This window comes from Poeciliopsis prolifica, unplaced genomic scaffold (genome assembly GCF_027474105.1).
Source record: "Poeciliopsis prolifica strain line A6 unplaced genomic scaffold, Auburn_PproV2 SCAFFOLD007, whole genome shotgun sequence".
NCBI classification, from domain to species: Eukaryota; Metazoa; Chordata; class Actinopteri; order Cyprinodontiformes; family Poeciliidae; genus Poeciliopsis; species Poeciliopsis prolifica.
Genome location: NW_026562382.1, coordinates 547243 through 608190, shown reverse-complemented (window position 1 = coordinate 608190; position 60948 = coordinate 547243). Strand labels below are relative to the sequence as shown.

The following is a 60948-nucleotide window of genomic DNA, read 5'->3' as shown; positions in this document are numbered from 1 at the left end:
TTACATTTCGATTCTAAAACAATTTTAAAAAAAGATAGAAAGAAAACAGTAAACAGAAACAAAGAATGGTTGGATTAAACTTTAGATGGATTACGTACAGCTGGGCGGATCTAGGGGAGTTTGTGTCATCTACTGGTGAATAGATGAATAAAGACATTATTGTAACCATCGGAACAGAAAGGTTAAAAAAAAACTGCCAGTGATTATTTATTTGGTTTTTTTTTTGGGTCAAAAAAGCCAAATAGGTATTTATGATTGGTGTGTTACGTTTCTGTATTGTCCACTGCTGCTAGTTTACCTGTTTGTCTTGAAACACTTTGTGAAAACAGGCTATGAAAAAATAAATCATACAGTATGAAAATGCAGAGCCAATAAACCGGTGAAGTTTTACATGGTAAATGTAAATATTGGCATCATGTGTACGTCTGGTTCCTTCAGATTTTCTCCCAGATTCTCCCTGATGTCGGCCCATAATCTCTTATTATGTTGAATTCTCTGAATAAAATGTAAACAAAACTAGAAAATAGTAAATGAATATCAGAGGCCTCTTCAGATGGGCTGCAAAACTGACTGTTACTGGAGATCCTTCTTGGCCACAGCATCACTATCCACAACCAGCCTTAAGACTTTTGACGATATGAATAAATACATTTAATGTCTCTTTGGAATATAACTGACTGTTTTTAATGACATCATAAGCTCAGATCACTCTGATAGGCTACTTCCTGGATGATCCACCAGCTCACGTTACGAAATACACCGGGGATGGAGGTTCTCTTTCTCGTCCCATAATTTCTAGATTGTGTCGCCTTCAATTAAATGTGATTTATTTTTTCTTTCAATCTTTTGCTTCTGAATCAATCAAATGTGGTGACGTGCATAAAAACTGAGACACACACAGCTTGCTTCCTCCGGAGGGCAGAAGTAGTCAATCACATGTTGATGACATGCAGGTAAACAAAACGCTGAGCCAATCAGAGAGCGGAGGCCCGGTCAGCTGACAGGCTGTGACGTCACGGCAGAAGCTTGTCAAAATGGCAGGACACCATCACCACTTCTCTCTGTGCTTCTGCGACTTGATGAGGTACAAAGGCTCTATTTTTTATTTATTTTTTTAACCAAAAATATAGCATTATATAGAAAGAAAGTGTCGGAGAGGAACATTAGTTTATTGCTTGAAATGTAATTTTGGTGACGGCGTTAAGTTTAGCCTAGCAGCTAGCAGGCTAACGTCAGATTGAAGCGGGTTTTAAGCCGCTTCATGAACTCCTTCCGCCAGGTTGCTGTGGTCCCTGGTGATGCCCTGCGTCTTCCTCAGCCTGGCCCTCACCCTGCTGCTGCTCCTGGTTCTGCTGGGGCTCCGCGTCTGGCTGCAGGGTCGCCGCAAGACTCGCCGCGCTCGGGACGGCGGCCCGGCTGTGGCTTTCTTCCCCCCGTACTGCCACGCTGGAGGAGGCGGGGCGGGTGCTCTGGTGCTCCCTGAGGGCCCTCATGAACCGGTAATGGAGCCCAGACACATCCTTTGGTCGAAACACTATGTGGTCACGTCACGTCACTGACAGGGAGGATGTCAGACGGTGGCTCAGCTGGCAGCTCGCGCGCACCCTGTTCGGCTGTCCCGAGTTCGATTCCCGGGCTTCCCTCTCGCTGCTCTAGTTCCTGTTTCCCTGCTGCTCCTTTCTGGATCTTTGGGTTCCATATTAGCGAACCAAGAAACCTTCAAAAAGCAAAGGTTTAATTGTTTACACAACTGGTGATAAGAGCAAACAAGTGTCAGGTCTGAGTGACCTGCCTGCCTGTCGACGTGGCTCTGCAGCGCTATGTGACTATGTGAGATCTTTTTAAAACCTCACACAGTGGTGGGCCACATAGTCTTAAAGTTTATCCCGATATTTTACTGTACCTTGGTGATGACGATATAAGTGATGAGATTACTTCTGTTTTAGGTATCTATAAATGATAGGGAAATGCTGCTCTAGAAGAGATTAATGTGCTTCTTTAGGACTCTAGTGAGAAATTATGTATCACTAAACTCCACACAGTCACTGCATTTAATCATATTTCCAAAATCATTGTTATGTGTTGATGCTCTCATTGAACAAACAGTGGAAAATATAGTAAAGTTAATAATCTCGACAATATGGGCAGGTTTGTTTCGCTTTTAAACATCATTAATTGGAATTTATCATAACAATAAATTCTTATAAGAACTGTTATTGATAAATTTATGTAACACAATTGATAAACAATGCAATAAATGCCCATCTCCATAGAGGCAAGGTTTTCTTCCATAAAGCAGTGATTCTGCTACGTGATGCTTGATAGATTTGTGGTTGTGCCATATAATGCACAAACAGATCTGTTTGATAAGCCAACTCTGCTTTAAACCTCTCCAGAACCTTCTGACCTGTCTGCTGTCTTCCTTCATCTTCCCTTTTTTTTTTTTTTTTTTATATTTGAAAACCTAATAAAAATGGAGAGCTTATGGCAACCGTTGCCTCCCCATTATTCCAGATACTCCAACGTCTCCTTTGTGGTGTACACGGGGGACCAGGGAGTGACTGGTGAACAGATCCTGGAGGGGGCGCGCCAGCGTTTCAACATCACTCTACCCCGACCCGTCACCTTCGTCTTCCTGCGTCACCGCGGCCTGGTGGAGGCCACTTCGTACCCTCACTTCACCCTGCTGGGCCAGAGCCTGGGCTCCATGTTCCTCGGTAAGACGTGAACGTAACACGCGTTGAGTGTTAAGAGTTTAGAAAAAGTAAAACACACTGTTCAGTTTTAGGGTCACTTCTGGTGCTTCTACAAGCGTAGGTCTTTCTGGATCTTTGGGTGTTTTCTTCTTCTTTGTATTAAAGCAGCTAATGCAGGAGTGTGTGTGTGTTTTAGGGTGGGAAGCTCTCACAGCTTTTGTTCCTGACCTGTACATCGACTCCATGGGCTACGCCTTTACGCTTCCAATCTTCCGGTACTTGGGAGGCTGCAAGGTGGCGAGTTACGTCCACTATCCCACCGTGAGCACGGACATGTTGTCTGTGGTCAGAGAGAGGAACCCCAGGTAGAGATCACCGTCTGGCTTTACACCAAGCTTTAATGTTATTTCCTCTTCAAAAACATACCTGGAGTCTTGCCTTGATTCTTTCACGAATGTTTGGGAAATCCTTTGATCTCCCGTGCAGCTGAATGGTTGCCACGGGTGGATTTAGCTCCGACTTTGTGACAAAACTCCTCCTGAAAAAACTTTGCTGCTTATTTTTAAGAAAAAAACTCTTGATGCGTGAATGAACGGCAGAGGTCATAAAACCACAAACACACATTGTTCTTGAAAAACATTCCCAGCTGAAACAAGGTGCCACTTAGAAAATAATACAAAAAAATATCACCAAGCTGCACACAGTAACTATTGAGTCATATTTTCAAATTTATTGATATTTATCGATGCTCTCATGGAAGAAGTAGAGCAGAAAATGTCAAGAATAACACTTATGATCATGCTGTCAGTTTTTACAACTTTACCATCAAGTTTCTTGAAAGGCAAAAACAGAAATCTTGTTTTTAGCTCATTTTATTAGCTTTACTCTCTTACTTCCTGTTCAGAAAGAGCAGGAGCTCCTTAAAGAGATAGAGGCGTTAAATTACAGATTTCTTTTAAGTCATATTTTATATGTTGGATTTTTTTTTTTTGTAACCACTGAAGGTGGCAGAGTTACTTCATTGTGCTATAAAATGATCCTATGTGGCTGGAAAATTCAGAATACTGTCCCTTTAATGAAATGTCCTCTTATTCTGAGCAGAAACTTGAACATATTTCCCCCAAACCTTTAACTGCAGGTTCAACAATGCGGACTTCATCTCCAGAAACCCGGTTCTGAGCGCCCTGAAGGTGCTGTACTACTGCCTCTTCGCTCTGCTCTACGGTCTGGCCGGCTCCTGCAGCGACGTCGTCATGGTGAACTCCACCTGGACGCTGGGACACATCCTGGCCCTGTGGCGCTGCCCCAGCCGCACCAGCGTAGTGTACCCGCCGTGCGACGTCAGGGCCTTCCTGGACGTCCCGCTGGAGGGGGAGGAGGACGAAGACGAGCTGGAGGAGGGCTGGGAGGAGCTGGGGGCGAAGAGGACGGGAGAGGTGGAGGAGCTGGAGGAGACAGGAAGTGCCACTCCATCGTGTCCGTGGGTCAGTTCAGGCCGGAGAAGGATCACCCGCTGCAAATCAGAGCGTTTGCCTTGCTGCTGGACAGGAAGGGGGACGGGCCCGGGGGCCGGAGGCGCTGCGGCTGGTGCTGATTGGCGGCTGCAGGAACCAGGAAGACGAGGACCGGGTGCTGATGCTGCGGGGCCTCTGTCAGGAGCTCGGCGTCTCCGACCGCGTCGACTTCAAGCTCAACGTTCCCTTCGCCGAGCTGAAGAGGGAGCTGGTGAGCGCCACCATCGGGCTGCACACCATGTGGAACGAACACTTCGGCATCGGTGAACACAAGATTATTATTGATTATTGTCTCCATTAACTAGGTGGTAACTGGATAGCAAAAATGTCTAAATAAGAAATTTTCAGTAATTAATTACTGCTCTTTGTATTCTCCAGTTAATGATTAATCCATTACTAAGATATTTGACAATTATTTCAATCATCAATTCAGCACAATTAATTTGATTAATCATTTCAGCCATAGATTAAGGTTATTTAAGCTGATTGGACTTGCATTAGGTAAAAAAATAAAACAGGAAGCTGTTTTTTTTTTTTGTAGATTTTTTCATATCAGCATTTTATTCTGAAGTAATAATAAAGTAAAACACCACTTACTCTTCAGGTAAGTGGTGTAAGTGGTGGTAAAACACCACTTACCCTTCAGGTAAGTGGTGTTTTATGTTTGAGACGTCCATCCCGTCTCTGTCGTTCCAGGAGTGGTGGAGTGCATGGCCGCAGGAACCATCGTCCTCGCCCACAAGTCAGGCGGCCCGAAGCTGGACATCGTGGTGCCGCACGAGGGCAGGCAGACGGGCTTCCTGGCGGACAGCGAGGACAGCTACGCCACGGCCATGGAAACCATCCTGGCGCTGACTCCTTCGGCTAAGCTGGAGATAAGACGCGCAGCGCGGGAGTCTGTGGCGCGGTTCTCAGACCAGGAGTTTGAAGCTTGTTTCCTCGCCGCGACGGAGGCGCTGATGAATCAGATGGTGCGGTGAGGGCGAACGAAGGAGACCTGGTGTCCAACTGGGACTAGAGACGGCTAGAGACGGCTGTCTGTACAGGAAGCTAGCAGGCTGGTATTCGAAAACAGGAGAGGAAGAATGCGCCAAGTGATCTGAGTCACTTCCTTTCTCTTGTCTTTTGAAAATCTTTTCCTACTTCAGACTTTGTAACTTCCACTAATATCACTGGGCAGTGATCTTATGTCTGTTTCAAACAAGCTAACTGTTAAAGCGCAACACAGTGCCTCATTATTAGCGTACTTACCAGGAAATAAGAAATTATAACTTAAATCTCTCTGCTTGCCCTCCAGATTTAAAACCAGATAAAATTCTCCACTCTGTACAGACCGAGGAGAAAAAAACCTGAACATTCCCAGCAACCGATGCTAATATGTAAAAATACCTTGTGGGTCGTATGAATGACGGCGTGTTCCAGGTCCATATGTGGACGTGTGTTTCCTGAACTGATAGTCCAGGTTTCAGGAAAGTCTTTGTAAGTGTAAACTGATAAATGTTTATGGTCAAATTTAAAGGGGATCATCTTGATACTTGACTCTGATAGATGAATGAAAGTTTTTGAGGTTGTTTAATTGGTCAGTCATCTGGTTCTCACACATCTTGACTTCAGGATGAAGGTCAGACTGATTGGTTTAAGCAACGAGGTGTGTTTAGTTTCCCCCTTTGCTTCCAGTGTTTCTTCTTTTACTAAGCTGGACTTAGATTAGACTCACTGTCAACTAATCTGGGGAAATTCTAGGAACTGCAAAACGTAGATTTTTTTGAGTTTCGTTCTGGGTTATACTGTTGCTGCTGACATGATTTTGAAGAGAATTATTTTTTTCTGACTTCTAAAAAAAAGAAATGGGTATTTAAATATGATTTTTCTGTCATTAGAGGTTAAGTTAAGATTGATGCTTCATGTAATCTCTATAGTTATATTTAATATGAAGGTTTAGCTGAGGTGACGGCCAAATCTACCTTGTCTGAATGTTGTTGCTCTCCTCCTGCATTCCTGTGTTTGATGGGCATGATGATGTAATAAAAGGTGTATTACAAACCCTCTTCTTTAAAGAGGCATTGATACTGTTTAAGCCTGTGTATAGAGAATGTTTAGATTCCTAGAGAAATGGAAATTACACTTGAATAATACACAATAAAAGCAAAAAGATGCAGCTGATAATATCTTGTGTGCTGCCCCCTTGTGGTGAGTGTCTCACAGTGCACTACATTTAGAGTTTGTGATGACTTATGTCCTTGGAAAAATAACTAAATTACTTTACTGCAACTAAAACATCACAAGTAAAATATGAACTGATTATGTGAATAAAAGTGAGACTTTTGGCTGCTTCCATTCACTGCTGATCGGTTTTGCATAACCTTTGAACAACTTGCTAGCATAAAGTATTCCAGAGATGTTACTGCTGGAAGAAACAGGAATGCTACTGCCTGTGTGCATTAAAGGAACAGTACCGGTCAAATGCTAATTGTATTTTCCTTTTGTCACTGTTGTGTTCTGCTGGTTGCCTTAGAATAACAAAAAAAAGATGCATGTTTACATGTTCCTCAACCTTGAACATACACATGAATACAACAAGTATGAGGTACAAGTCCAAACACAAGTGAAAAGTTGTAAAATTGATTATATATTCCCCTGAAAGGTGACCATTGATTTTCTCTCAAACAATATTTGTCAAATTAACTTGAAAAGTGCCGCACATTAAATGTAGATGTATATTTCACAATGTGACTGATGATCATGGTTACATTCAGTGTTTCCCTTTGTGTTTTGGTATCAGAGGTGATGTTGAAAACTTAGTGACAGGTAGGCCACACGTTTTTTTTTTTTCATGCTTTTTTTTAGTAAATAAAGATTTTTTTACATTCTTAAAATTACATTTATATTATTGTGCACTTAAAATCAGGCTTGCCAACTATTTAGTCCAGGTGTATAACATGAATATATAGATGAGGCTTTGTGAGTCACACCACTGCAGACACTCCTTTGTAAACTTCAGAGTGAACACTTTCACACGTTTTAAGGCAGTTCATTCATCTGCTAACAAACCACTGAATCAGCCTGATGCTTATCTAAAGCTGCACTCTTGTCCGTCTGCGACTCTTCAGATTTACTAGAAACATCCGCTTGGTGAACCTTCAGACCCTGAACTGCTGACCTCTACTTGGGCTTGCTGATGACCTGAAGAGCCATCTGCTCCTCCGTCCTTCCTCTCTGCTTCTTCTCCCTCCTCCGAAGTGTTTTCTCCAGAGCTCGAGTCCTCCATGACGTAAAGGTTCCTCATGGAGTCCGCCACGGCGTCTCTCAGCTCGTCCTCCGACTCCTCAAAATTCCTGAAGATAAACACATCAGTCCTATATTTATCTACATTTAAAGATTCAGAATGAATTTTTCAGGCACATTGACTAATTTATAGCATAATCAAGTAACTACGTCAACCTTAGTTGTTATGAAAATGCTGAGTGCATCTTTGTTGATTGTGCAAGACGCTCTACTAATATTTTTCAAAGACACAGGGCTGTATAACTGAGCATCTGTTGGGGGGCGTGGCAAGCAGGATTTAAAGTGGCAGAGCCCAAAAACTGCTCATTCTGACAGGAGCTCAAAATAGCCAGAACTGAAATCTCATTATATATTTTTTAATATAATGAGATAAACATGTATGTAATAAACATGTTTATTGTTCAGCCTTAAGGTGACCTTTAATTTGAATTTGCTTTCTCTTTTTTATTTTAAATGTGTAGTTTGTACCATACTGCGTTCAGAGTGCAGTTAAAGCGTGAACTCACGTGTCATCATCATCAGACCTCGACTCCAGACGCTCTTCATCCATCTCTATGTCCGAATCCTCTTCCTCCTCTTCCTCTTCTCCTTGTCTTCCTTTCTCCTCTCCATGCGCAGCATCTAACGCTTCACAGAGGACAAACAGTTCAGCGTTCCATGTTCAGCGAATCTCTTCAGCCTTCAGTTTCTTGCTGTTGGTGTTTTGACCTGACCTGTGTCCAGACTTGGTGTGAGTTCAGCCTGAGCCAGAGCGTTCAGCAGGGAGCTGGGGGGACGGCTGGTCCACCGCCTGCGACCTGTTGGAGGGCCAGCAGGGGGAGACGTGTCAGCTATGTGGAGCTTTAAAAAATACATGGGATACTTCATTTGTTGTGCGTGCTGCACCTTCTGAAGGCTCAGTCGCTGTGCTGCAGGGAGAGTTGACGTCCATGTTGGCCAGGGCGTCCAGGAGAGTCTGAGGGGTCCTTTGGCTCCACCCCTTTCTCTCCTTTGACCAGTCTTTGAGCTTTAGCGCCTCCCCTTCCTGGAAGCTTAGCGTACGATTGAGAGGGTCCACTTCCTGTTTGGTGAGAGGAGAAGAAGAAAACTGAAGCCATGCAGCGAAAATGACTTTGTTTCAATTCTTCTACCTGCTCTTCTTCATTTTTCCTCTCCTCCTTTGCCTTTTCTTCTTTTTCTTCTTCATCCAGCCGGATTTCAAACATGATTCCCTTCTGCAGGTCCCAAACGATTTAAATGCTGTTCATTATTTTCAAAAGTCTCACCTCATTGTCTTTACTCATATATCACTGCCATGTTTGAAATATTCCTTTTAAACACCAGCTGAGATTTTCAGAAGGTGTTACATATTGTGTTTCAGTATTTGAATCAAAATGAAGCTTTTTTTTTAGGTTCAGCAGACAGAACCTCACCTTATCTTTGTTTTCTGAGAATTTCCCTCGTTTTCTTCTCCAGTCTGCCTCACAACTGCATCCATGTCCTGCAGCGGGAAGGAAACTCTGTAACCTGGTTGACTTAACAACAAATATGTAGGATTTGACAACATTTCTTTATGAATAGATACAGCTTCAAACCAAAAGAACAGATACAACACGTCTGATCACAGTGTAGCTATAAAGGCCTAAAAGCTCAGGTGAAACATTCCATACACTGAAAGACAGGTGAGCCAACTTGGAAAAAAAAAAGTTAATCAAATTAAGTTTATTAAACATAAATAAACTTGATTTGATTATTCAATAATTTCAAATCTGTCAACTTTGGTTGTCTTACATCTGACAAACAAACCTCGGTTTGTTTCGGGGGGAATTTTATGTGCAAGCTGTGAAGTTAAGTCACTCATTCCTGGTCAGTATCTCTGATACAAATGTATGGAAACTTGAATTTGAAAAAAAAAAAAAGAATGTTCTCACTAAGTTTTCTAGCATTTAGGAAACAGACATAATTTTGGTAACTCGAAGCTAAAGCAAGAAAAGTTTGGTCTGATTTGACTTGAGAGAAGGTCTTTTGATTCAGTGTATGAAATATCTGGCTTTAACTGTCCACTTCCTAAAATACTATTCAGCACAAGTTTGACACTAATTTCCAAGCTCAAGTCATGTAAATATCAAACTCACTTCAACACTACATTCTTGATATTTATTTTCTTTATTTCCAGAGGTTTCTTTTCTGTTTTTCTGTGGTTCTTCGTACCTGAGCAGGTGTTTCTTTCTGCTGTTCTTCAGCATCCGAGGCGGGCTCCGGGTCTCGTGCTTTTTCCACCACAAAGGTTCTCCGTTTGTCTTGTGGCTGATGAGTCCAGACACATGCATAAAGCCGCTGCTGTTAATTCTGTTACAGATAAAACTTGAGGTGCCTTGTGAGCTTTAGAGATGCAGCTTCATCGCACACAGCTGCTGCATCAAACATGCAGCCAAACCCAAACCCAAACCTTCTCCCCTGTGGTTTAGATGCTGAGCAGAGACTGTGTGAAAGAACCGGGTGTTAGACGTCTCAAAAAGTTCACATCGTTTACCTTTTGAACCACAAACAAGCAACAAAAAAACATTTATGTATGTTTCAGCAGAGCTCGTTTTGAACAAGGCATTTGCAAAACTATCTGGATTTATTCTGGCATCTGAAAAATCCTCCGAATGTTCTGCTGTTGTAATTTTAAATATGCCTAACATCTAGTGTTTACAACTCTTATGGGTCATTTATATGTTAGAAATTCTATGAATAGAAATATTGTTGAAAAAGTCCATGTATTTGAGTGACTCCATAATTATGTGAATCATCATGATACAGATTAATTCCACTCAGAATGACGTTTTAAAATGATTATGATTATGTTCTACTTACAGCTAAAATACCACAAGATCAACAAAAATATATATTAATAAAAAAAATAAAAAACAAACTGGGCTTAATGAATGTTTAATGAATGAATGTTTAATTCCTACAAAAATGTTTTTCAACAGGTGTCTTTATCTGACAAATTGGAACACATATTAATTTATTGACTATGTCTGTGCATATTACACAAACTCTTTGTATAAATACACTATAAATGATATAATCTAATTTGCATACCTCTGATTCAGCTTTCTGTCTCATCTGTCTCACCTCCTGATGATACTGCTGCCTGATGAGATCCAGCTGACGCAGATACTCCTACACACACACACACATACATTTCATTTTAGATATTTGGAAAACTTATTTTGATCATTTTACACATTGATGCAGTTGTTTGTTTGGTGTCTCACCTGCTGACCCTCATGTTTCTGTCTGAGGAAAGTGCTGGTTGTCAGGTAGTCCAGCTTCCTGCTCCTGGTCGCCTGGCTTCCTTTCGCTCTCAGCTGTACACGGCCGCAGACCCTGGAAATAGTAGAAAAGTCACCAAGACAAGAAGTCAACTGAGAAAAGTTCTTTAGATAGAGTAAATAGTATTTAAATAAGCGTGAAGTTGACAATATTTGTCCCTTTTCTACATATGATTCTTGATTTAATGATGCCAGTTTTAAGTTGCACTTATTTAATGATGTAAGTTTTATTTTCACATGAATGTAACACATTTATGACAACTTATTATACATCTAGATTCTTCAGTACCAACTCTTTATCAGTTAAAATCATGTTCTTAACCAACGGTTCAGTTCTTGTTCAGCTCTGAAGGATTTCCACGTACTTCTACAATAACAAATATTCTATTCCACTCTATTTTTTTCTCTTTCTGAGGCCAAATAATATTTTCATACCCAGAACTATTTCTAATGTTCACAAACTACAGTATTTTAAACTGCACAAACTGAACTGAAGATTCACTCACATCGGCATACCAAGTGCTTGAAATGGAGACCCATTTCCAGATTACAATACTTCATCTAATAATTATTTTACCACTTGGGGCAGTCTTAAGCTGTGTATGGAGACTTGAATGTTCAGCTCTAGATATTTAGGCACTCATTAATATACGGAAATAAAATTAGAGGATGTTGTCATGGCAAAAGTAATTAATCTATCCTAATGAAGTAACATACAGTTTTAGACATTTCACAAAATGGCTTTTATTCCTTGATGTTTGGTTCCATGTAAAATGTATTTTGAACAATGTAATAAAACGCTGCAGATGTCCTTTATCTGAAAGATTCACTTCCTGATAACATTTATTTATTAATCATCATTATCAACTGTCATATTTATGCATATATCTAAATCCATCCATTATAGTAATTGATGGCCTAATATTAGTGTTCACTATGCTTCCTGAAAGTTCTGAATTTTATCCAAAATGTCAAAATTGGAAAACATATATGATCAAACAAACTCAGTACAGAGGTCAGGGTTTAAGTCACCCTGATGGTACGGGGTTTGGTCTTACCAGCTGTTTTTCTGCTCTCAGTTTGTACTGGTTGGCCTCGTGTTTCCTCTGCAGGTACTCGTTACGAGCTGCAGCCACACTGAGGGACACAACAGGTGAAGGTGAGCATGTGTTACCGTGGTAATGGGAACAAGGTAAAACTCACCATCGCTTTCCACAAGTAGTGAAAAAGTTTAGAAACAATTTATTTCTGCTAGACATAAAATTGTGGCTAATTTGAGCAAATCCGGATTTGATGCAAATATTACCTCAAATGAATCAGTTTTTTAACAGAAAGTTGTAAAAACATTTTGGATATTTTTGTTGATCTTTTATAGAAATGTGCTGCTTGTTTGTGCCACCCACAGCTGGTATGGTTCCACAAGCGGACCATCTTGTTCCCAGAACTGGAGGTTCACATCTGTGACTTGCTCCAGAGCCGCAGGATCAGAAGCTGAAGGTGGAGCAACAGCAGCAGGAATGTCCTGATTCCTCCTCTGAATGACATCCAGCTGGGCATAATAGTGCAGGTAATGGCTGCCAGTCTGCCTCCCATCCAACCTGTAGCTAGAAGAACAACATATTCATCTCAGACGTTTAAGAGAATGACTGGATTGTGACAAGAACCGCTCTCTTCTCAGAGTAGTTTTTTAATCTTTTCCAATTGTCAAAGAAAACTTCTTAAAAATATAACATCCTTCATTGCTATATCTCTGATGGTAGATAAAAGGAGCACATTTCTAACAACTTTTTATTTTTGGATTGATATCAGAAATTTGCAAGAAAAAGCTCAGAAATGTTCTAAAATTTTTTCACTTTCAGAAATTTTCAAAAAGTAAAAAAAAGCCAACTTTTTAAGTATTTTGTAGATTAAACTCAAAATTTCTGAGTTTTTGCCAGCTATGTACTTTTTTTCTATCTGCTATGGTCCAAATATTGCCATCATATATGAAAATATTCTTTTGGTTTCTCAAACTTCTTCAAGGTTAACCATAATCAAACTATTAGGAAATAATCATTCACTAACACTTTACATAGCTAACACATGAGACAAGGTTTGCGTTTCTATTGCAAATGTTTTTGATATTCCACTTGAACCAAAGACAATTTTGCAATTGCAGTGTTCTTGTTAAATCAAAAATGTGATTAAAACCACACATGATAAGTCATTAAAAATCATAGTGGACACAGATGTAAACACATCCAAGTGGTAATGAGAAAAGATTTTCTAATAGATGTATTGAAATAGATTTGTTTCAATATGACTGAAAAACCACATCATCCTATTACAAAAACTTTACTAACAATTTGAGTTTTTTTTTACAGTTACTGGAAACACGCAAACTAGTTTTGAGGAGGTTTTTACTACCCACTTCTGGAACCCTGCAGATGCTCCGTCTGCAGCTGGTTTAGCTGCTTTTTGATGAAGAGGCTGCAATAGTACATAAATACAAAGTTAAACCAGCAGAAAAACGGAAAACCAAATACTGGATCGAAAACAGGGTGTATGATGCTGCTTCAGGCGTACTTTGTAGGGAGTGGTGATCAGTCTGAACGGCGCTCTGTGGTCCGGTTTAGCAGCGGGTTTCCTGCCTGCTGCCCCAGGCCGCTTTGCTGCTCTCGCCTTCTGCATCTTCTCTGGACAACAGCGGAGAAGAAAAAGGCTTTGTTTTGGTCTCAGTTTTTACATATATTGTTTGTTAAAAATAAGACATATTGAGTGTTCCATCGCAATGAATTAGGATCACTATAGATAGAAAAAAAGGAGTGAATTCCCACCATAAACATTTCTGAGCTCAAAAAGTAAAACATTTGCTAGAAAAAAAAAATCAGAAATTCTGAGATTAATTGCAAATGTCTCCAAGTTTTTTTATTTTTATTTTTTATGATTTTGGAAAGTTTCTTGGTAAGAATTTGTGTTTTTGCAATGCACAGTTAGGTTTTTCATGATACTAACTACTGTATCATTAATAGTGGATTTCATGTTAAATGTAGCCTGAATGTTTTCAAAATGGTCTATTTCTGCCAAAATCACAAAGAGCCATCTAGGAGAGTAACAATGACATTATCAGAGGTCAACACACTCTTGTTTGAAAAAATAAAAAACACACACAGTCGATGAGTTTTCACTTGGTGCTTTGTGCTGCGTTACCTGACGGCCTTGTTCTTATTTTAGCAGCATCTGATGCAGCTGCTGCTCCGTTTCGATGGGAAGCCGCGTGGTTTAAATCCCCCTGCATCGTCTGCAAACACAGAAAACCACACGCATACATAACTACACCGACAGCTCATATTTTACATCACTGCTTATGAAAGCCAATAATAATTTGACAGGTTTCATGAGAAGCAAAACAAGTGTCTTAACTCTTTGCTATGTTCTGTAGAGGCATTGGAGCTTTTTTCTTTTATAGAAAATCAGAAAACAAACGGCATAATAAAGACCAAGGAATGCAGCAGACACGTCAGTTGACGTTTTGCAGACTTTTAAAGCAGAATTAGGTTAAAACATCCTAAGCTTTAGACATCTCATGGATATCCATTTAATCCATCATATGACAATAAAATCCAATTGACAATCTGTGGCAATAGATGATGTACACAGACGTTCTGCATCCCATCTGACTGAGCTGGAGCTTGGTTCAGGACAGAGTGGGGGAAAACACAAAAATATCAGCCTGGAAAGTTGGTAGAGTCTTGCAGCTGTAACTGCAATCTAACGTGACTCTACAAAGTGTCAGTGGACATGAATATAATTTACATATTTCAAAACAAAAATAAAATTTTTGTTTTGTTTGTTTTTTTCTTCTACTGCACTATTATGGACAACTAATGGAGCTGAAATTGGTCTATCACAGAGAATAAAGTAACGTTTTGCTTTGTACTGGCGCTCTGTCTATCTAATCTATTTATGGTTTCATTAAAATTATGTTTTTAAAGAGTCTTATTTTTACCCCTGATTTTATATCTTTTTCAGGAAGGCTACCATTTATCATGTACATCCTTTCACCAACATGACGGTTTAAACAGGTGACCCATTACCTGAACGCTGATGTGTTTACTGACGTGTTTTTCTAAAAATGGACGTCGGAGGATTGAGCTCACTGAGGGTCGCTCTCGAGGGTTGACCTGAAAAAAATAAACAAACAAAAAAAAAAAAACTGTGTTTTACAAATGTGATACATTTTCGAGTATGTCCCACAAATCTATTTCACTGAACTATTAAATTAACACCTGGGACAGATTTTATGTATTTAATTTATGTTCAAAAGTTCTGAGTCGGTTTATTGTGCGAGAGAAGAGACAACTACCTCATCAGGACCTCTAACAGAATTAATTATAAGATGACAAAAATGATTGTGTTTAATAATAATAAAGTTAGTGGGTTGATAATAAAGATTTATCACCTTAGCTACTATACAGCAGGTCATTCTCTAAAGCTACCATTAGCTGTTTGCTTGTTATTGATTAGGATAGCATAGCAGCTTGTTCTAGCAATATTCAAGCATCACACTTTAACCAAAGAACTGGTCAAAAAGTTGATATTTTATACATTTTATACAAATTTTCCCAATATTAATCTTTAGAGGGTTTTTGTCTGGATCAATAAAAATTATTTATTCATTGGCAAATATTCGTAATTTAATAATCCAGGTTAAGGTTTATTCTCATTGGCAGCCTTAATATTTGACATTAAGTCCTTTTGATCCATAGTTTAGGATAAAAACCTAATTCTGCATACCAGGTTAAACCCACAACTCAACTGTGATATGTTGAGTCAATCCAGAGCTGGATTGGTAACACGTAACGCAAAAAAGTTATCAAAAATAATCTAAATTTGGTTGTTTTTAATGCAGCGGTTTTAGAGTACACCGACAAAGAAAAACGTGATTTTTTTTTTAGAGATACTAAGAAATGTGTATTTCTAAGAGCGATGTCTCCAGAGGACAATAGAGACTCTATAGAATCACAAGAAGCTCAGGATAATAAACAGCTGCTTAAACCGTTTGTGACATTCTGTCATTTACACCAAGTGATTATAAATTAATCCAACCTGCTGCCGCCAACGGCCTTTCAAGAGAGAACAACTATAATCCCATATTACAGGCTCTTTGATCCCTGAATTGCACAGCAAATTGTGCTGGCTTTTATTCAAGTCATGAAATCGGCTTCATAGTCTCTGTGAAATTCTCACTTCCTATGAATTCTCTAGGAATGTCGGGTCCAAATGGAACGCCTCCGTTCAGTTGGGAAAAGAAACAGGAAAAACTGCGAAAACTCAAAAATCTCAAACAGAAAACAAAAACGTCATTGTTAAAGCTTTTTCGCAACTAAAGTTCTGGTGTCTTGTATGCTTAATGTTAAAATAAGCTGAAGTTCTAAATTATTCTTATCTTCTAAAAATGTTGTGAAAGAGTTAACTAAGACCTGCTAAAGGGAATTATATAAAATAGGCTACTGAAGCAAAAAGAAAAGAAATAGACCTAGTAGCAAACACTTTTTACTACTGACTGAAGTATCACTTCTGTATGATGAGTCATTTTCAACCTGATAACCAAGTCTGATCCACTGACACCCTGTCAAGACCTGATTCTTGTTTGTACCTGCTGTGTGACTTCACTTGTTCTTGTCGTGTTACGTAAACGCTGCAACAAAAGAGACAAGAGTCAAGAGTGTGTCCGACCTTGAAGAGCTGGGTAAGCAGCAGGCGAAGGTCGTGGGAGTAGCGGCTGGGGACAGGTGCGTAGTGGCCTCTGCAGATCTTGCTGACCAGCTGCCTCAGGCTGTTGCCCTCGAACTGTTAGAGGAGACCACAATTAGTAAATAAGACTGGGACAAAAAGATGCTAACATTCAATTAATTTAACAACAACAAATACATTTTTAAAGAGGCAATAGTCAACATAATGTAATTAACTATGTTACATTAAGTTGTAAGAAAAATGCTATAGTATCAAATATGACTTAAAAGAAATTTGACTTTGTGTTTTTATAGATGGATGGACAATGGCAGTGTTAGCTTAGCGTTTATGAAGTGGTGAGGGTAACAAAGCGTTTGCCGGTGTGGCAGAGCTCACTGGATGCCTCAGGGTGCAGAGTTCATAGAGGACACAAGCGAGAGACCAGATATCTCTGCAGAAGCAAAAACATAAGCAAAAGGAAATATTTATCAACCTCAGTCAATTTTACTGAAACTCTCCCTGGTTTTAATTACACCATTTCACAAACATCCTCCCTGCTAAGTACATCTTACACGCCACCTGTTGAAAAAGCATGCGGTTTGTCATCATCTCACACCCTTCAGCCAAAGTCATAAACCTGGAGGGAGAAAACAAAGTTAAATGCAATGACATTAGACAGCCAACAGAGGGAAGATAACTGTCTTCAGGTATTTGTTTTTTCTGGCTCAGTCAAGTATCTGACAGATCTTCACTGTACGTTGACGTTTTGAGAAGAGGGAAGGTAAACGGTTCGAAAGGGTCAGGATTATATCCACCTCAAAATGTCGCTGCTAAGAGTCTCGAGTAGAAAGAAGAGGAAGTCAGTTTGACCTCAGGTTCACAAAACGGGAACAGAAGAGAGCGGATGAAATAACAGAGACAGACAGTTTATTTGATTTGAAACACACAAACAAGAAATAATAACTGTTGCAGTCAATCAACTCTCCAACTTCAACCAACGAGCTTCAAACCAAGGTCAAATAGAAGTAATTTATAAGTGTTATGTAGACTGAACAGATGAAGGCTGAAGATATTCAGTTTATCCCAGTGTGAGATGTTCAGATCAGACAATCTAGATATGAGCAGACAGAAAGTGTGTTCCTCTGTATGTGTCTGCACTCGCTGTCAGGATGAAACCCCTCTGGGTGGACTGCTGCTCTACTGGGTCATAATGACATGATTACACAACCAGGCCTCATTACTGCGCTCACACATGATCGTCCAACAGAGACAGACATGACAACCAACACACTCAGTCAGGGCCAGAGCTCCACCCATGTGGCGCCCCTGTCCAGGCCCGCTGTAGTCATCACAAGGCAGCAGAAATTTTGGACGGACTTCAAACAACTCCGCCCTCATTGTGAGGAATTTTATTTCACGGCTAATTCAATGGAAACGTAGCGCTTGGTGAAACATTAATTATTTTCTCCGAACTACTGAAGAACAGCCCACAGATTCCGACAAGATAGTAAACTTTCTGTGAAGTTGATGTCATTAACAAGTTTAATAATAGTAAAAAAACAAAAAACCCTGAATACAAATGTAAAACCCCACAGAAGTGTTTCTGGTGTGTTGGCTTTCATATTTCATATTAATCATTGACCTGGTTGTAATTCTCTACAGGAACATTTGTTGGCCCTTAGTATGCAAATTCTCTTGAACCAGCAGCAACGTGACAGGCAGGCCGCAGCATGTAGATCCACTCCAAGGTAAAAAAAAAAACAGAAAGTAAAAAATGGCAGACGGTACAGTGAGGGCAGAGTTAACGGGTAAGATAAAACTCAGAGAATCTCAGTGACACTAAGGTGAGGCGATCATTTTCAGTGTCTCCTGCCGTATCTTAGATCGCTGTCAGGTCGGAACGACTAAACACGAAAGAATTTCTGGGCTGCTGACTCCACATTCTCCACCAGGATCTCCAGATAAAAGGCTGCACTCATCCTGTAGTCAGTTTTGTACGTACGTTTTGTTGTTGTAGGGCCGACTCTCGCAGATCTCTGGTGAGAGGTAGTATGGCGTCCCGACACAAGTCCTGGCCATCTCCAGAGTGCTAAACAGAAAAAATAAAATAAATAACAATCAGCCCACCCTCAGTTACACCTCTATACAGAGACAAACTGGATAAAAGAAAGACTGGCTAGTTTTAAAATATGAGCTTTAAGAATTTTTGGACCTTTTATCTCTTGTCTTTAGCTAAAAAGAACTTAGATTTTTAATTGTAGATATAACAACAAATTCAGGTTAATACCAGTTTGTTTGTTTTCATTTTTTCCCTGCTGTATGTGCATTGCATTTCTAGTGTGACACTAAAAGTGTCATGAATACGTTTTCACATCACTTTGTGGGAAATTATGTGCTTTTTCATCAATTCTGATCCTCTTTTGGTTACATTTTATGTTTGTCTTTATAAATCATAGAATAGAAATAAAACAGAGGTTCTTTAAAGATGATGACAAATTTCAGAGAGATTACCATTATAAATAATTTGTTTTTAATCTAAAAACAAGTTTTATTTGGCTGCCTTGAGAGCAGAAATTACTCTTTAGGCTGTAAAGTGACAAACTCCTGGTGTAAAGTATATTTTCAGAGCCAAATCTAGTTTGAGGAGCTACACTGCAAAAACATAAAATCTGACCAAATATTTTTGGTCTCATTTCAAGTGAACATCTCTTAGTACATTTGAAATAAGGCAAAACTAACTTACAAGTAACTTTTCAGCAAGATACCGAAGCTCGTTTTCAGTCAATAATTTGGTGATAGTGATGAAAAAGTTAAAAGTAGAATCATTTCATTTCAAGTGTATTAATATCTTTGTGCCAGAAATCAGATCAGAAATACTTGGTAAGAGTTTTGTTTTTCCAGTGCTTGACAAGAAGGTTTGCTGTCCTGTCCCTCTTTAATAATTCATATCTACAAAATTCCTCCTTTTCTTGCGGCATGTAGAAGTACGACAGTCACTCCAAAACAGAACGCCTTCCTTTTCTGCCTTCTACATCTCTCTATGTAATCAAAGTCACAAAAAATGAAGAAGCTTTTTCTTCTGTACACTATAGACAATAATCACACTTTATCGTACCATTGAACCGACTGTTGCAATCAAATGCCACCAGCCGGCTACCATTTCCACACCCTTGTGTTTACTTGTCCGAGTTGACAGTTTGAGGAATGCTAATCAGTTGTTTGGAGCTCCTCCATGACTTACGGTGGACTTGCCGACAAGCAGCCGCTTCGTGTGTGTGAGGATCACACTCACTTAACTTACTCAAATTCTTGCGATACCAAAGTCCCCCAGCTTTACTTTCATCCCTCCACTGGTTAGGAAGATATTCTAGGCAAGAGAGAGAGTGCAGGAATGAAAACAGATTTGTGTGTGTGTTTGCGTGTGTAAACTGATACGACTGATGAAACAGAGAGATGGCTGTGAACAGAAATGCAGTGTGTTGTCATCTTGCTGAGTTATTCTAGGAGCTGGCACACACAGAGGTCTTTGTTCAGAGCAGGACTGACCTCAGGACGGTTCTGTTGTGCAATTAAAGAGCTCTGTAATGATAATGCTTGTTAATTAATGAGCTTCACCCCAGAGACAAGATGTTGACAACGTTTATAGACACACAGCAATAAATACTGCGCAAATGATCTTTTCCAAAACACCACAAAAAATGTAACTGTTTTTTTCTCCCCCTCGAGTTTTTCCTACATCAGACATTTTTTCTTGAGCTCGATAAATTTGAATTAGAAGGAATTAAGCAACTGTAAAATGGGACAATAAGTTCAGAGTGTGCAAATCAACATATGGAATGATGTCATCAGGTTATGTCAAATCCCCTTCTTTCATTTTTTCATCAGCTCAGATTGTTCAACATGATGCTGCCATTACCATGTTTTAACATGAGTATGGTGTGATGCGGGATAATATGAAGACAGAATGCAAGTGAGTTTTCAGAGTATCATTTATAAAGGCAAATTGAAAACAATGTGTTAATTTTCCTAAATTAATCACTTTTCACTTCTTTCTTTTGATTCACCATATAAAATCCCGATAAACAGACTGTAGTTTGTGGATGTAATAAAAGTGTAAAGGTTTAAAATATCTGAGAATTAAACAGACTAAATAAGAAATACAAAATGACAGCTGTGAAATTTTCAGAAAAGATCCTAAAACAGTTTTAGTCACTGGAAAAACAAATTGAGTCCAAACTGTTTCAAATCTACAGTGGAACTTCAATGAAACTTTGTAAATAATAAAAAGATTGTTGTGTCATGCTGAAATAAACTTTCTTTAAATTATGCAAATAAACTTTAATTTGACCTTTTTATTGACCTTCCTGTGAGTGATGCAGTTCAAATAGACGATAAAAACATGGTTTTATCTTTGTAAGTTCAGCAGATTCACTCAGAAAAATATCCCTACAACGCTAAAACCTGTTTGTTTGTCTGATAGAAAAAGAGTGATGCAAAGTTAAAAAAAAAAGTGTTTCAGTAATCTTTAGTTTTATTTTTAGTCTTTCTTTTAGGCGTGTTTCACCTGAGATTTGATGTCTCTGTGAAGAATCTTCCGGTCGTGGATGTGCTTGAGGCCCAGGCAGATCTGGATGAACCAGTCCACAATCTGAGAAACAAAAAGTTCACTTTTTTTCCTCCTCCGTCTGACAGGGAGCCCGGCCTCTTGTAACATCCAGGCTCAGATTTCAGCTACCTGGGCCTCAGAGAAAGGAATTCCTCTCTGCATGTTGATCTTCTTCAGCAGATCTCCTCCATTGCAGTACTCCATCACTATGTACAGACTGCCCTTCTCTGCACACAGAAAAGTTTTCCAAGTGGTTCGTTTCTGACAGGAAATGACAGTCATCTCAAAGATAGTAAAACAATGTGACGGGAGCATAAATGTTGCTTCACACCTAAATCTACTAGAGATACGAAACATATATGGCTGAATTGTGGATCAGTGGGCCTGAAAAATGCTCTGGAAGGAAGATCTGCTCCGACCTTGAAATGTATTGATGAAAGAAACGATGTTTGGGTGTTTCATCTGTGACAGGAGAGTCACTTCTTTCTTAGAGGCTTCTTTCTCCTTCGCTGACATCTGGACAATAAACACACATAATGGTCAATGAGACAGCCCTAAAAGTGAATGAAGAGGGATTTTTCAAACTGGTTGGATTTTATTATATTGTAGAGACATTTTTGTTTCTAGATTCCAACATATTTCATAGGTGAGGCATTTTAATATGGGTTTTGCAGGCATATAGTGATGTTTTATGGCATAGTCAAGTAACTTTTAACATCAGTTGTTATAAAACTGCCATATATATATATATATATATATATATATATATATATATATATATATATATATATATATATATATATATATATATATATATAATATATATATATATCTCGCTGACTGGATAGCTCAATACATAAGGCATCAGTATATCACCCGAGAGGGCAGGGTTCAAATCCAGTCTGGGTCCTTAGGCAAGACCCTTCAAGCTACTGCCTACCTCATACCATGAGAGATACTAAGTTGCATAACATGCCGGCTCAGACGTCGCCCGGCCAAACAGGTCTGCGTCAGGTGTTGGGGAACCAGAGCACCTTGATGACAAATGGGCTACTGGAACAAGACGGAAATGGGCGAGAGATGAAAATGTGGATCTGTTGGAATGCTACTACTCAAGTAACCCTAGTGAGAGGTTACATGCAAAGACTGGGGAAGGAATGGTTACTTCGACATCCCCAGTCAACACTAAGCGCTAAACAACTAGTAGCTCAGTGTTCCAACATCCGCAAACGGCAACTGCTATCACAACTTGAGATTGACGAGATACAACACAAATGCTACGGCAAAAGGGAGGAACCCGGATGTCAGGACTGTGGGGACTTAACTACAAGTCCCCACCCAGTGAGGGGATACACGGCCCCAATGAGCGAAACAGAGCTGAACGAGACAGCTGCTGACCTGAGAGAGAGAATCATGACCCGAATGACAACCAGGCCTCCCCGGCGCCAATTACAACGGCTGAGTGAAGTACCATCAGAAAGTCTCATTGAGAATGTGAATGCAGCATTGAGAACGATCCCTACCAACACCATAACAGAAACCAATGAGCTGATCTACAACTCAGCATCAGTGATCCTTGAGATACTTGGCTATAAGAGCAACCATGAGACCCAATACCCACCATGGAAAAGACGGTTAGAGGCTAAAATCAAGGTAACAAGAAGGGAAGTGAGCCAACTGTCAGAGCTCCACAAGGGTGCAATGAAAAGACCAGTACCCAGAAAGTACAGCCAGATGCCCATACCTGAAGCACTCGAGACTGCCAAACAGAGGCTCCAAGCCTTGTCCAGCCGCCTAAAGAGATACACAAGGGAGAATGAATCCAGAAGGATTAACCGGCTCTTCTCCACTCAACCAGCTAAGGTGTACTCTCAATGGCAGGGTAACAATAACAACAGAGCAGACCCACCAAGGCTGGAGACGGAACAATACTGGAAAGGCATATGGGAAAGGGAGGCGTCCCACAACAGCAATGCACAGTGGCTGATCTCTCTACGAGAGGACCACAGCAACCTCCCTGAGCAAGCCCCGGTAACCATCACTGTGACAGATGTCCAAGAAAGAGTCTCAGGTATGAAAAACTGGACAGCACCAGGGCCTGACATGATCCATGCCTACTGGCTAAAGAAACTCACTGCTCTCCATGAGCGAATGGCAGCCCAAATGAACCAGCTGCTACAAAGTGGGACTCACCCTGAATGGTTAACTGAAGGGCGGACAATCCTAATCCAGAAGGATCCATCAAAGGGTCCAGTCCCACCCAACTACCGACCAATAACCTGCCTCTCCACAACCTGGAAGCTCATGTCAGGCATCATAGCGGCCAAGATAAGCAAACACATGGATAAACACATGAGCACGGCACAGAAGGGTATCGGTGTAAATACCAGAGGAGCCAAACACCAACTCCTCGTAGACCGCACAGTTGCCCGAGACTGCAAAACACACCACCAACCTGTGCATGGCTTGGATTGATTACAAGAAAGCCTATGACTCAATGCCGCATACTTGGATCATTGAATGCTTAGAGATGTATAACATCAACAGGACTCTGAGAGCCTTCATTGCAAACTCGATGAGGCTGTGGAAAACCACCCTTGAAGCCAACTGCAAACCACTTGCACAAGTGTCCATCAAATGTGGCATATACCAAGGAGATGCTCTGTCCCCGCTACTGTTCTGCATAGGCCTGAACCCCCTCAGCCAAGTTATCAACTGGCTACGGATACAGACTCAAAAATGGGGCCAATATCAGTCACCTACTCTACATGGATGACATCAAGCTGTACGCCAAGTGTGAGCGAGACATCGACTCACTGATCCACACCACCAGGATCTACAGCACTGACATTGGGATGTCATTCGGACTAGAGAAATGTGGTCGGCTGGTCACAAGAGGGGGAAGGTCATCCACACAGAAGGGGTCTCACTCCCAGAAGGAACAATAGCAGACATAGAGGACAGTTACAAGTACCTAGGTATACCACAAGCAAATGGCAACCTCGATGAGGTCACAAGGAAAGGAGCCACAGCTAAATACCTCCAACGAATAAGGCAAGTCCTGAGAAGCCAGCTCAATGGCAAGAACAAAATCTGTGCGATAAACAGCTATGCCTTGCCAGTAATCAGATACCCTGCTGGAATAATTAGCTGGCCAAAGGAGGAGATAAAAGCCACAGATATTAAGACCAGAAAGCTACTAACAATGCATGGAGGGTTCCATCCCAAATCCAGCACCCTGAGACTGTACACGAGCCGCAAGGACGGAGGCAGAGGACTAGTGAGTGTGAGAACCACTGTCCAGGACGAAACAACTAAGATCCATAAATACATCAGGGACAAAGCCTCAACAGACAATGTGCTCAGTGAATGTCTCAGACAACAGGGAACGGAGGTTGAGGTGCCAGAGATACCATCATGGGAGGACAAACCCCTACATGGGATGTACCACCAGCAAATAACCCAAGTGGCTGATATCAGTAAATCCTACCAATGGCTGGAAAAAGCTGGACTCAAGGACAGCACAGAGGCCCTCATCCTGGCAGCCCAGGAACAGGCCCTAAACACCAGAGCAATAGAGGCCCAGATCTACCACACCAGACAAGACCCAAGGTGTAGGTTGTGCAAGGAGGCCCCTGAGACAGTCCAGCACATCACAGCAGGGTGCAAGATACTGGCAGGGAAAGCGTACATGGAGCGACATAACCAAGTGGCAGGCATAGTGTACAGAAACATCTGTGCAGAATATGGACTGGAAACCCCAAGATCAAAGTGGGAAACACCCCCAAAGGTGGTGGAGAACGCCAGAGCTAAGATCCTGTGGGACTTCCAGATCCAGACAGACAAAATGGTAATGGCGAACCAACCAGACATTGTCGTAGTGGATAAACATCAGAGGAAAGCCGTTGTGGTAGATGTAGCAATACCAAGTGATTGCAACATCAGGAAAAAGGAGCACGAGAAACTAGAGAAATACCAGGGCCTCAGGGAGGAACTGGAGAGGGCCTGGAAGGTGAAGACCACAGTGGTGCCTGTGGTCATCGGTGCCCTCGGGGCAGTAACCCCCAAACTGGAGCAGTGGCTACAACAGATCCCAGGAACAACATCAGACATCTCAGTCCAGAAATGTGCAGTCCTTGGCACAGCCAAGATACTGCGCAGAACCCTCAAGCTCCCAGGCCTCTGGTAGAGGACCCGAGCTCAGAGGATAAGAACCACCCGCGGTGGGTGAGAAGGGAACTTTTTTATTTTTATATATATATATATATATATATATATATATATATATATATATATATATATATATATATATATATATATATATATATATATATATATATATATATCAAATATGACTTAAAAAGAAATTTGACTTTGTAATTTAATGCCTTGAAATTGGGCCTCTGTCTCTTTAAAAACTTCTGCTCTTTTTGTAACTCCGCCTTCAGGCCTACTCAATTATCCCTTCAACAACGTTTTGAGCAGTGCTCCAACCACTGAGAAGTAGCTCCTATAATGAGCTCAGCAGATTCACAGTTCCACTGGGTGTTTGCTAATTGCTGCTGGCTAGTCTGAAGGAGCTGGGTGAGGAGGACGGCTTTGTGAGGTGGAAGATCGGTAGCCTGGAAACTGCACCCACATATTCTTCCAAGCTGAACGGTTGCCATGGGAGATTAAAGGACTTCTCAAACATTCGCAAAAGAATTAAAGTTATTTTTTGATGACGGAAAGCTCAAACTTGTCAATTTCACCTAGTACTGCCCCTTTAATACATCTGAAATAAATACTTGTTTTATTTCAAACTGCAAAGACAATCAGGAAAACAAAATATTCCTAATTATATTGATATAATTTGGGATATTTGATAAGAAATGTTATTGTAAAATCTGAGAAATGTCCATTCATTTTTAAAGTAGATATTACAATTCATTCAGTAATTTTGATCTTTCTTATGTTTTTGGGTGTTATCAAACTGTTGTTCACTGTAGACATATGCCACTTGTGGTTTCCCGAGCAGACTGGTCTGCGGGCAGTGTGCTGTTGTTCCTGTACCTTCCTCAGGCTGATCTGCTTCACCACGCAGTTCCCGTCTCCATCTCCCCGTTTGTCTCTGACGAGTAAGGCTCTCCCAAACGCACCTTCTCCGATCTGCCGGATAACCTCATAGTCATTCATAACGCCTGGAAATGCTGCCACGCACACAACACAGGATTATCAGCCAGGCGTCAGCTGTGCCAGAAACAAGCTGTTAGCTACAGCATATTTACATTTTGTCTCACTGTCTGCAGTCAAATCAGACCACACTTCTCTTGGTTTTGGGTCAGTTAAAATATCAACTAAGCCAGCCCACTTAAGACCCAACCAAAATAATTTCTATTTGCTAAATCCCACAATAGAAATAATACCTCAAATATTTATTTATGATTGTCTTCTTCTCCTTCTTCTTGGATTTACTGGCGGTTGGCAACAAACCTTTAGTAGCATTAATGTGTGGTTTGTGATGGTCTATCTCGATATCTTGACCACATTTTGGACATCTCTGCATCCCTTTACAAACTGCTGATATGTGACCTTTGACATTTTAAACAACAAAGTGGTGGCCTGTCTGAAAACTGAGATAACCTATTTTGATGTTTTGTGGCAACTCTTTTTCTTCAAATTCACTGAGGATTGACAAACTTCCTACTTTTTCTCCATTTATTGTTTTTGACAATAATAATTGTCAGAGCAAAAAGCTCCTACAATACTTCTCTTAATTTGATCAAGATCTTCGTCTAGCAGTGGTGTCAAATTCCAGTCCTCAAGGGCCGGGGTCTTCCAGCTTTTAGATGTGCCTCTGCTGCACCACACCTGAATAGAGTAATTAGGTCATTAAGGCTCTGGAGAACTGATGTACACAATGAGGAGGTAATTAAGCCATTTCATTCCAGTGTTTTGTACCTGTGGCGCATATAAAAACTGCAGGACAGCGGCTCTTGAGGACTGGACTTTGACACCTGTGATCTAGCGGGATCCCATAAATCACTCATCTAATTATTTTACTCTCTCCCATGATTTTTTTTCTCCAATAGTTTTTTGTTTGTTTGTTTGTTTTTTTACAGATAGTATCAACATTTAAAGCCTCATTCTTTTGCTCTTCATTTTTACAAACTACCAATAGGTGTCCATCTCTCAAAATCTTTACCATTTCAACATCTCCACTTTTCTTTTTAATTTCTCTTGACACCACGATGGGGCTGATGTTACCCTGTTCTTCCTCGTTCTTAAGTTTTAACATTATTTTAAATTCCTCCCTCACAACTTTCCTTTCTTCTTCTGAACTACTTCCTTCTAGTTCTCTAATTCCCTTTTTTATTTATTCTTCCACGTCCTATCCCTTTCAATTGTATATGTATTATATATATATATATATGTGTGTGTGTGTGTATCATACTAATAGCTTGAACTGAGTTCCCTATTAAGTTCATGTCCGTTGCCATGGATACGGCAACACAGTTAGCAAGCTAGCTAAACTTTCCTTGTCCGGACGAAGAGGCTTCCTTTTTAATGTTTTTAAAGAAATAAGTTTACTTACGGGTTTGGGACTTCACAGTCGCAGTACAGTTAACATGACTGAGAGGGTGGGGGAGGAAAGGAGCGATAACAAGTTGAAGAGCCGCGAGACGTCACAGTAATGTCCGTCTTTCGACCCAAAAAACTAAAAAAATATAAGCTGCAGTACGGCGAGCAAGAGAAGGTACCGCGGAGAACACTGGGAGATGTAGTTGTTTTCCCACATCATAGGTAGAAAGCTCACGGTTCCCTTCAGAAGGGTGGATTTCAAACGTTGTTAAGCATCTTAGAATGCTGTTCCTTTTAATAATTGTAGTGTTAAACAATGTCTCTTTAAACGCGACTGAGAGTTATTTGGTGTGGCATTTGCAATATCAAAGAAAGATTACCTTGAGTAAATATAAACATTAAAGTCTCAAACATAAAAAATAAAACTAATTTCTAATATAAGTGTGATGTGAAAACCGTCCTCTGGACTTTCAAGGTGACCCCTCCATCTTAACGCCTGGTTCTTTTCCCATGATCCTCCTGTGTGTGGGGTTGCAGGGGTACTTTAATCACAAATCAATTTCCACTGCGATCAAATGACAGGAGCGGTGACAGCTGATCCAGTGTCAGCACCCATACAACATTTAGCATGTTAAACGCGTGTGACGCTGAGAGGAACTATAGTTAAACCGCCATTAAATCAATAACAGTAAATGAAAGACAACACAGACTGCTGGTTTTTTTTTTAATCCATTTTTTGGTTTATTGAGTTCATTGAAGAGCTTATATACACAAATTAGTACAAGAAAAATAAAACAAAACAAAAAAGTTATCAAAACTGAAACTTAAAAAAAAAAAACACATTTGAAAAAGACTTTAACATAAGTGTGCTTCCTGCTTGCCCTTCCTCCTCTGGATTTCCCTTTCCAGTTTTTGCCTGTTGTTTTTAGAGCTAAAAAAACCCCAAAACAACAAAAAAGTATGGTTCTGTAATCCCCCATTGAGAATGCATTCCAGACAATCGGTGCAGCATGTTGTTAGCTACAGCAAACATTTAAAAAAAAGTCTCTCTAGTCTGTCGAGGTTCGAAAACCACAATCAGTGGGATGCCCTGTTTCCGAAGGTTTTTATTTTTATACTTAAAGAACTGCAAACAACACCCATATCTATAGAAGCGAACGGTTGCTATTTACTGCAGACGTTTTGATTAAAATCATTTATACGTGGATTTTCGGCTAAGCATCATAGCTTCCTAGATGATTCCCAAGCAGAAAAAGAAACAGAAAAAATAATAAGCTTTTACTTTAATTAACATTCAGTAGATATTTACCACACAGCTTCACATTTCACTCCTCTCTCTTGCTCAAAACTCTTTATTGCAGAACAGAAAAACAGATAGGTGACGATGAAGAACACGATCTCGCCCGGCGCCTGCGACTTTAAGAGCTTCGGTCGAGGCGTCTCAAGGCTCGCAGATCAAAGTTTCCACCACAAACTTGTTCTCGAAGTGACGAATCTTGTGGCAGTTGAGAGCTTCGCGCTTCTGCATACCTGTGAGACGGAATAAAGGTTCTTCGTTACGTCGCGTGAACGGCACTTTGGGTCCTCTGCTAAGGAAAGGCAGTCGCCTTGGAAACGTATTTCAAAGGCCTTCAATTTTCTCTACATCTAATAATATTATAAACGCAAATTTGAATGTGTTTTCTTTGGATTTCTGACTGGCAAAAATAATGTTAAGTGTAAGGAAAAACTTCGTGGACACAAACAACTGTGACCTCCCTCAGAATTCAACCCCTTTTTCATAACACCTTTAAATAAAAATACCACAATTGCCTTCAGAAGCCATGTTCTTAGTAAAAAGTGTGAAAAAAGAGAAAAAATTGGAAGAACATACGCTAGAAATAGTTCTGCTCAAAGTACATTCGCTTGTTATAATGGCCTAGTCTCGGGGTGGGCAATCCTGGTCCTCGAGGGCCGGTGTCCTGCAACTCTTGGACGTCTCCCTGGTCCAACACAGCTGAATCAAATAACTGAATCACCTCTGAAGTGCAGTCAAGTTCTCCAGAGTTCTGCTAATGACCTCATTATTTGAGTCAGGTGTGTTGAATTGGAGACACATCTAAAAGTTGCAGGAGAACAGCCCTCGAGTTGCCTACCCCTGGCCTAGTCAAAGGCCAAGCATAAATCCAAATGAAAAATGGGGGCAAGATGGATGCCTTTTATCCAATCTCTGAGAGATGTAACTATTTTGAAAAGAAGCAGGAACACCAAACAAATTTGAAATTAAAAATTGTTTTGTGCTTTTATGTTGTAAAATGTGGTGGGAAAAGTTATTAGGAGATAATACATTGAGATTTTATGAATGTTCTGAGTGATTTTTATCTAACAGCGCTTGGTAATTAATTTGTTTGTTCACAACAATCTGGTGCTGGGACCCAGATCTCTCTAATGAACACTCGAGGGCGGCGATGTTCACAAAACCGTGTTGAAAACTATAATTTCCTTCTACTTAACAGTTAAACCCTCCCCCCAAAAAATACAGTCAAATGTATGGTTGTCAAGTTTGAACATTTTTAAGATGCGGAAGTTATATGTTCATATGTTCTGTGTGTGTTGTGGTGTTACATGGAAAAGCTACACACCCAGAATTGTGTCTCTGCGCTGCAGCTTGAAGGTTTCTTTGTTGTGGCAGAGGTTGTAGATGAAGTACCCAAGCTGGTCGACGTTCTCAAGACGCTCCGTCACCATCATCTCCTCGTGGATCAGGTACGACTGGGGCAGGTAGGAGCCAGCCTGGCAGAGGGGAAAAAAACATCTCTGTCACAGAGAAATCTGGTTATCTTTTTTAATAATTCTTCCTTCTTATGTTTCAATCTTAAACAAAAAAATATTCTCAATATTTTGAGATTAATCTCAAAATATTGAAGTTTTTTCAAGCAAATGTTTTGACTTTTCAAACTCAAAATCTTTTTTGATTTCTTTTTAAAAATTCCTAAGATTAATCTAAAAATTTACAACTTTTCAAACTCGGAATTTTTGGGGGGTTTTTCTCAAAAATTTCTGAGATTGGTCTCAAAATTTGTGTTTTTATTTCTAGCAAATGTTTTGACTTTTCAAACAAAGTTTTTTTTCAAGAAAATTTTTTTCAGAAAATGATCCCCCTTTATTCTTCTCCTATCTACAATGGCCATAACAAGCTGCCGTAGATTAGTCATTACATTCTGGGACCCACTCTTTTTTGGAGGCCACATTTCCTTTAAATTTGTTGTGCGTGGAGAACAGCAATACATATTTCCATTACTTTATTTGAGTGTTGTAAGAATAATGTGGCATATTCATTCCTTTGGACTTGCACATGTTGCATCAGGCCTTATGTTACATTAAGGGGAGAAAAAAATGCTGTCTGAATATCTGCTCCAACACGTCAGGGTGTTTCGAAAACGCTACGATGTCACAAAAAATTAGATCGTTTTTCATTCAGAGCAACTAACAACAAACACATGTCGAGTTCCCTGAGAGAAAATCAGCCTGGATTTACGTCACAGGAAAACCTTGTGCTACCTTGACTTTGATGAGCAGATCCAAAAGATCTCTGGGAGGCATGACGATGGAGGTGTTGAGTGGGATGACGTAGCATTTGTTCAGGTTCAGATCCAGGTAAGCGGTCAGCCTCTGGGAGAGGTAAAAAAAAAAAACAATGAAAAAAAAAACGGCACGTTAAGCACTCCTCTGTCAAATGTTCTGTTCTCTCAGAGTTGTGAGGTTCCTCACCCTCTGAAAGTCGTGGACGATATCAGCGGGGTCTCCGTCTTCGAAGTCTGGCACGGGCACATTGATGAACTCCACCTGCTCCCGCTCCAGCACCCTGATCTTCTCTTCCAGCAGTCGCTGGAAGTTCCTGTTTGGCATCTCCGCCTGCGGAACCACACCGGTACAGGACTCAACATGGTCGCTTTGAAATAAGCCTTGCCTGGCAGCTAATTTTTAAAGTTATTTCTAAAGGAAAAAAAAACTAAATACCTTCAGGACATGTGAATATTGAGAAAATAAATTTTTCACAAACCTCCTCATCAGGGACCATGTAGTCCTCCTCGTGGTAATTCACACCACAGAAGAAGACCTCGTCTTCCGGCTTTGGTAAGGGGAAAAAAAAAGAAGAACATTTATAGAAACATATTGAGATTTTTGACACATAAACAGAGGATGATTGTGTAAACACTAAGTGTGCTTGTGCAGTCCATGTCCATCAGTCTAGGGTTCACATCAGGATAAAAATGTTTCTAGTTCAAGATGCGCTTTTGAAACAGAACATCACATATTTTACAGTTTGCTGACGTGCTGTTAACACATACTTTTTGCATTGTTTACACATTCATGGTGTATAGTATTTGGACGCCTATTAAACGTGCAAACATGTTGTTCGTGTGTTGTGTGAAATTTCCACAAGTACATGATCTTGCTGGCATTCCAGGCCTATACTATAAACATAGCACGTTGTTGCTAGCCAACAAAAGAGTGAGTGAGTTAGTTGATGTCACCCACCTTTCCTAGCCAGCAGTGGAAGGTTGAGTGGCTAAACCTTTCCTTCGCCTACATTCCCCCAGATTGTTGTTCGGCTCTGAATGTGAAACTATAGAACATCTTATTTGAAGTGTTTTCTGTCAATGTTGATCGTGTGTCTATCCCAACAGATATCGTTGTCGTTTCGTCACTCAGTCCTTCTGTCTGCCTGCATATTCACACATTGGTGTTTTGTTGATGTTGGGTTGGAATCCCGACCTGGCTTCTTTCTTCATGGAGTTGGCATTTCGACCCTGAGCCTACGTGGCGTTTTCTTTGGGCACTCGGGCTTCATCCCTCAGACCAAAAACATGGCTGCTAATTGGTCTCTCTAAATTGCCATTAGGGTGTGTTTGTGTGTCTTTGTGTCGCCCCACCTCTCGCCCAATGACCGCTGGAAATAAAGACGCCAGAGCCAGCAAGGATATATAGCAATGACTAGATCTAACATCTAAACTCTATGGAAACCTTGTGTGGTGAAGAAAAGACACATGACTCTGTCTAAAATACCTAATATCCCACATCTTTTTGTTTCCTCACTTGAGATACTTCCGCAGCGCTATAATGACTTGTGTTCACCTCCAGGATGTAGTAGCGGTAGAGGTAGGCTCCTGCCACCACCACCCCGGACAGCATGAGGGCCAGCCCCAGACACATGCACCAGCACCAGGTTTGAGATTGGCGACGGACCACCAGAGCTGCCTCGGCATCCTGCAGGAGAGAGAGAAGAGAGGCTGTCAGGGATTGGTTGACGGCAGCACACTGGGCCTGTTGCTAGCTTCCCCATTAACACAATGACTTCTTTATATTATATTGTTATGTCAGTATAACAGAGTCATATCAGTCTTATGCTCAACCCATCAAATAAAGAGTTACCGGTCAGTCTATTGTTTATTTTACAACTGGCTATTATATGGTTGATTGTACTGACTGAACAAATCAAAGTTGTTTTTGCATGTTTGACCAAGCTGGTGTATTTATGTGTGCTGTATTGATGGAGAGTTGTCACAAAAAATGTAATTAAGTACATTTATGTCTGCGGGAAAAAAACAAACAAACAAAAAAAAAACGTTTTAAGTGTTTTTTGTATCAGATCAGTAACCGCCAATACTAAACCTCAGATATCGGTATCAGAAGTGAAAAAAGTGGATCTGGCCCTCCATAGGTATTACACTATTTGAAAGTTTTACTTGAAAAACACTCTAAAAAGGTACACTGCAAAAAACTTAGTAAGATTAAATATCTTAAATTAAGGAGATTTATGCTTGTTTTTTTTTTCTAACAAGATCCTTTTTCTCACCAAGAGATTTGAGAATATTTTTCATAAAATAATATATCTTTTTTGTTCAAGTAAAATTGGCTTGTTTTAAGTAAAAACACACTAATTTTAAGATATTTGTAGATTCATCTTGGTTAGGTATTTTTTTTTCTTGTTTTGGAAAATCTTGGTAAGATAAATTTTCTTGTTCTGTTGGCAGATAAGTTTTCTTATTTTAAGAACATTATACTCTATTTTTGTACTGTTTTCCCCCTTGTTTTTGAAAAGGGATATTTTGCAGTGTCCATTCCTGGTTAAATTTTGATGTCTTCAAATGTTGATGATATTTCAAGTCTTTGCCAGCTTTCAGGTAGCTGATGATCTGGGAATAGAAAAGATCAGAGCTTGACCACAAACAGGAAGTCTGGAAAGCCTCCAGACAAAGTCGACCAGAGGCCTGGGTGTGACGGAAGGCCAAAGTGGGTCTTTGTGCAAAAAAACAAACACCTTTATTTTTTATTATTAGATCAGATGAAGGTTTCACTTCTCTTTACAAGAACACAGAGGGTAGCGTGACTCATCACAAAGCAGACCACAAGCAGACATGGAGATTGAGGGAGAATCCCCCCCCCCACACACACACACACACACAAACAAAAGACACAGTGAAACGAGAAACAGATGAGTACCATTTCTCAACCTCACTTTGCAAAATCAAAGCATCAAGCCTGAAAGCAGGCATACGTATCTGTATAAAAGTGCAAGTAGTTAATTCAAAACCACCTAATGTGCCCAGCCTTGCTTCCTGTTTGCGTGAGCTAAACTATGTCAGATCTTGCAGTCTTGTGTAAACCCCCATCAAAAGAAAACAAGCTTGAGAAAACAACAGGCTCTTCCAAGAAAAGCCAAAGTCCAAGTCTACAAGTTGAGAAATAGTAAAAATCTGTTATTCCGCTTTTGATTTGACACAACTTGAAAGTAAAACTAAACGCTTTAGTTTTACTTTGCAGCCATGTCGTCTGTTTACAGCAGTACCACCCAGTGCAGCTCAGGGACACCAACATTTCCTGCTGTTGTTCCCACAGACTGCGACAGGCGGCACGAAGCAGGAACAGGAAGGAAAGCATCAAACTGTCTTAACTTTCAAAGTCAATTTTTTGCTTAGCTATCTTTTTATTCATGTATTTATGTTTTTGTTAAAGAAAACATTTCCCAAAAGACTGAAATTTTTTTTCTTTAAAAAAAATAAAAATTCAGCTTCCATGCACCACAAATCTGGAAGTACCAAAAAATTCAAGTTCCATTGAACTAAGGTTAAAAACCCGCCTGCTTTTGATTCCTAATAACTGGAACATTAATTAATACATTTGACGTGCTTAACAATTTGATCATGGTATTTGACTAAATTCTTTGTTTCATAAATGGTTATGTAAGTCACTCTGAATTGCCCTTGTTAGTAAAATGTTCTACACAGACTTGACTTCAAGGACACAATGCCATGTTTCTCCTATCAACACAAAGTAAGAGTGAAAATATAACAAATGGGTACTTTTTTTGTTTTGTTTTATGTAGCCATTGTGTTGCTGTTATCCCAAAAGAATTCATTCAATCTTAAGCACTTCCTATGTTTTTGTATTAGAAAATCCACAATGGACAAAAGCAGTGCATAATTGCAAAGTGGAACTAACAGAGCATGTTAGTTCCACTTGTACAATTTCATACAATTATTAGAAGACTTTCCAATTTATAACCCGACCAGTATGACGTGCGCCTTCGTATTCAGAAAGTTTGCTGTCCCGCTGAACCGACGTTGGCACAAAATGCCTCATTCATGAGAAAAAACACAGATGGACGGTCAGCACTTTCAGGCCTTCCCTTCAGCATACAGGAAATTCAAAAAGAAAAACAATGACTCTTCCTGGACACCGATAAGAGGAGCAGAGCAACTGCTGGGAAAAAGAGGAACCGAAGAAAAGTTGTTTTGGGGCAAAGAGGACCTTTGCATAATAGGTGGTCAGTTTTGACAGGCTGGAAAGCCGCTGAGGAGGGCCTTGACGTTGAGGCTGGAAAAAAGGAACTAACACTAAAAAAGAATAAAAAGAGGAACCCGAATGAGAAAATGACTCAGTTCTGAAGCAGCGTTTCTGAACAGGTGGTTTTTGTCAAATGGCTTCCCAAATGTTTTCACCAGCGAGGCACGAAAGAGCCTATTCCAAACGGCGTTCATTACAGACATCCAGCCACTCCCATTCATGCTACAGAAACAAGTCCGACGAGCAAAAAACTACAACGGAGAGATTTTGTCGAAAAATAAAACATCCATTTGAGTACTTTTCAGCTTGGTGTTAACTGGTATCTCTCTAAACCAGCTGCTGTGAGTCTTCTTTTAATCAGGAGGTTCAGTTTTATGTGTAGGTTTATACAGGCTTGGCAGATTAAAGATTAAAGGCTGATTTTATTAGAGAGGGCCCACACATGTAGGGAGTGGAGTGGAAGCAAGTTATGCTTACTAAATACTTGAAAACTGTTTTCCATGTAAAAGGTAAAAAAAAAAAAAAAAAACATACTTAAATGTGTGGTTATGATACGTCAAGCTGATTTTTACCTCTATTTCAATCTTTATTTAGCCCTAAGTGGGAGTTAAAAAATAAGCAGGCCTTCCACATGTCAGGAAGTTTCTGAGAGTTGCCTCTGGATGCAGACGCTCTGATTTTCCTGTTTCACCACCTCTTCGTAAAACTTCTCCAACAAGACCCGACAGGCCTTCGGACGAGAATTTCACAAGCGCAACTCACACGCCCTCATTACCACACACTTCTGTCTGCACATTCAAGTATACGATGCCTCACGCAGGAGGAACAGTATGTGCAGTCATCTGAAAGTCTTCTTGAAATGAAGCCGTGACTACACACCGTCGTCTGATCGCCCCGTTTGGGTTATTCAACATGATCGGAAAGACGCAACAGCAAATGAAATAAGAGAGATGTTCAAAAGAAAGACATCATGAGAAAACTATTTTTTTCATGAAGTTGGTCTAACTTGGTGGCTTAGGGAGTCTCTAACTACGTTTCAATTGACTGTACAATTGTGCAAATTGGAATTACAAAAACAAATTAGCTTAATGGGAAGGCGCCAAAAATTCACGTTTTTCTGATTAAAAAAAGTTTGAGGTGGTTTTTCGGCCGTATCAAAATTAGTGTACTTCGCAAAACTGTGACAGAAATGACTTTTTTGCATCACACAAATCACGTGATCAATAACTCGGCTGTTACTGCTGCCAAAAACCACAGAGACAATAAATGGTAGGAGGATAATGTTCTTACTTAACAGAGAAATGGCAAATTGTGTTTTTTTTTTGTTTTTTTTTTTTGCATTAGCAGGAATATCAACAAAGTGCTGTGCACATGTGTAATGGAAACGCAACGTCTTTCGTGATCAACATTAAGGGAGATTCTGGTTGAGACATCTTGTCCCTTATGATACTAATTTCAGCTGTTAAGGAGTTTTTCTACCACAAATTTGGGCTTTACATGCTATAAAGAGATTAAAGTAAGATTATGTGGATAATTCAACTTTGGAGACTAATTACATAGGCAAAAAAAAGGCTACAAATCTAAATAAGCATGAATATAAACACAGATAACTTAAAATATGTTAGGTATGGTATCAGTAATCAAAACTAAGTAAAAACTACTAAACATAGTTAGTTTAACAATTTGATCATGGTATTTGATCAAATACCATGTAAGCAGTAGATACTTGATGTTATACGCAAACAGTTTCTAAACAAGGCAGGAAATCTATGTTTATGCCTCATTGATTCTACAGAACAGAAAGGAAGGAGATGGCTCATCTTTTTAAACTAGTTATTAGATTAGTTAAATGGCAGACCTTTCTAAGCTGTCCTATTTGTATCACAAACATCTTTGTTAAGGTATCTGTACACGCAGCTCAGTCTGAGGAAGCTGAAATGACCTATGAACACGTCACACCGTGATGTAATCAGAAAGACAGGTGTAAAGATATAACGTTGACTCACAGCGCACACTGAGGTGCTTATGTTTGGTACTTCTACACTTCCAGTAATGTCTGGTTGAGCTTGTATTCGTCAGAATGATTGCTATTATTATTAAATTCCTAATTTGGTGGTTTGGCATAGAGCTCTAACATGAGGTATGTGGAAAAATGAACCACTCTCATTATCCCATTTTAAAATAATTCTGCTTGATTTTGATGATTTAAACAGAAGTTTTACAAAGAACACTTCATTTGTACAATTTTTTACAATTATTGAATGATTTTATTCAGTTTTTTATTTTCTTTATTATTGCATTTACCAACAGTGCTGGTAAATGAGAAAAAATGAAAGAAAATAGTGTAAAACACTGCATTTAGGGTTCACAAAATCGCAAATTATTATTAGCATTGGCTAATTACTTATAGGTTACATGCATTCAAACTAAGTTTGTCATAGGTTCGCTGCCACTTGTTTGAAGCAACATAAAACATTTTAGAAGGTAAAGAATCTAAAATGTGGTCTGAACATTGTAACAATACTAGTTATTGCAATAGTTAATATTTTAAAATGCTATGACTAAGTGTTATTATTAGTTTGTATTTTCAATGTGAATAAAATTTCAATGTTCACATTTTGCTGCAGTTAAAAAAATCGTTGAAGTTGACAGAAAATTTGAAAATATCACTAGGTGATTCTGTTTTATTGATTGACATAATGAACAATCCATAAACACCGACTAAAAAGTCTTAGAAAAGCCAATACAAACAAAATAAAGTCTGGTGGATGCAAGTAAAACCTGGTGGCCCGCCAGGATTCTCATACACTGGGGTGATATAAAAAGCTTTCACATCTCAAAGTCAACATCGTTATGTGTGTCAGACAATTTTAGAGAAATGAAGTGTCTGTTTTAGTGAAGCAGATAGAGGAACACTTGCACCGATGCGTCAGCACCAGCATGAGTTCCTAGTTCCCTATGTTTTTTGAAATAAAGAAGTTGTACAACAGTCAGAAAAGCCACTAGATGTTAAGAAACGACAAGTGTTACCTGTTTTTTTTTGTTTGCACTGAAGGAGACATCTTAGTGTGGCTTGTAAGACAATAAACAACTAAATTCTGGATTGTTAGCAGGTCTGTAAACATTACTGTATAGGTATAACAGTATCGATTTAGAAAACAGTCTGAATGTATTTTAAATCAATAATTAATTAGCATCATAAAAAGGCCAAGAAATACATATGAAATAAACATAAAACTATATATATTTATATTTTTATAGTAATTCTACAAAATCTGTACTAAAATATAAATTCCTTATGTTTAAATTTTTTTATATAACTAAAAGCTAAGGATTTATTTTAAAGGCACCTCTCTATCTGTCTACGACTATGACCATATATAGAAATAGAGCTAAGTGGCTCAAAATATTTCTTCCACCAAGCAAAAGGTTGCATTTTCTGTGTCGATGGCCGAATATCGGTGTCCAGAACAGCTTAATTTCAGCGCACCGACACAAACAGAAGAAACTCTAAACCCTCAACTCTGCAAGCCAGCAGGCTACGCTGCTTCCAAGAAGGACTGGTTAGAGGATTAGATCAGTACTTTGTTGATACCAAAATTTCAGAGGAAAATGCTAAAAAAGGTTTGCACACTCCCAAATAACCAAAGTAGGTCATCTTGGAAAATGACTAAAATGCAACAAATACTATTATCTCTCTCAGCGCGACGGTCAGGAGAGGCTGAGGGGTATCCCGTCGGACCATCAGTTGCCGAAAACCAACGCAGAGAGAAAAAAACAAAAAACAAAAAAAACAAACAAACCTTTGTGAGCCAGTGCGCCCCCAACCAGACTGCATACAGAGTAAGAAGCTTGCGGGGACCCAAATAACCCCGACTCTTAAGAAACCACGTGAGGATTAATTAGCTTCACAAAACGTTTAAGTGATTTACAAACAGTTAAATCCTCCTCTTCCACTAGAAATCGGTCGGCTTCATTTCACGTAGCAGGTATTAAGAAGCAGCCTTGTTATTAGGACGCCATTATGACCGGCTTATGAAGTTGCACTAAGCGTCAGCTGTAAAAGAGGGAAGCGGCCGTGTGAACCTGCGCTGTCTGGACCCCAGCGCTGCCAAACTTGGTTCCTGCCTGTCTCCTTAATCCACCTCTCTCTCACCCGCTTCTTGAGTTTTAGTGGGGCGGCGGCGCTCGGTGGGAGGCAGCCAAAGAGCTCTGTGGCTGAGTCCCTCTCTCCTTGATTAGGCTGTAATCCTTTTCAAGCGGTCCACATGCCTGAGATGCTAACCAGAGAGTGCAGGATTGGAAAACCATGTGTGAAGCTAGCAAGGTGTTTGGTCCAAACTTGTGTCGTTATGTGAAGGTGTCGCAATGGTCAGTGGACCAGAAAAACTCCTCTTGACCGGGAATGAAACAGCTCAGAAGGTGATTTGAGTTTACAGAAAGTGGCACAGGGAAGGAAACTCCACTGCCTACACAAGCAGTTTCATGATGTGGTAAGAAGGCTGACTGAAACAGCCGCATAAAAAGCAATATCTAACTATTTTCACTAATGATTAGCCTTCTGGCAAATAGCACACCAAGTTAACGCATTCTTTCTTCAAATCTTTTATAGGCTCTCCACCAAATGGAAATTCGAATTTCAAAGGTTTTCATCTTCAAAGTTGATATAAAAATATCAGGTCATGATCTGAACAGAAAAAATGACTTTTCTTGTTATTGGTTCAAAATTGTAATTTGTTGTTTGATGTGTTGATGTGTTGATCAAGAGATCAACACATCAAACAACAAATTACTTTTTCTTTTACATTTGGTTTTGCTCTACTTAGAATAAATGAGAACATTTCAGTAAAAATAATCTTAAAAATAGGGACACGCTGATCCACTTTTTTCACTTCTGACACCAATACCGATATTGGTAGAATCGGCCGATACGATACAGAAAGACAGTGCTGAATTGACTTAAACCGTTTGATTTTTTTTTAAAAAACAGACATTTACTGAATTACAAATTTAGCTAGCTTCACAAGCTTGGACAAACAACAAGTTTAAATTGTTCAGTCTGTGCAATTGGGAGTGAAACAGCCAATGTAAAATAAATGATAAAAAAATTCAAACTCACACAAACAACAGATTCTCTACCATGGTCAGATATGTAAAACATAAATTGCAACAAATCTTCCTTTTCATTGTTCACACGGTGAAATTAGAAATTCTTATTGTTAAATAAATACAGCATGACATCGCTAAGAGCACAAATTATAGAATTAGACTGACTAGATCTGCCCCGATATTTGTTTCAATATCGGGACTGATACAGATGACGACATCGGATCGGTGCAGCGCTACTGGAAAAACGTCTTGTGAACCGATTCCCTGTCATATTTGTGTTGCTAAAATGAGCCAGGCGATGTTGGGTTGAAATATTAAGGGTTAGAAAAGGTTCAGAAGAGACCGTAAAATTACTCAGACATGTAAGTTTTGTTTTCCTACAACAGCAACAAAAAAACTCAAGCTGGGTTGAAATGGTTATTGTAATTTCAGACATGGAGCAAGAAATGCAAACAGAAAGAAGTGGAACAACAACCACATAACAGCAAGTTTTACATGGCGCTGTACTTTGGACTTTACAACACGGAGAAGGCTTTATTAACACGTTTTTTCCTCGTTACGCTCAGCGGGGAAACCACAGGATCAGCCTCAGTTCAAATAAGCTGTTCTAATTTGGACGAAACAATCCGAAACACGTTGTACAAAAAAGGAAACTTTCTCAAATGTCTATTGCGCATCACATAAGCTGGCAAAACTGAGTAGAAAAAGGCTTGAAAAGCTTTCTACACAAAGTATTATTTATAACTTTTTAGTTCTTTTCCTTCCATTAACGATCTATTTATATATTTATAATTGGGGACATGAAAAGTTGGACATATATCAATATCTGATAGTAATAGTACTGTTAAGGCCCACAACAATATTTACTGATATTATCTACCATTTTGACACCTTTGGAAAAAACGACCTTACAGATGAACAAAATGAAGATAAACATCGGTTGTTCATATCAGACCAATACCGATATGTTAAAAGCAACTAACATCGGTTAATTCCAATAACAGTGCCAATATATTGCGCCGCTACGTATAATTATGATGAAATCAAAGCTGTAGTTTCACTGAAGGAAAACAAAACTTTCGATTTGACAAATTTTTCAAATTGTTCAACAATTATGAGAAAAATAGATCTACCAAATACTAGATCTATTTGTGATCTTTTTTCATTTGAAAAGTCACATCTTTGATTAAAAACAAAAATATTTAAGATTTTTTTTTTTTATTGGGCAATCTATTTCAAATACTACGTTGAGAAACGGTTTTCTTTTAGTATCTTAAACAACAATATTTTATGTGTTGTAGAAAACGTCTGTCAACTCCATTGTAGTAAGAAGTTCGGATTACTCCAAATTTCTATAATTTTTTTCTTGGACCTAAATATAATAATTGGAACCACAACACTGTCATATCCCACATCCAGATTTTAGTGTATTTCTTCAGAAATCCATACAGGGAAAGGTGATGATGCTACATCTCCCGACTCAAACACTACAGCTGCTGCTGTCTAACAGAGCGTCGGCTCAGCGGAGACCTTTGATACACCGGCAGCGCAGCGCAGAGTGACGTGTGAACCTGTGAGGGGATAAGCTGTGGCGCGCCATCGTGTCAACCTCAAGATAAACCAGCTAGAGGTTAAGTTAGGTCTGGGACACTTATTGGGAAACATCCTCCAAGTAATTTTACTCTCAACTCTGCTTTTCTACCTACTAAAATAACTCAAATGGAAATAATGGCTGTTCTATTATAAATCAATACTGGGAATAGATAAAGTTCCAACTGAAAACTGCCCATTCACTGCTAGTTGGGAAAGCAGGAAACACAAAGAGCAAAGTCTACTGCCTTTAAAGGGATTTTTAATTGATCTGGTTAAAGGTTAGTTTCCCCCTCTATCTGGGGTTTCCCGACAGTCATCTTCACTCTAAGCAGTCATATTTTTAAATAACTTATTTTAAGATGCGTTAGAGGGCCAAATTATTACAGAACTCATGTTAGGGTTGCAAAAAATAACATGAGTTTATTAAAAACTTTAGCTCCACGTGTTGATTCAGATATATCTTTAGAAGCTAAATGTAACAATTTACTTATTATGCAATAAAGCTTTAGAGAATAAAGCAGGACATGTCTGAAGGGGAAAGCTGCTATCAACGAGTCTAATCCAGCACGCACCCACTAGGCAAAAACCTGCACTGTAAGTATGTTCAATCTGAAATCCTCTGGAGACACTTCTCACGAGTCTGTAATAGGCTAAGCAACATCACACACACCACAGAGGATGTCCTGGAAGCAATTAGAAGCTAAGGGTGCGCTCACACCAGCCCTGTTTGGTCCGCTTCAATCGAATGCCGGTCAGTTCATTTGTGTGAACGTCCAATTGAACTCCAAGAAAGCGAACTAAAAAATCTTCGTCTGAGTTTGGTTGACGTGAACTTTGGCGCGGTTTGAATACATATGTGAACACCAGGCGGACTAGAGAGCACTCCAAAAGCAGGAAGCAGACTGTAGCACAGGGCATTCTGGGTAAATACAACCAAAACAAACATGTGAGTCTAGCGCTAGAAGGAGAAATATTTTAGGGTCTTTCACCAAAGATGAAAAAATAAATCCTGCAACTGTTAAAATTTGCCACCACTCCATTTTTGTTAATATTTTGCGAAGAAGGAAGCTGCACTTAGCAGCTGTGTTTTTATGACAAATGTGCGCAAAATTTAGTCAATATTCAGGTAATGTTGAACAGTGCAATTTTACAATTGCAATATTTCCATGAAATAGGAAATCACAAGTGAATTAGTTTGTTCATGCAATAAGTCATTAAAAACCATGATAGGCCATCATACTCCAACTACTTCCTGTCGCCTTTTCCTTTGTGGTTTCTGCCAGTGTGATTTCAGCCTCAATAGAAGTGAGTTTGATACGGACTATCAGGTGTGCAAACACCCTAAAACAATACTCCCGTTTAAATATTTTACCCAAATCGTTTGTTGAAGTTTTCAAGTTTGTAGAGAATAGCTGATGAATGAGAGACTACAGTGGAGTTCAACAAGCAGAGAAAGAGAGGAAAATGTTAAAAATTTCTCTCGTGAGCGCTGCATATCCACTGAGTCACTCCACACCAGCTCATCAGACGGTTTACATTGCGGTACTCTGGTTACAGTGTTTGTCTATCACTCTAATCAGTCCGGTCCAGCTCAGCTGGTCACCTGACGAATCTTGCCGCCCATTTTCCAACTCCTAAATTTTGCTGAGAAAGCAATGAAAATGGCTGCCTGAACGCTGGCACTGGAAACTCAGGAAAGCGAAAGAGAAAGCCCCTTCTGTTGCACCTGTAAGTTCAGAGGATTTGTGACACAGAAACAAGGTGGCATTCAGGGCGGCTCATGTTACGACGCAGGAGTGTCGGTTTTCCAAGCAGACAACTAAAATTATCATTATTTTCAAGGTTTTATTCAGGATGTAAAACGATAACCGACACGATGAAAGGATTCATTTGAATATTTCCGTTTTCTGGTTCCTTTTTGGAGAGGCGTGCGTTGTTAAACCAGCGGAGCCGCTTCCTGTGCCGTAGAAAACTTTTCCATTCAGGCAAAGTTGGTTGTCGGTACGCCCGCAGTGAAAGGCGATGATTGTGTCCATGAAGGAAACACAAAGCCACTGTTTCCACAAAAATAAACCTGCAGCAGGTACTGTCATCGTCTGTCCTAATTACTTTATCACTAAAGGAGTGACTAGTTACTAGGCAATAGCACCTTCGCTACTCGAGGCACAAGAAGCAAATTCAATTTTTTTTTCAAATTCTGCAGATTTGTGATGATAAACATGTAGTTTATTTCCATATTTAGAAGTATTTATTAAGATACAGATAGAAGTGATGGTAAAAAAGTATTGTTAGCCAATTTTATTGCACTATTAACACCATTAAATTGACAAAAGAAGGCAAAAGTTACAAAGAGAGGCCGTAATCTGTACATCTTAATAATAAACTGCTTTTTAACATCAAGGGTTAAATATATTTCCTCTTAAAGAAATGATTACAGAAAGATACTCACTGATGTGAAGTAATTTGCACAGTTCTAATGCTACATTGTTTTGAGAATTAGATATTCTATTAAAATGTGTTTCACTAAATAATTAACCGGGGCTGCAGCAATATTTAAAATTATTCTCCATCATAAAATGTACTGAAAACAACAAGCATGTGGAAAGAAACTGTTTGGACAGCAATAAATGTTAGTTAAATATGTAAGCTATCAGGTCGTATGCAAGTCATATATTTAGTAACTCTTGTTGCTTAAATGGCAGATAGGATGTAGGAGAGGCATGGCAGGGGTAACTTTGTTTAGGAAAATTATTTCAGATGGAAATCTAAATTTTCCCATCAATAGTTGGATACACGCCTTACTTGAAAATACATGTCCCGTTTGATTGTTGCAATAACAAACAGAGACATCATAAGTGGTATTATTTAAGCTTTTGGTTGTGTTCCTGGATAATTAACAAACTTGCAGTTAATTTGCAAAACAAAAGTTTATCAGTCCTTGTGTTACTTTGCTATTATCAATACCTTAACTTGAAAATGGTCTCAAAATGACAATATTATCATTTACATCAGTCAGGAAGGGGACGATTTATTGTCCAGCAAAATGTGTTATTGTGACAGGTTTAATTAACACTGTCTACTTGTGTGTTTATCTCTAAGTCTCGGAGTTGTTGCTACATACACCAATATCCTCCAGCCCTAAACATGACCCGCAAATTCCTGCATTAATGTGTAATTGAAGGTTCTGCTGTTGAGTGGATCATTCCTGCTGGGAAACACTTAACATGATCGAACACGTTCTGATTCTTTGGAGCTTTTTCATGTTTAAAGTTTGCAACTGAGTCGGCCAACTAATTTGCTCCTCTAAGTATCTGGATGGTAAATGAAACCTGACAGAAGCACGGTCATATTTACTCTAAACTCCCTGTTTGTTGAGGAGCTTAAAGAAACTTGTTTTTCCATTTCTAAGTAGCAGTTAAAGTCTTCAAATCATAATGTATCCCAACAATTGACAAAACCGTTTCAAGTAATAAACGGTCAACAAAAAAAAAAAAAAAAAAAAAAAGAGAAGAAAAAAATAAATAAAAAATTAAAAAAGGTCCAGATTTACAAGAATGTCAGCCCCTGGGCTGGAAACCATTTGGTGCCCTATTCACAAAAAAATAATTATTTTTACTAATGCAAATTACTAGGGCTGTCTCAATAAGCAATAAATCATTTAATAGTTTAATCAATTAAAATGAGCTTAATAATTCCTATTTGCACAATGTATTATTTTTCTCTTTTCTCTTCCTCTTTCTACCAAAATCTAGATGAGAAAAGTCTTCAATATGGTGCATTGGTCTCAACTAGACCATTTTTTTGAAGGGCCATTTGGTTTACAGAAACGTCATAATTCGTTTTACTTGTTGTTTTGTTTATTTATTCTGAATATTTAAAATGTCTTCCAGTTCCAGGGTTAAATATCCATCAGAATTTAAAGTTTCTTGATTGTTCAGAATGTGTTCTTGCATTTTTATCCCATTACCATTATATCATTTAAAAATGGTCTCAAAACAACAGTATTATGGCTTACTGCGATCATTTCTGATCAGCAAAATTAGTTATCATAGCAGGCCTACAAGTAACACTACATTAATAGATTAAACTATACGCAATTGGATATGAACCGATGATACAAACTGATGGTGGAAGGTTTAATATTGTAACTTAAAATTTTAAGACATTTTAAAACACCCGAGTATATTCATATGAGTCTTATATGAAGCATAATGTCAGCAAAAAATGCATTTATGAATGAAAATAAATAAGAAAAACATGTACGGGCCACTCCCAAAAATATGGGCCGTGAGCTGCTGCCTGTTATTTAAAGTTTGGCTCAGCACAGATTGGTGTCACCTTATATCACTTTGATACTGTCATCATATCCTTTAAAACAGCCTTTTGCATTTCAGTTGCAGTGTTTTTCTGTAAGATTAGGATGATTATAAAAGGAGTTGGATTAGGCTGATAACAAGATGCTACACATTTCAGATCCAGCCTTTTTTTCTTTTTCTTTTTTTGTCCAGTTCGACACAAAACAATCCAAGCCAAGTCCAGAGCTCGCTGTGTTTGCACGCACTCCGTTCCCCAAAACAGGAAACGTTAAACTCGTCGAGATAAGGGTTGCACAGAACGAGCTCGCAAAACGAAACAAGACTGCAGGCCACAAAATCCACAAAGCCACGTCGTTGAAACCAAGATTGGAAAACCGCCTCATAGGGCGCAGAAAATGTCGTCTCTCACACTTTATCTCCGACTTGTACCAAACGCACATATCCGATTTTGCAACAGAGCAAACAGTTTATCTGCACAGAGACTCTGCTCTGTCTCTCTCTCTATCTCTCTTTCTACTTGCACGGAAAGAGCTAAAACTTCCTCTGCTTGAATAAGAAAAAACAACAACTTTGTTTCACAACAGGTGGCAACTTGGCAGAGAAAAAGGAATTGTGAAGAACTTTTACCCCAACAGATTTAACACGAATCAGCAGAACCCGCTCTGCTCTGAAAGGTTGAATCATTTCTCTTTTGCAAGCATTACATCACAAAAGGCGTTCCTCGCTGTGTTTTTTTGGAAGGTGAAACGCGTGAATCTGAAAATAAAAAAACAATAAAAAAACGAACACCTCAGGAGAAACTGTCACACTCTGGAGCTGCACTCACATGTGAGTGAGCCCGGCCCACTACAGGAAGCCGATCAGAACTCACACAGTTTTTACTGCCGACACGTTTTTCACCAGCTGTGGAAAGGAAAGCGTTCCCTTCTGAAACTGTCAGGAGATTAGATAGAACAACAAAACACAGAGTGAGGTGTCCAAGGGAGTGAGAGTTGATGTGATGACAAGAACTTCCTCTGCTTATCCGTTTGCTTTTACAGTGCTGACACAGTTAAGATAGCAATGCAGGCCCAATACATAAGAACTCAAATACCTAAATCATTTGTCCTATTCATTAAAAGTACTTCAGGAACTCCTACTATTTTAAAGTCACATGAAACCACTTTGATGGACTTTGTAAAGACAGCAATTTAGTCAGAATACGGTTAGGGACGCATGCTACTACTGTACCAATTGTTAACATAATAAAAACTAGTTTTAAAAGCTTTCCACCAACATAAAGTTATAAGTTCAATCTCTTTTAACAATGCGCTTAGGAGAAGCAAGACTCCTAAATCTAATTCTCCTCAGGTCTCCACAAAACCCTGCAACAGGATAAAGCAGGACTGAAAAAGTAGATTCTCAAGAGAACTCATTACAATAAAAATGACAATATTTCAATTTGAAATACACTCATTTGAGAGCGTTGAAGATTTCTAGTTTTAAACCGCTATAACACGTTTTTTTTTTCTGAAATAAGGTGACTCGGCGGTTTACAATACTTGAATATCGCGATATTTAAGCCAAATTGCACACGCAAACACCTAAACGTACGTGGTAGAAGAGGCGAAACTTATTCCCTACTATTATTTTTCGTTCATTTTATGATTTAATAATTTTTAAAAACAACAGTTATGTGCGTTATTTAAGTTTTGGTTCCCAACAGAGCGCGAGGAAAAAGAAACTCAACTGCGCTCGCGCTTCAACCGACAGGAATCCAACTCCAGGCCGACGTCGAGTTCAACCGTGGAGATTATTACGAGTTTTATTTCATTTTGGCAACAAATCCTTGTACCTAAAGAGTGGGAAGCGAAACGAAATGGAGCGAAAACTGACGAGGACATAAACGTGCCTTTAATGGCCGTTACTGTTGAAGTCCAATAAAACGCTAAAAGCCAAATCAGGAAGTAACGTCCGGCCGAATTCCGAATTTCTAAACGTTTTTAATGCCACGCAAAACACGACATTTTTATTTTTATTTTTTTTAACGGCAAGTTACACATGAACATAAACTACTTTGCAGCGCTTCGGACGACAGCCAACAGGCTGAAAACCAGTTTAGTTTTCGCTCTTTCCGTTCTGCTTCAAAAGCCATTTTCAACCTCACCGTTTCGTCCTCGGGGATCAGAGTTTCAGCATCTTTCTTCACGTCTTTCTGAGCCAAAGCGGTATTGAACGACACTTTCACCATCCTGAAACCGTCGGCAACAGATTCCCAGAGGCGAACAAAGACGAAGGAAATGGTTGAGAGGGACAAAAAGATATCAGAAGTTGCTCCGAAGTGAAGTCGGTTCACTTCCTATTCGGCCAAGTCTGGTATGTTGTGAAAACAAAGCCGCGGAGGTCATCAAGGTAGCATACGGAGCTCCTGCGCAACTTCCGCTAGGCTTTCCAAAATAAAACGAGTTGGGTCGATCCTGTTCTTTTTTTTTTTTTTGAAGATTGTTAAATAAAACTAAGCGAACAAAATACAGTTGAAGATTTTTAAATTCAAGATTGCTTTAAGACAATTGATGGTACAATAAGCTAAAAAGAAATATAGAAAATGGTGGGAAAAAAAATCATAATCTGAACAAAAACATAAAACCGAAAGTTTAAGGAAAAAATATGTGCCTATTCTGTATATTAAATTCCAACTTAAGTTTTTTCTTTCTTTTTTCTTTGGAAAACATACACTGCATTGAAGATTAATGTGAGGCAGATATTAATTTATTCTGGCAATGAAATAGGTGGAAGAATGAAAAAAAGCAAAACATATATAGAGCTATTTAAGAGAATCTACTTTTATGCCAAGCTGCCAACAGCGAGAAAATGCAAATTATAATGATTGGAACATGAGGCAATTTTGTTCCAATATTAGCATATTGATGTGTTATTGTCAGCTTTAATGTTTAGTTTTATTCTTGCTCATGTCTAAATACAGTATCATAATATATAACATAATATATAACATAAATAAGTTGACTTAGACAATGTCTTATTCTTACTGGGTGGATGTATGTCATTTTTTTCTTCTTTTCAAAGGGAATAATAATAATAATAATAAATAATAATAATAATAATAATAATAATAATAATAATAATAATAATAATAATAAATAAATAATAATAATAATAATAATAATAATAATAATAATAATAATAATAATAATAATGGCAGTGTAAGCCAATTATGCAGAAGCCACGAAAAAATTGGAGCAGTGAAAATAAACACAGCTGTTACCACCAATAAATATTTTCGGATTAATACGTATGAGGCTTTTTTTTATTTTTTTTTTTCAAAATGCCAATTTATTTTTGTATAAAGCTGAAATATACAGAGGACATGCTTGATAAACAGGGACATTTGAAACTATTAGATAACACGTATGATAAAAAAAAATGGAGGTGCGCACAACCCATTTCTCACAAAGTTGTGTTTTTATGAACTTCCTGCAGAAAGATTCTCCGTCTGGCTTTTTGTTGTTTTGTTCCATTCGTGCTTTTATTTACACGAACCGGAAACCCCGTGGTCGTCGAAATGCGAGCTTTACTTGATCTGTTGTCGAGCAGAAACACAACTTCACAGACGAGACGGGCTGTTGTCGGCGGTCCGTACTGCGCATGCGGGTTAGTTGCCCCCTTTGGGTTCAGCTGAGGATTTACATCAGCTTCAAGTACGTCTGCTGGGACGATCACAACATTAGGTTTGAAAGGCAACCTGCAATTTGGACACTCGTTCACAAAAATAAACTTTGCTTTCACTTTTCCAGCGAGGCTTCGGTCGTAAATCGCCCCAAACACTCATCCACACACACTGCCTGCCTCTGTGGATGCCCAATCTGCTTCACTTTGATTTGATTTGATTTTATTTTGTTGTTGTTGTTGTTGGATTAACATGCTTAGAAATGAGCTAGACGTGCAATATTTTAATGAAGCAAATCATTTCAGATGGAAGTGTGAATTATTGTAGTTTGAAACCGAAGACATAGATTTTGCACATTTGCTTTATTAAAAGAAGCAGATTCTTTTGGACTCAATTGAAAAAAAACAACAACATAAATTTACTGTTGTACCAAAAAGAAAAACTGTTTAAGTTGTATATAATAAGATCATACAGCCTATTTCAGTTTCGAGCTGTTTCCAATGATTCTCGATTTAACTCTGTTTTCTTTTCTCACTTCTTCTTTTTTATTTTATTTTGAATGCTGAGTTTGCAACCAGCAAACGCAAAAAAATGTGAACGCGTGCGTTTTTATCCTCCGGTGTTTTGCCCCTCCTGTCGTACCTGAAATTCTCAGCCCCCCAGAGATATCTCTCTCTCTCTCTGTGTGTTTGTGTGTGTGTGTGTGTGTGTGTGTGGTGTGTGTGTGTGTGTGTGTGTGTGTGTGTGTGTGTGTGTGTGTGTGTGTGTGTGTGTGTGTGTGTAACAGCAGACCAGAGAGCAGCCTCATTTGACTTGCAAAACATGGCTCCAATGACAAAGTCTGACACGTCGGTAAGATGAGACTCAGACGGTGAAGAGACGAGACTATTGAGCAACTGCAACAGTTGACTCAACAGAAATGGAAAGCAAGATATTTTCAGTTTCTAACTGATTGCAACATCTCACTCGCAGGATGGGATTATGTTTTAAAGAACCTCAGACCTAAACTAACTGTCAGCTTTTTGTTGCAACGGTTCATATTGTTTGAAAATATCTTGTCGATTGATAAGATTTATTACAAACAGCCACTGGTTGTAAAAACGTCATTTTCGAGCAGAAATAGGGTCAGAACACCTGGATTTAAAAAAAGAAAAAATCTATAGTTTTTTTATCCTTTTTATCGTGGGGGGACACACGTGCTTAGAATCGATGTATTGGATTAGGGAATTATCGCAATAAAGAATAAATCGACTTCATCGCTTTGGAAACAAAACCGAATGGGGCACAAAACCTTTAACAGTCACGTGACATGTGGTATCCATGAATGGTGACGATATGCACAACTAGACATTTAATTCTACAAAAAAGTATTTTTTTAACAGTCGTTTAATTTAGATTCTCCGCGGACGTTTTATTACTTTGACTTTTCTTTGTTGTGTCAATAATTAAAAAATAGAAGCAAATATTCTACCAGTTTATAAAAGTTATAATGACATAAAAAAAAGAATTACAGTAAATCTTAGTGACAGGGCCTAAAATGGAAGTATTTATAATTGTACTATATTATATATTATATGTTATATAAGTATTATTAACAGCTTCTATAGTGTATAATTACATTATTTTAACTCATATGTGTTGCTTTGAAAATAAATAAAATCAATTTTTTTTGTTAAGACAACCCCCACACCCCCAAAAACTAAGTATTCAAATACTATAGTTATTGAGCAGTGGGCGGTCGCCTGCTCCTGATTGGTTCAGCTGTTCATTGGTGACGTCATCCTTGAGTAGCATACGCAAACCCTGAATCACACGTCACCGAGTGACGTCATTGACCGCCTGGTTCAGCTGTTCATTGGTGACGTCATTATTGAATAGCATACGCAAACTCTTAATCATACGTCACTAAGTGACGTCATTGACCGCCTGGTTCAGCTGTTCATTGGTGACGTCATTATTGAGTAGCATACGCAAACCCTGAATCATACGTCACTGAGTGACGTCATTGACCGCCTGAACAAAGTGCTTGAATGTCGGCCCTCTGCCCTCATTTGGTCACTAACGATTTTCTTCGTCTTAAAGGTAAATACGTTAAAAATACTAAAGCCATTGGAGATAGGATCCTGTCTTAAATGGCGAAATGATTGTTTTATCTTGCATCGACATGCAGGATGAAATGATCATTTATAGTCCATTTTTTTATAGTCCATTTTATTTTTAGTTTGCGATAATTTAGTAACTTTATTTTTTGTCTTAGTCGCGTCAATATTTATAAATGCAAAAAACAAAAAATTCTACTTGTTGGATTCGGTTTCTGGTGTTTTCCAGTGAAGCCACAAGGCTTCACCGGTTGTCCACCAGATGGCGCCAGTTTCCGGTGAAGCCTTGCTTGGCTTCACTGGAAAACACCAGAACCGAATCCAACAAGTAGAATATTTTTTGGTTTTTTGCATTCATAAATATTGACGCAACGAAGACAAAAAAATCTGGTGGACACCGGTGAAGCCTTGTGGCTTCACTGGAAAACAACAGAAACCCCGAATCCAACAGTAGACCTGCAGAGGTGTACAGTCTCTGGCGCCATCTGGTGTTTTCCAGTGAAGCCACCATCATCCCTTAAAGAGAGCAGATATAATATCTGGAATCACACAGAGACAGAAGCCACAAGGCTTCACCGGGAACTGGAGTCATCTGGTTCACAACCGGTGAAACCTTGTGGCGATGAAGCCTTGTTGGATTCAAAAACCCGAATCCATTCGGTTTCTGGTGTTTTCCAGTGAAGCCACAAGGCTTCACCGGTTGTCCACCAGATGGCGCCAGTTTCCGGTGAAGCCTTGCTTGTGGCTTCACTGGAAAACACCAGAAACCGAATCCAACAAGTAGAATATTTTTTGGTTTTTTTGCATTTATAAATATTGACGCGACTAAGACAAAAAATAAAGTTACTAAATTATCGCAAACTAAAAAATAAAATGGACTATAAAAAAATGGACTATAAATGATCATTTCATCCTGCATGTCGATACAAGATAAAACAATCATTTCGCCATTTAAGACAGGATCCTATCTCCAATGGCTTTAGTATTTTTAACGTATTTACCTTTAAGACGAAGAAAATCGTTAGTGACCAAATGAGGGCAGGGCCGACATTCAAGCACTTTGTTCAGGCGGTCAATGACGTCACTCAGTGACGTATGATTCAGGGTTTGTATGCTATTCAAGGATGACGTCACCAATGAACAGCTGAACCAGGCGGTCAATGACGTCACTTGGTGACGTGTGATTCAGGGTTTGCGTATGCTATTCAATAATGACGTCACCAATGAACAGCTGAACCAATCAGGAGCAGGCTTAGTTGTTGTTGTTTTTTTGTTTTTTGTTTTATTTTTTATTATTAAACACTTTGACCGATTTTACAATTCTGTCATACTTACATGAAGAAATCAAGTCTTACTGGGTTGAGGCACATATATCATTATAAGACAATAATATATAAAAAAAAAACAAAAAACATTAAGACCTGCAGGTGGCGCGCCGAGGACACAGCCACCAAGAAGAATCGGCTGCGCCTCCGTGGACGGAGGAGCCGGAGCTTCACGGACGGAGGTCCCGGCAGCGGCGGCCTGGCTCCCCGGGTGAGGCAGGCGGGAAGGAGCACTAGGGGGGACCCCCGCTGGGCGCCATCACTGTTTGGAAGGACGGGATGACTCCGGACTTGATAGGGAGTCACCCCGGTCCTGCACAACTTTTAACTGTGATGGTTTCACTCTTGTTCTTATCTGCTTTTAGTTTAATTTAACTAACGAAAGTGTATTTTAAAGAAAAATAAAAAAGATTCTGTGAAAACTGCATAAATGCCATGTTTTTAAAATGTCCCAAGTAACAATAAACTTTTTTGAAAGAAAACAAATCTGCTCTTTTTAAGGGATGATGGTGAGCAGTTCTTCACTGAATCACAAAACATATTTTAAACAGTTTTTATTTTGTGTAATGCTACTAATAAATCTGCTGGTGTTGCTTTACCATTTCACAATTTTCAGAATAAACTAGAAACTCAAGGGAAAGGCCACTGGATTATCTGTGTAACGTCTTTGATGACAACAGTGTTGCTCAGAATAAATCCTGATCAATGAAAAGAATTGTCTCGGAAATATTCGACAAACAATGTCATATTGGGAGGAGATTTCAATATGGTGGACAATGAATAGCTTGATAGATCTCCCTCTAAACTCCAATCTCATCATATAAATGTGGTTTTACAAAACTTTTGCTGACCTCTGAAAGTGGTGGATCCTTGGAGAGAAGGAGTCAGTGCAGTCGGTCCTCCAGTTTAGACCCGATGGCTCAGTAAGTCATGCATCGGCTTCTGGCTGACTCCAGACAGTTTGATGCAAAATAGTGTAAATGCTGGATTTTCACCTGTACCTTTATCTAATCACTGCCTGATACAATCAGCATCACAACGCAATGTAAAAAAAAAAGTCTCTCCAGAGGTCTGTTTGAAACATTTTGTTCTAACATGTGACTTTGATGTCTGCAGACTTCCTGCTAAGTTATCTGCCTTTCACAAGCAGGTTTTGTTGTGTTGGAAACTTATGAACATGGACAGCTTTACTCCTCACCAAACTCCATCTGGAACAACAGAAATGTGTTGCACAGAAATACATCTCTGTTTTTGGATCACTGGATGGAAAAAGACATCTGGTCCATAAGACAATTTCTTAATGACATGGAGATTGGTTGTCTTATGATGAATTTTTCTGGATGTATCATTTGAACTGCTGACACAGTCAGTTCAACACAGTAATGGACTCTATTCCCACTGCAGTCAAATATCTGGTGCAAAACAATATTCAATCAGCAAACCTTCAGTTCCCAGATCTTCAACTGTTTGGTGTTCACCTTGTGGACAAAAATAACTAACAAACGTATGAATCAGCATCTAAATAATTTTATGTTTCCTGTCCGACCAAATGAAAACTCCGTTTTAAATTTGTTTTGTGATTCAGAGGTTAACAAGTGGAGAACTGCTCACCATCATCCCTTAAAAAGAGCAGATATAATATCTGGAATCAGACAGAGACAGAAGAACCGACATCATTCTTAACAACCTGCTGATCCTCACCAAATTCTTCATCCACTGCTGTAAATGGGGAAATAGAAAACTTGACTTTTCATCTTTTAAACACCTTCTGATGGAGAACCACTTCAGAACCTTAAAACTGATGAAAAACAAGCATGCAGTATAACTCTTGGACACCAATAATTATCTGAATTTATTTGAGGACTAATGACCCTTTGTCTATTTCTGTTTGTTCTGCTTATCTTTTATTATTTTTTATTATTTATTTTTTTACTTTATCTATAATGACTTAAGAGATTTTATTTCTACATGTAAGTGCATGACACGTGATCTTGTAAAATTGTTCAAAGTGTTTAATAAAAAAAAAAAAAAAGTAGTTCAATGTAGTTAATGGGCAGTGGGTGGTCACCTGCTTCTGATTGGCTCATCTGGTAACTGGTGACGTCATCCTTAAATGGGATACTCATTCAAGGATCCTTGAATGTTAATGACGTCAGTGGGTGACGTCATTTACGTCACCCATTGACGTCATCGACAGCCTGAACAGAGTCTTTGAATGTAGGCCCTCTGCGCTCAATAACTTTTCCTCTCCATTGATTGGACCAGAAGCTCTCATCAGCCTCATCACTGAGTTTCTTGTAAAAACTATGCAGTTCGCTTTAGCATTTTTACAAAAACATATATATTGCCTTTCTTTTAATACCATCTCTCCAACCCCTAACATTTAAAGGAAAAACACGAAAAGCAATCAGTTCAAACAGCTCATGGTTGGTGAAACCGATCCAGCTTTTATTCCTGAAGCTTTTTAAGGATTTGAAGATGAACAAAAAAATGAGGAGAAGGAAACTGAACCTCTGGCGTTCAGGAAAAGGTCAGAATGAAGCACCGACTCTCTTAAACTGAATCCAGAACAACTGACCTCCAACCAAATAACGAGATTATTAACATTGCCATTTGAGACAGCCTTATTTATTAATTCGGCCGATGTTTCTAAATGTTAGAAAACAAAAGACGACGCGCGACGTCCACTGCGTTGTCAGTAGACGAGGCCCAGTGCTTTGCGATCTCATTGAGATGTCTGTGATTTTCTTTGCGGGCATCTTCGTTATTCTTTTCCTTGAAGCCCTGAATTTTTCAATTCCAGCGCCGTGTCGGTGATATATGACATAGAAATATAAAAACAAAATAGATTTCTAAGTCTTCATTATAGTATTTTTATAGTATTTAAATGTAAATTAGCTACCTACATTGCTATTTCATATAATATATAGTTACAATACATAAAATACATACTTTTACTGCCAAAGTTTTAATTTATAGGTTTTATTTTGTATTATTTGTTTGTTAAGACTCTTATTTGAAGGTTTAAGGTAGGAAGTAGATGTAGAAGCGTCTGGTTACCAGGTTACCAGAGACGCTTGCGATATAACAGCATCGCGTTGGCAAGCAAATGAAGAAGCATGATTTAAGTGTAAGAATTTACTGAATGACCTCATTTCTACCTCAAAAGGAAGGGTTAGCCAGCGAGGTATGTTTATATGTTTTATGTTATTTTTATATCGATATTGTATTCTTGACACCATCTCACTAAGTTTACGTTGTGTTTTAGTTCGACGGTGGTGTTGGTGTCAGGGAAACTGAAGCTGTAATAATAACAACTTTAAAGAGTTTCATTAAAGCTGACTTCACACCAGCAGTGCGACGAACTCTTAATTGCCAAAAAGAAGAAGAGGTGGAAGTGATACATACTTATATATAAGTTATTAATGACTTATTTTAACTGAGATGAGTCACTTTGAAAATATTTCAACTTCAAGACTAAAAAGGAACCAACTAAGTATTCAAATGCGGGCGGCGACAGAGAGTTTGCTTTCCGGGTGAGCGACGCTGACGCGACGAGTGGACGACATCAAGAGGAGAGGTCTGATGGTGGACGCTGGTGCGACGTCGCATATAATCACCGACATCGGGAAGTTTCGGAAGCTTGATGAAAGTTTCCAGGCCGAGACGCACTGCGTGGAATTGGCTGATGGATCCAGGTGTTTTGGTCAAGAAACGAGGAGACGCGTTAGGTCGACGTCTTAAAACAGTGCTGAGGAACAAATTGTACATCCCTTCATATCCGCAAGACATCTTCTCAGTGAAAGCTGCAACATCCAGCGGAGCAACGGTGATCTTCAAAGAAGAAAAGAACGTTCTTCTCAGAGACTATACCAAGTTCCCCATTCACGTAGGTAACACATTGTATTACTTCCAAACGACGGACAATGGATGTGGAGCTCAGTGTAAAAAATGTTATGACTTACAAGGTTGGCATGAGATTCTTGGACATTGCAATTACAGAGATGTACTGAAGCTAGAAAATGTTGTTCATGGCATGGAAATTAAAGGGAGAGGTGAACCAATGCCATATCGTGAAGTCTGCACGAAAGGAAAATTTGTTCAAACTAACAAGGAGCCAGATGCAAGAGCTAAAGAACCACTAGCAATGGTCCACACAGATTTAGCAGGACCTATAGATCCAACGTCCAAAGATGGTCACAGATATGCATTGTGCTTCACAGATGATCATTCCTTAATCATACGTCACAGATTGACGTCAAAGACCGGTCGCCCTTCTGTGTATGGCAAGCCTTTTTGATATAAAGTCGGTTTCACTGCTCTTACATTCCAGATATCTCAAATTGTTTTATGACCAGACGTTTTAGCAATTTAAGATATCTCTAATTAAATTTTGACTGGACAAAATACCTATTTGAGATAATTACATTCTAACCAGTCCAAATGACGTGAGATTTATTTGTGGCATTTACTGAAAATATAAAATTCTGCAGGCAACTATTCGGACAGCACAAAGGGGCTTTCACCTCATTCAGAATTCAGATATCTAAAATTGTAATTTTGACAGTGATAATTACGTTCACGAAATCTTAAATCGTAATACCGGTTACGTGTCTCCTCAAATTACAGAACAAGTGACGTCATTTGAGATATCTTGCAAGGAATTTTGACCAGTCAAAATGTAATTGAAGATATCCTGAAATTATTCATACTAGTCAGAATGTAAATGCAGATATCTTAAATTATCATTCCGGAGTCAAAATGTAGTTTTGTCAAGTCAAAATGCATTTTTCGAAATCTAGAAAGTAATTACGGTTAATCAGAGGGAACGCAATTTATGTGAAAACGGCTTGCCATAGCACACTTGAAGCCCGCATCATACGTCACAGATTGACGTCATTGATCGACTGAACCAGAGCCTTTGAATGTAGGCCCTCAGCAGTCATTGCGTCACGAATGATTTTCCTTTGCAGGGAACGTAGACAATACCCATCAAATACAAATTAGATGTAGCTATAGATAGATATCTAGAGATCGATATGCACGTCTTTCTGTCATCTGTCTGTCAAGAGATATGTGATCGATAGACGTGAATATCTATCAAGACATAGTTATCCACGTCAATCTATCGATGTGGATATCTATGTCTAGACATAGATATTTATATATCTATATATCTATATATCTAATTTGTAGAGACCCTGGAGGGAGATTCAGTCGCCGAAGACCCTGGAGGACCCGTCGCCGAGGACGAGGAGGACCGAACGATGAGAAAATCGATGAGAAAACACACTGATAACAGAGGCCCATTGTGCAGAACATTTTATATCATGTTTAACTGTCTGGTCTATTCATGTAGGGGGGATGCATTTTAATTTCTGAGCCTGCACAGCTTATTATTAGCCTACCGATTTACGCTAAAAACCTCATAGCGTAGTTTATAGTAGTCAGCCACCAATTGTGCAAGTTCTCCCATTTAAAAAGATGAGAGGCCTGTAATTGTCATCATAGATGTTCCTCAACTATGAGACAAAAGAAGAAGAAAAAATTCAGATTGTCTGCTTTTTGTTATTTTTGGTTTATTTTGATTTTTTCTTTTTTATAATTCCATTTGTTAGTGTTATTTTGAAACAATAATCCTGTGTATATCTTAGTCGTCTAATCATCCCTTTATGATGATGTCTGGTATCACACACAGATACTAGTAAGAGAAACTGCATCTCATGTTGGCGTATTAGGCAGGCCCCCATTGTGTCTGTTATGAATTGAAACTGTAACCAACTAGTTTAACTTATGAATAGATAAGTTGAGAAAACTTAGATTTCAATGTTGATGTTACAGTTAGTCTATCTTTCTAAGTTCAAAAAGGAGGATAATGAGCACAAACAACCATATCAAGAATAATGAACAGACTGTTTAATACAAAATTAAAGAGAATATTATAGTACAATTTTTGTTTCAACATAAAGTGTCCACCCTTGTTATAACAGGTAGTGTAGTTTCTTTTAGTTCAGATTCCTTATTGTTCAGTTCCTTCTTTTAGAAGCTTTTTAGTTCAGTAATTGCAATTTAGGTCAGTCAGTCAAGTCTTTGTTAAATGGCCATGTGTTTCTTTGGATCCAAAATCTTATCCAGTGCAAAGTAGGCAGCGGATCCAGCAGTCCCAGGTCTTGGGTTGAAACCTGGAGCTCAGCAATCCAATCCAGGCCTGCGATGCTGTGCAGCTGGACAACCTTCCAACTTGAATGTGGTTCTAAAAAAAAAAACTAACCTGCATATATACATGTGTGGTGGGACCGGTGTGGTTCAATAGAACTATTTTTAAGACAAAATTGTAATAATTTATCCCCAAAAAGTTATCTTCAAGGCACACAGGCCGCTACATATGAGGCTTGAGACAATCTCACTAATTTCAATAATTTTATTTATTACATCAGTTCATGCTAATCAATAAAATACATTAAGTTAAAACCACTCACATTAAATAAATAACAGTGATGGCTCAAGTCAAGGGTGGCAGTGCAGTTCAGGGTAGTGACCTAAATAAAAGAAACACAGCAAACAAAACAACAAAACTAAAGAAAATTGTGCAACAAATCAAAAGAGCACCACCACCCGGAAAGTCCACCACCAACACCACGAACTGGCCTTTCCTGTCAAGATAAAAGACATTCAAATTACATGAGTCATTTCATAATTGTCGTTCAGTCAACAATCAGCAGCAATTGTCAATTAAGAATCCATCCTGGGATGCCACGCCACAGACGCCACTCAAGAGCGGCAGCAGAGTCCGTCCAAGCTGGTCGCCAGTCCGAACCAGCCAAGCTGGACAAGGGGCAGGAGTCAGGTTCACGCTGACCACGACGGCTGGCAGAGAGCCAGCAAACAGAGCGACAAATGGACTGCCGACGGACAACCAAAATAACAGAGGACCATCAACCAGGAACCACAGGGCAACAGGCAAACAGCCGGCCAAGGACAAACAGCAGCGTCTATAGCAAACATAAGTGTTAAACATCAAATCTAAAAGCATGCAGGTAATGAGCTTTTCACTTACCACAAGCTCTATGTGTAGTGCCTCTGGCTGGGAGGAGGATCAGGCAGTTTACACAGGCCACCTAGGTGTACAATTAAAGCTAAGCGAAGGCTAGGCTAACAACAACAAGTATAGGAGAGGCCTCTTACCAGAAGAAGGAGCGATCAGCATGTATCAGTCAAGCACACCTTAGTGTCAGACTGGCGCTGCACAGCAACAGAGGTCTAAACCGGAAAACATGTTGACCAGGTGAGGGAGGGCCCCTTATATACAAACAGCGCCACCACCAATTAAATG

General features: G+C 39.2%; 2 protein-coding genes and 1 pseudogene across 3 annotated transcripts; 1 reads left to right on the top strand and 2 right to left on the bottom strand.

Moving 5' to 3' along the window:
• Positions 1 to 964: 964 nt before the first annotated feature.
• On the top strand, positions 965 to 6378 carry LOC129361238 (GDP-Man:Man(3)GlcNAc(2)-PP-Dol alpha-1,2-mannosyltransferase-like; annotated as a pseudogene).
• Positions 6379 to 7208: 830 nt separating this feature from the next.
• On the bottom strand, positions 7209 to 27862 carry LOC129361225 (serine/threonine-protein kinase Nek5-like). The gene is given in 26 exon segments (XM_055031971.1): positions 7209 to 7545; positions 8002 to 8122; positions 8209 to 8292; positions 8381 to 8555; positions 8626 to 8709; positions 8908 to 8918; positions 8921 to 8975; positions 9686 to 9781; positions 10565 to 10645; positions 10741 to 10762; positions 10764 to 10852; positions 11856 to 11934; positions 12201 to 12401; positions 13208 to 13266; positions 13363 to 13472; positions 13987 to 14077; positions 14874 to 14960; positions 16516 to 16629; positions 16909 to 16963; positions 18515 to 18611; positions 19819 to 19879; positions 21077 to 21160; positions 21248 to 21345; positions 21538 to 21634; positions 26171 to 26307; positions 27693 to 27862. Coding segments are annotated over 25 exon segments (2394 nt in total). The 5' UTR covers positions 26294 to 26307; positions 27693 to 27862; the 3' UTR covers positions 7209 to 7325.
• Positions 27863 to 29015: 1153 nt separating this feature from the next.
• On the bottom strand, positions 29016 to 48916 carry LOC129361224 (integral membrane protein 2B-like). 2 transcript variants are annotated; one of them, XM_055031969.1, is made up of 7 exons: positions 48674 to 48916; positions 32759 to 32929; positions 31722 to 31790; positions 31430 to 31573; positions 31220 to 31330; positions 30301 to 30451; positions 29016 to 29209 (listed from the first exon to the last, which is right to left on the bottom strand). In XM_055031969.1, the coding sequence occupies exons 1-7, from the start codon at positions 48755 to 48757 to the stop codon at positions 29121 to 29123; spliced, it is 819 nt and encodes a 272-aa protein (XP_054887944.1). In that variant the 5' UTR covers positions 48758 to 48916; the 3' UTR covers positions 29016 to 29120. The 2 variants fall into 2 exon arrangements, with proteins under 2 accessions (XP_054887944.1, XP_054887945.1); XM_055031970.1 differs by having other exon boundaries at positions 32798 to 32929; positions 48674 to 48913.
• Positions 48917 to 60948: the final 12032 nt, after the last annotated feature.

What these genes read in the sequence shown, in the direction of transcription:
- LOC129361224 (XM_055031969.1), bottom strand. Translation starts at nt 48,757, where the DNA reads ATGGTGAAAGTGTCGTTCAATACCGCTTTGGCTCAGAAAGACGTGAAG. An exon ending in TGATCCCCGAGGACGAAACG is followed by an intron (nt 32,930 to 48,673) that starts GTGAGGTTGAAA and finishes TCTCTCCTGCAG; the next exon opens with GATGCCGAGGCAGCTCTGGT. An exon ending in GCGCTGCGGAAGTATCTCAA is followed by an intron (nt 31,791 to 32,758) that starts GTGAGGAAACAA and finishes CCCTTACCAAAG; the next exon opens with CCGGAAGACGAGGTCTTCTT.